The sequence below is a fragment of the Podarcis muralis genome, chromosome 5 (genome assembly GCF_964188315.1).
Source record: "Podarcis muralis chromosome 5, rPodMur119.hap1.1, whole genome shotgun sequence".
Lineage (NCBI taxonomy): Eukaryota > Metazoa > Chordata > Lepidosauria > Squamata > Lacertidae > Podarcis > Podarcis muralis.
The window spans coordinates 59288388-59360476 of NC_135659.1; the positions used below are offsets into that span (position 1 = coordinate 59288388).

The following is a 72089-nucleotide window of genomic DNA, read 5'->3' on the forward strand; positions in this document are numbered from 1 at the left end:
TTCCTGTTTACCCAGGCTTTGGTGGCTGAAGCATACGGATCCTGGCAACCCTCAGATCACTGGATGGAACAATGTTTTGAACTGCTTCTAGAACATTTTTAACTGCAGCTGCTTTCAGATGGTTTCAATTGCAATTGTTTATTGAACGTTGTAACTATTTTAGAAAGTTTTTGCTTTGGTTTTTTATTGTCAAATTGCACATTTTCTGTTTGCTGCCCTAGGCTCCTTCAGGAGAAAAGGTGGGATATAAATTCAGTAATAAATAAATGTGTGCCAACTGTTTTAAAAACTGGTTCCAACTAACAGGCTGCTTTTCCTTTTTTTTTTTTTTTTTAGCTTGTCTGGATTTCACTTTGCACTCTGCACATGGTGGGTGACATGTTGTCTGAACTGATTCCTATGAGCAGAAAGAGCAACATGATACCCCCCTCCACTCCAACTATATTAGACTTTATTTTTACAGTGGCATTTTGCACTTCCTGCAGCTTCCGTGGTTTAGCCCTGGTGCCTTTATCCTGGTCTTCTAGGAGTATTAAATTGCCACCCTTCTGAACTCCCAGGGCAGCCTTTGACCCTTACCCTAAGGCGGCTTTAACAGCCCAGCCAGCAATAACCTGACATAGTCAACGTTAACAATGGTAGCAACAAAGGAGGATTAGCATAGAAAAACAATTGCATTTAGAAAGAATGGGGGAATATGCACAGAACTGTCACTCGCTTTAAAACACAGGAATGCCATTTACTGCCCATTGAGGCTGGCTGTCATCTGAGTCCTGCTGCTTTGAAACGCAAACCTAGACACGCAGATTTACTATAAAGTTAGGAGAGGACAACATGCTTATAGAGAGAGAGTGAAAGCTCCGCGTTTTTTCTTTTCTTTTCTTTTCTTTAATGTGATTTGTTGAACAACACTCGCGGGGAGTTTTCTTGCCCCAGCAGAAGGAAATGTTATTACACATGAACCTTTCAGCAAGCCAGGCAGAAGGACATGCATGTGGATTAGATGCCAGGAGTTTGGCTGCCAGAGAAAGACGTTATTGTTGTGACTTTCTCCTCCGCCCCTCGCTCCCACCCACCCCTCTCCGAGAGAATCTCTGAGGAACGGAACCGGAGAAAACACACACGGCTTGCAGGAGGGTCATTTGCATCCGAACCGGACTGCAGTGAGGAGGGAGAGGAAGAGGGGGAGGAAGAGTCCTGGAAGTTAAAACACATTCAGGCAGGAGGAAGGTCAGGTGGAAACAGGTAAGCCCTGGGCAGGTGTCCTCTATCTGGGGATGGCCTACCCTAAACAAGAGAAAAGAGGGACTTCTTTCTTAACCTGTAGCCAGGTAGGACTTTCCCCTGTCTTGTGGATCAACAGGTATTTTATGTCTGGGTCTTCAAAGGCTGCTTTTTGTTTCGGTTGGTCATGCAAAAGTTCTGTCAAACAAACAAAGGAAAAGTGAAGTAAAGAGGTGGTTAAAAATGCTGAGACTGTTTCCATGGCAGCAAAACTTGGGGAACCCCCTTTTTTTCTCATATGCTGCACACATCCACATACATCTGGTATGTTTATAGCCTTTGCCAAAGCAAGTTGAGTGTTTCAGAAGTCTCACTATCTGTAAGCTTGATTCATAATCAGAATTTTGTAAGGTATGGGGGAGATAGGAGGTGAGTTTTATTTTCAGAGAGGAATATTAGGTTGTGGTTTCGTTTTTTCCTTCTAAGTGGCTCCCGTTAATTCTGCTTGCACCGCATGTGCAATTTGTAAACGGTTTTGGATAGAAAGGAGTTAAGAGCCCCTAATTAGTTTAATAAAGCAGATTCAATTCCTCTTCGCACTCTGGTAGCTGAGAAAATCGTACGATGTTTGTTTTTTCCTTGAGGGAATGACTACAAATTCTTTGCATTTCTGAGAATTTAGGGCTGCTTTCTGTTTTGTCACAAAGAGGTGAATTTTGGAAGACAGACTCATTCTCCCACACTCAGAGACTCCAGTGGCACAATGGGTCAGTGCATCTGGCTGTTAACCAGAAGGTTGGTGGTTTGAGCCCACTCAGGAACAACTGTGGGCAGAATTCCTGCATTTCAAGGGGGTTGGACTAGATGACCCTCAGGGTCCCTTCCAACTCTAAAATTCTTTGAGTCTATGACTTGGTCTCTAGTTCAATTCCATAAAAGTTTCGATACCTAAAGAGGAGAACACTTTAAAATGAGTGATGTGATTTAAGAGACACTAACTGCAATCCCATAGACACTGATTTAGGAGTAAGTCCCATTGAACTCAATGGGATTTATGCTGAGTAGGCATATATAGGATTGTGCCATAAGGCTTTAGTTCTATATATGCACTTATGAGAGAGTAAGCCCCTTTGGGCAGAATGGGTCTTCTTCTGAGGAAGCATGCGTAGGTTTGCTCTGGTACACACCAGTATTTACAAACCGCATTTACTTGGAACAATGTCCCATTGATTTCAATAGGTTTTTCTTCCAAGTGGGTGTATGTAATCTCTAATAAGGTTACTTGTAGCACCATCCTATATTTGACTACTCACAAGTAAGTCCCACTAAGTTAAATGGAGCTTTCTCCCAGGTAAATGGATATAGGATTGCAGCATGAGTGTTAAGATTATTCAGTTTCTCATATATATATATATATATATATATATATATATATACTGCATTAATGTTTTCCTAGGAAGCAACACACACCCCTGGCTCCCAAACACAGATACATGGTTGTTGATTTTTTAGATGATTAGTTCTTGTCTTTTAGTCAAAGAAATCTATCTGGCAGCCCATTTCAGTTGCTTATGCTTCCACAGATTTTGAGAGAAATTCCTAACTATCTGTTCTCGTGGAAATGTGGGAGTTAGGAGAGAGAGAATAACTACTCCTGGCTTATTGAATATGTAAGTTAGAACCATTCTTTGAGTAAACAGGTTTGAAGGTAACTGGGACATGGGCTGCATACACCCCACACATTTAAGGCACATACCCCCTACCTGTAAAGAATATTCAGAACTGTAGTTTACCCTTCAGAGCACTGCAATTCCCAGCACCCTCAACAAACTACAGTTTCCAGGATTCTTTGTGTGTATGAGGCAGGAGTGCTTTAAATGTGTGGTGTGTATGCAATCCATCTTGCTGAGCCTCAGAGATTTGCTTAGGAGCTTCAGCAGCCAGTCCACATTTATCTAGCATTTACCCATGGAAGAAAAGCTCACTAAAGCAGGCTTTGGGGGCACTCTTCGCAATGCCCCTTTCTTAGCCAGTAGCACCTCCATTCCTGGTGGGTTTAGGAAGTCATGTGCCTGCTGGGGGAAGGGCTATTTTCATGCAGGATGTGTACTGCGTACACACACACACACACACACACACACACACACAGTCTTTCCCTCTTGGAACAGAATCCAACTCATGTGATTTTTACCAGAGATTAGATGTTCAGAAGAGGAGGTTGGGAGCCTTCTCCTCCACTATGAAAGGGGGGGGGGAATAGATGAGGCTGATATAGGAGCAGAACTTAAGCAATCAGGAAAGGGGCTTGGAATTGAACGGGCACTTCGCCTCTGGGGGAGAAGGGAGCTTTCAAGCAGCCGGGCTGAATTACCATCAATGCAAGCAAATCAGAAGTGCAGGATTTGGACTGCACTTTTGTTAGCTCTTTGGAAAGCCTTCCCTGTTCCTTGTGACTGGCAAAGAGCAACTGGAAAGAACTGGAGGTTCCAGGGAGATCTGAGGTTGCAAACATCAACGGCAAGCACGAAGGCACAGTACAGGGAAGGCAAAAGTGTCGCCAGTAGCTGGTGTTACTAACCATACTGGTTAAGGGTGTGAACTGTGATCTGGGATGCCCATGTTCCAGATCTCATCCCAGCTACATCAGGCAGCTGTTATTTAGGGGGCTGGGCAACCAGTTCTAGCACTACCAGTGCCTGAAATGAATAAATGGAGTATCATTATAGAGTTGGAAGGGACCATGAGGATCATCTAGTCCAACTCCCTGAAACGCAGGCACATGTAGCTGTGTTAAGAGGATCTGCTTTGTATGCAGAAGGTCCCAGGTTCAGTTCCCAGCATCCCAGTAGGGCTGGGAGAGATCCCTGGAGAGCCACTGCCAGTCAGTGTGAATCAGGTCAACATAATGCCCTCTGGATGTTGTTGAACTCCAACTCCCATCAGCCCCAACCAGCATGGTCAGTGGTTAGGAATGATGGGAGATGTAGTCCAATAATGACTACCCTTGGTGTAGATACTGAGCTTGATGGACTAAAGATCAGACTTGCTATGAAGCAGTTTCTGATGTTCCTATCCAAGCTGCTTCAACCAAGAAGTTGGTGAAGACTAGGGCATGATCTGTGGAGTCTGTATTCAGCAATGAGTTACTGGGAATATTATCCGGGCCAAAGGGACCTGTGTTTTTTCAGGAGACTCCCTGCACTCCCAAGTTGTGTGTGCTGCAGTGCCAGCCCACGTGAGCACGAAATTCCCATCCCAAGACATGTCCTCTAGGCAGGCCTGTTGAAAAGACTGGGAGGCACAGCCTGTGCTGTTCGCTTGAATTTTTTCTCATTTTATGCTGTGCAGTTGAATGGGGGAAAGACAAAGGAGAGGCATTTCACCGTATTTTTGCACTCCGTCTGGGAATTGTATATACACCAAATAAATGCATGATGTTTGCATTTTATTGTGCTGCTTTTGAAATGTGGACTCGGGCAGATGGAAACATAAAATGAGCCCTAAGGGATGTAAAAGAGTGCAGGCATTTAGCAATGGGGTTTTTCTTTTTCTGTGTTGCAATATCACAGGAATTATCCAGCCAGTTGATTCCAGATGCTTTCTGTATGAGGCACACCCCATCTGCATGCAGGCGCAGAAAGCCTTCCCTGCAGACAAATGGCTGGGGTGGTCGAGGCTCCCTCCTTTAACCAGCCCACAAATAATTTGGAATGGTTAATGGTATGATGGCTCCAGCCCAATGCAAACACTCTCTTGCCTGGCTTTTCAGTCATTCCAGAGTCTGCGGAGAGAGATGGTCTGCAGCTTCACCTCTCTGGTCTTCAATGTCTTTTGGAGACAGCAGAAGAAAAGACTATTTTACTGAGGGTAAAGTTTCCTGCTTCTGTTTTAAGTTCAGGTACACCCAGCTTGGACTTCAATGCAGCTTCCAAGAGGCAGAGAGAACCAACATTTCATTCTGATAGGGAGAGGGGTAGGAAAGCTACCCAAAATATCCACAGTTGTCTCAAAGGAATGGAAATTGATTATACACATTCGACAAGCATATGTGAATCTTCATGCTTTACTTAGGCTTTACAGCATGCTTGGTTTGTGCTTGGGTTTAATTTTTTCATACAGAGTTTGAATGTTTCTGTCACGGACTGGAAAAGAAGGATAATGACTCATATAAACACTGGAAAGAGAAAGAGGAATGAACAGAGAGTCAAGGCCTGAATGTTATGGCAAAAGTTCAGAATCCATGCTGTCTGAGTGAAGAGCTCTGACTTCTAAGGACCAAAGTACATATGACAGCAACAGATCCATGTGCTTCTATCTGGATCTTTTCCAGTTACAGTGGTACCTCGGAAGTCGAAAGGAATCTGTTCCAGAAGTCTGTTCAACTTCCAAAACATTCAGAAACCAAGGCACAGCTTCCAATTGGCTGCAGGAAGCTCCTGCAGCCAATAGGAAGCTGCGATGGACGTTTGGGTTCCAAATAACTTTCACAAACTGGAACACTCAATTCCAGGTGTGCAGCATTTGGGAGCCAAAATGTTCGAATTGCAAGGCGTTCACCAACCAAGGTACAACTGTATATATAAAGTGGGGTTGGGGTTGCAATTTAGGGGGTGGGTAGATGCTGAGGCTCAAAGGGGCAGTAGCTCAGTGGTGCACCCCATACTGTGTATTCACAAAGTCCCATGTTCAATCCCTGATATCTCCAGATAGGAAGAACTGAGTGTGAAACTCTCAGAGTAGACAGTACTGAGGAATAATGGTCTGACTCGCTAGTCCCTTCTGCATTATACACTTAAAGCAGTATCAGACCACTTTAAACAGTCATGGCTTTCTCCAAAGAATTCAGGAAAGTGTAGCTTCTAATAGCTGCTGAGAGGTGTTAGGAAATCTCTATTCCCCTCACAGAGCTACAATTCCCAGAGTCCTCTGGGCGAAATGGATTGACTGATAAACCACTCAAAAAATGTAGCCATGCATGTGTGGTGGTGGGGAATAGGGGCCTCCTAATGACTCTAAGCATCATTAACAAACTGCAATCCCCAGGATTCTTTGGGGGAAGCCATGACTGTTTAAAGTGTCCCGTTCGAGGGAAGTCATAGTACTGCTCTATTCTGCCTTGGTCAGACCACACCTGGAGTACTGTGTCCAGTTCTGAGTACCGCAGTTTAAGAAGTATATGGACAAGTTGGAATGTGTGCAGAGGAGAATGACCAAGAGTCTGGAAACCAAGCCCTATGAGGAATGGTTGAGGGAGTTGGGTATGCTTAGCCTGGAAAAGAGGAGAGTTATAGGAGGTATGATAGCCAACTTCTAATATCTAAAGGGCTATCACATGGAGCAAGCTTGTTTTCTCCTGCTCTGGAGGGCAGTACCCAAACCAATGGCTTCAAGTTACAAGAGAGGACTAAACATCAGGAAGAACTTTCTTTCATTAAGAGTTGTTTGACAGTAGAACATACTCCTTTGGGAGGTTATGGACCCTCCTTGCTTGGAGGTTTTTAAGCAGAGGTTGGATGGTCATCTGCCATGGATGCTTCAGTTGAACTTCCTGCATTGCAGGGGGTTGGACGAGATAACCTTCCAACTCTACAGTTCTAACTGGTGGCTCTTACCTCTGGCAAGTAATTATAGCTGATGCTCTGGCACAAAAAGATTCCTTTTTTTTGGATGATGATAATGATAATGATAACGATAATGATGATGATGATGATGATGATGATGATTTATTTATAACCCGCCCATCTGGCTGAGTTTCCCGAGCCACTCTGGGCGGCTCCCAATCAAGTGTTAAAAACAGTACAGTGTTAAATATTAAAAACTTCCCTGAACTTAAGATGTCTTCTGAATGTGAGGTAGTTGTTTATCTCTTTGACATCTGATGGGAGGGCGTTCCACAGGGCGGGCGCCACTACCGAGAAGGCCCTCTGTCTGGTTCCCTGTAGCCTCACTTCTCGCAATGAGGGAACCGCCAGAAGGCCCTCGGCGCTGGATCTCAGTGTCTGGGCTGAACGATGGGGGTGGAGATGCTCCTTCAGGTATACAGGATAAGGAGAAGTCAAGCAGTTTTATGTGTTTGTGTTGACCTGCCCCATGTCTTTTACCATGGAGCCTGTTGCACAGCCACTTTTCTGCCAGCTAGGCTCATTTACATTATTGGATGCCGGCTTTGGCTGTCTCTCGCCTTCTTCTGATGTAGCACAGACACAACTGGGAAAGGCCCTTGACTGAGTCAGCGTGCACATCTCATATTCTAGCAGCTATTGTGTGTGCAGATCCATAGCTCTGTTTAGGTGACACATGCTGGCCCACCACTGCTACTTCACAGCAGTGTATATTTGAGTGGGCAGCAAGTGGCAACACAGTGTTGGAGGACAGAAGAGTGTGTGTCACACGGCTTGCTGCCCTCAGGTGTGGCGGAGGACGCTGTCCTGTCGCCAGTGCTGAAGTTAAGATTCAGCTGCCAGTCTGGTTGGCTTCTTTATGTGGGGTGCATGTGTGCCATCCTATCCTTTGCCTCAGACAGCAAAATGCCTTTGGAGTAGGTAGGCCTCAGGCTGCGTAAGCACTATACATTTAAAGGACATTCCAAGCACATTTTCCCTCTCAGGGAATTATGGGCACTGTATTTTGTTAAGCGTTGCTGGTATTTGTAACTCTGTGAGGGGTAAACTATGCAGAATTCTTTAAGGGGGGGGGGGTGTGCTTGGAATGTGCTTTAAGGATTTAGGTCCACAGTTCTGCTTGCCCTGTGCCTAGAAAGCAGGGGTTCAAGCAGTTTTCTAGCCCGAGTGGTTTGGCTTTTGCCCTGTGGCTTCCCCAGGAAAACCCACTCTTCTGCGCTAAATCAGAACAAAGCAAAGCAAAGTGTGGATTAGCCCTTTGTCTATTCACAGCCTACATTAAATCGAAGACAATGCAGCTGGAGGTTTTTGCTCGCTCCTCACAGGCAAAGGTGTACACATAAAGGGGGATCATATTCTATTATGACAGAAGAATGCCCCCTGGAAAGTCAAAAGCAGCAACCATACTTGAATTATAAGGAAGGCAGGACAGAGCCTGGTAGACAGCAACAGCCTCCTTGTCTTTTGTGAAAGCCCTTGTTTTTAAATATTGATCACTCCATATTGAATTGTTTATGGAGTAATCAAACGACAGCTTCCCTGGCATGTTGCAAGTGTCCTAAATTCACTTGCCTCAGCAAATCTGCTTGAGTGTCTAGTCTGGCAAGAAAGAAAGGAGTTTCTGCCAATTCACCTTCTCACTATCTGCTCTTCTGATGTTTGAGAATCTGTCAGTTGCTCAAACCCCAGTGTTAAAAGTTGACATGCAAAACATGTTAGTGTTCTTCATCCTACACCACACCTATGAGACAGTTTCTAGAGGCCAAGCCTTGGGAAATAGCTACACCCATTGGCTGGAGGGGAAAGCCCAGTCTCTGCCTCCTCAGTTGTGGTAAGTTCACTCATCTCCCTTAGCCCTTCTGCACTGTATACACACAGTTCAAAAGGAGAGTATCTCTGCCTACAAACTGTCAGTCTTTTGGACTTCCAAGGAGCTTTTCCTCACACTAGGCTTGCCATACATCAGGAAAATTTCTGACATGTCCTGGTTTTTGGGTGTAAAAATGGTGTCAGGAGGGAATTTTGCCGAACTGGCAAAATGTCAGGAAAAACTGGGTGCATGGTAACCCGATGGAAAAAGCAGCGGAAACAGCTCCGAAAGCTTGAAATTGCAGGTTTCAGGATTTTTACTTTTTGAAATATGGCAACCCTACCTCACATCTAACACTGCCAGATTGCTATATGTATGGCAAGAGAAATTATTCTTTTGCTTTCTCTTGTGTTGTGCATTTTTGCCTAAATCAGTGTTGCTCACTTCGATTCACATCTGGTATCTTAACTAAAATAAAACATTTTCAGTCAGATATTCTGGAGTCTGCTGAATGGATCAGCTCAGGAGTTTTGCCCCTTGCATGTCTCACCTGCTTGGTTCAAGAGAAAAAAAATTTGAACAACTGCCTCTTGCAAGCCCTGTCTTTCTAGCTGTTACTCATTAGCCAACATGGTTCCCTCATCCCTGACCATAGGCCATGCTGCCTTAGGTTGGTGTGAGTTGGCAACATGTTGGTGGCCCCTGCATTGCCCTATAGCACACCTATGTCCAGTCAACCATAGAAAAATATATTCCAGTTAATTGGAGAGAAAAGTTCTATCTCCACTAATGCAGAGGTTGGAATTGGGACTTGGGTCAAAGGCAGTGCAGATATGCTACAGCCCCTTAGGTGATTGCTTTTAGAAATCTATGTGGAAGCCAATAATTAATTAAATTTTGGGAAGTCAGGGAGGGAGTCTTGTGGATTTCATTAAGTGCCTCACTACATATTCCCCCCTATGATCTAAGAACTTGTTGAAAACTGCCACAAGAAGGAGAGAGTTTGTATCTTTAACTTTCACAGTGACCCGTATACATTGGTTGGAGGACACGCTGGGGTCACATCCTGACTCTCTCAACACACACACAAAATAGGTCAAAGTGTTGTTGACATTTTCCCTACACAGCTCGCTTCTCCTTGCATGTTTTTAAAAATAGGGACTTAGGGTGACGCTGAGTGCAGAATCTAACTAAAATGATTTAAGAACCTATTTGAATATTTAGGCCACTTTCAGAATTTGAACAAATCAGACATGTCCAGGTCATACACACCAGCATCTTCTGAGAAACTTTAGACGTTAGCTACTTTTCATAACAGACAAATACATCAAGCTAGCCATATAATTTTCAGTTAAAATTATATCCCATAGAGTTAGGCCACAGATTGCCCCCTTCTTTGTGAACTGAGGGTGACTGTTTTCCAGACATGGGGCTGGAAAGGTATGTTGCTGCACAAACAGACCTCAGGTTCAATCACATATGGTACATGTTACATACAAAACCAAAAAAAATACTAAAGGTAGACTATCTGTTTCTTACAGCATTCCTTTTTATGCTTTTATTAAAAGATTTTCTTGGGCAACAAAAGTACATACAACACCTCTGTTTTCAAATCATAGAGTCCTTCCTACAGGTTGGTTACATTCGGTGTGAGATATTCTCTTTTTTAAGGCTCAAAGTTGTGGCCAGAGTTCTTGTTACACCTCTATAACATGCACAGTACAATCAACAAGGCCAAATAAAGTTGCCTTGGGGGATGGATTCAGCCCAGGCTATCTCTGATTTAAACAGTGGGATTTAAGTATGATTTTCGCTGGATTTTGCTTAAAATTTGCTTTGTAGTGTACTTAGTTTGTTTATTTGCGGCCCGCTCGTTCTTAATTTCACCATCCGTCCTTTATAATTTGTGAGCTCAGCTCACAAATGTTATTTCAGGGTTGAGCTAGTAAATAAATGTGTATTATATTGTTGAAAGCCCAGCTACATAAATATAGAAATAAATGACACACTTACAGATTGCATCATCAGAAACTAAAAAGTTCTATGCTAATTCAAAGCAGATTGGCACTTCTTTTATGACTTTATAGGAAGCTCCTGAAATGCAGTGTTCACATTTTGCATGCATGGAGGTTTGTTCGCCTCCAGTGCCTCCAGATCTGAATTCATTTTTAGTTCTCCTTACAAGAAGCTGACATTAGTTCTTGTATCACAAAAAAGAACTTTGGGGATAAAATCCAGAGGAGCAAAAGGAGGGGCATTAGAGTGAAAAGGCTGTGTTCTTACTAGAGGGAACTAGACTTACAGAAAAGATCATTTTGCTGAAATATTTTTCTGAGACATTCATTTTCTTCCCATAATTCATATGCTATGTCCCTGCTGAGTCCACCATTTTGTGTTGGAGCTAATGATTCCAAGCCCCAACCCCATTAAGATGATGGGGGAAAGCAGGAACCAAAGAATTCTAGGTTTAAGATGAGACAGATGGCAGCAAATACAGGGCGAGGGGAGGAGGCACAGAATCTCTTTATGGAAAGCGTCTGTAACTTAGATGCCCAGGAATGTTTTGAGACAGCTCAGCCAAAATATGTCAAAGGCGGCCAAGCTTCTCAGTAATCCGGTATGCCAACAGCCCTGTAGTGCATGTTCCTTCCCTTTGCCCAAGTATCTTCCTCAGACTCAGACAGACCTTGTGGTGTTGTGTGGATTTGAGGAGGGGGTGTCAGGTGGCAGTATTATTTGATGATGCAAATAGGGTGGCCACTTATGCACCACCAAAAAAAAAAAAAAAAAAAGAAATGCAGCTCTGAGAAAGAAGGCAAAAGAGGACACAGAATTGCATAAACTTTCAATTTGCTGATTTACATTTTGTAGATGCAAATTTAGAAATAGATGTCTTTGTGCTCCTTTCCTACATCTGTTTATCATTGAACTGGACAGCAAAGAGAAGATCCTTCTAAACAGAGGATTGACAGCCTTTCAATAGAGGACATGTGTAAAGTAGGAGACATGTCCACTCTCTAAATGAAGACACTGCCAGGCCATCATATGTATGTAAGAGAGGTTCCTAGGAAAGCATCTGCAATCACTGGAAAAAGCGTATGCAGGCCTGCTTACTGGCAGATCTCGCCATTTCCCGAAATATTTTCAGACTGATCTTTTTGACTTCTGACTCTGTCTACTGTTGGTCCTCAGTGTTTTCTTGTTAGCGTAACACTGTTGACATTTCCTCACCGCAGACCAATTGGGAACTTGACAGCCATACAGCGCTGTTTGTTAATGGGGCAAGAGCTGTCTGATGGAGCCTGGCTGGTTGGCTGGCTGCATACATGATGTCAGTGGCAGCTGGACTCCTAGCTGTATGATGGACGGTTGATGAAATGAAACATGCTGAGGTTAGTAGACTGTAGAGAATCACAGCACAGGCGCAAAATATTCCATTTTTAAAAAACCGCAAACCATATTTGAATGTGGAAAGTCTAATTTTTAGAAGCTTCCAAATGCTTTTGACAATCTAAAACCATTGTCCACCAATTGCTAATGATGCTAACACTAAGTTGGTAAAATACCTTAAATAGGGGGGAGATTAGGATAACCCACTGCATAAGAGGATGGGGCTCCTGAACCTTTGATTGTTATGTTAAAATGGTAATTCCTACAGAGACAGTTTTTCTCACCCTTTTTGCTGTTCTGTGCAACCCTCAAAGCAGAGACGGGAAGCCTGTGCACACACACCTGATGTTGCTGGACAATAACTCCCATCATGCCTGACCATTGGGCCATCCTGGCTGGGGCTGATGGGAGTTGGAGTCCAACACCACCTGGAGGGTCACAGTTTCCCCTTAAATATATAGTAGCCCTATCTTACTTTGCATGGGCAGTCAAAGCATTTATAAAGCCGCATACATGGGAAGGGAAGAATTGTACCAATTGCCCAACATCCTTGTTGTATCTGACCATACGTGTTGGAACTCACATCTGCACAGGGGCCTTACACAGAAAGTCCTATACACCATGACTATGTTCCTGTGATTTTTACCCTTGAAAAATAAAGGGTAGGAATCCTGTGTTCAGAACCTACATTCACTGGATATAGGCAGAAGTCCTTGTGTGGCCAAACCTACGTGGAAGCTTGGCATGGTTAAGGATTGAGTTAAGAAGACACTTCACGACCATCCACATTAGGGTTCTATCTGCTTACAATATGGGAATATGTTTGCAGAGATTTTTGAATTTTCATTAGTGAAGTATCTTTAAAAATACCCAGGATGATCCCATTATTAAAGCCAGTGCTTTTTTTTCTTAAAAAATGTTTAGGGGTACTCTCAATTTCCTACTCATATTGAAATACTGCCCCTCAATGAGGCCAAACTTAGATTCAAAAAATGTTTAGGGGGTATGCGTACCCCTGAAGCCCCCCCCCCAAAAAAAGCACTGATTAAAGCATATTCAAGAGAAACGCATTCCATGGTGGGGCAGCAGTATTGGACATGCCTACTCTGCCCAGCCTCTGTGCATTTGAGGCAACAACTAGCTAGTTTATGATGGAATATAAGATATTTTAGCCATTTGCCAAGGCTTGGTGGCAGCTGATTCAGAATATACATGGATCTCAGATGCCCTGTCAGCTAATTATTTTTAATGTGGAACCACAGAGGGAATTTAACTTGATACACTGTTATTATTATGTCCCCAATTAATCATAGGTACAGTATTGTTTTCTTACTATGTCAGCATTGAATACCAGATTTGTCCATATATGGCCTCTAAATGTCTGCATGTAGTTTAAAGTCACTTTCTTTGCTTTAATTTAAGACCTGACAACTTTGCTAACATCAGTGAAGTTTTGAACATTATAGTGCTGGTATAATATTAGTAGAGCATACATAAAAATATATTTTATGTATTTTAAGATTATATTTAACCCCACTTTCCCAATTCTTCAGGCAGCTTACAAATCAGTAAAAGGCAAGAAAAATAAAACCCAATTAAAACTAAGCATACTATTAGCCACACTAAAGTGACAATAAATACTAATTCAGCTGCAGCAAAGCCATAAGCAGCCCCCAAAGGAAAGCAGTTTGGCTGTTGGGACAGTGCATTCCAAGACTGGGACATGGGGGTCAGAGAGGTGATCAGTTTCTTCGGTGAACATGCTGCAAAAAAATACTGTTGTGGGAATGGACCAGTAATGGACTCCATGTTTTATTGTTTCAGTTATTAATTGAAATATTTATATCCTGCCTTTCCAACTCACAATGCAAGCAGCGCCATAATTGAAGAACAATCACACTGTGACCTTAAAACACAACAAAAACAGTAGAGCAGCTGGTAACCAGCAGTATACTTTTCAGCAGTGAGATTTAGGAATGAGCCAAACTATAAGCATGCCAGAATAAAAAATGTGTTGGCCTGAAGCCCACAAAGAAAGGGAACAATGTGATCTTGTGGACTAGGGAGTTGTACAGCCTGGCTTTCACAATTCTCCTGTGTCTTCACCAAGATTTTTTATCTATTTATTTCTTTATGCTGGGTATGTAGTTTCCAAAGCCAATTCAAGCCGTTGGTATTAAGCTATGAGTCTGTCATGGCTTCGGAACCAGGTACCTTAAGGACTGCTTTATGAGTACCAAGCTATATGGAAATTAAGATCCTCCACCGAGTCCTTTCTCAGAGTGCCACCGCTGTTGGCAACAAAGGGGGTGAGTGCCCCGAGTGTGTAATTCCCTCACGGAGGAGTTCATCTGGCTGTCTTTAAGACACTGACAGACAAAGGTGGAGGCAGGGGGAGTGGTCTACCCCAGGCGCAATCTGGGGGGGGGGGTGTGACATTGTATTTGCTTCCGCCCCCTGGGACGCTCAGTGCTTGCCGCACACCACCGGGATGCTCGCCACTCGCTGCACACTTCCCAGAACGTGCGCTGCTTGCCGTGCACCCCCTCCGGTACACACCGCGCCCCCCAAGGGCAGCTGCCATGCCCCCTGGGACACGTGCCAGCCACGTCCCCGGATGTACGCCACTCCCGGTGCCGGAGCAGGTAGCTCCGCCACTGCTTGAAGATGCCAGGTTAAGATATTTTTAGTCCCTTGGGCAGGGGTAGGCCGGATGCGGCCCAATCGCCTTCTCAATCCGGCCTGTGGACGGTCCAGGAATCAGCATGTTTTTACATGAGTAGAATGTGTCCTATATTTAAAATGCATCTCTGGGTTATTTGTGGGGCATAGGAATTCGTTCGTCCGCCCCCCCAAAAAAATATAGTCCGGCCCACCACACGGCTGAAAAAGGTTGCTGACCCCTGCCCTTGGGCGTTTAAAATGAGATGAATTTATCAGCACTGAAGGGAAATGAAGCTATATTTTAGACTCTGTAACTATGTTTGGGTTCCATTTCACTTGGTTCTGGCACTGTGGTGATTTTAAAATGTGTTTTTGTTTTAATGGTGGTTTTTTTGGATGGAGACGCGGGTGGCGCTGTGGGTTAAAGCCTCAGCGCCTAGGACTTGCTGATCAAAAGGTCGGCGGTTTGAATCCTCACGGCGGGGTGCGCTCCCGTCGCTCGGTCCCAGTGCCTGCCAACCTAGCAGTTCAAAAGCACCCCCGGGTGCAAGTAGATAAATAGGGACCGCTTACTAGCGGGAAGGTAAACGGCGTTCCGTGTGCTGCGCTGGCTCGCCAGATGCAGCTTGTCACGCTGGCCACGTGACCCGGAAGTGTCTGCGGACAGCGCTGGCTCCCGGCCTCTAGAGTGAGATGAGCACACAACCCTAGAGTCTGTCAAGACTGGCCCATACGGGCAGGGGTACCTTTACCTTTACTATAAGACTGGCCCATACGGGCAGGGGTACCTTTACCTTTACTATATATGAATGAATAGCAGCAGCCCACCCATGAGGCAAGGTGTCATGACCGCCTCAGACAGCAGAATCCACAGGGGCAGCTGATATGGCCTCCAAGGAATGCATCACTTGCTGATACTGTGGTGGCAACAGAAGCAGCAGCAGCTGCAGCGTGCTCCTTGGAGGTTGAATCTGCCACCTCCTCACCTTCCTAATACCATGTCTCTTCCTAATGTCGCATCTACAGCAGCCACATGGTGGGTAGGAGACACTGCTAGTCTCCTTCTCCCACACCTGTTCGAGATGTAAATCTTTATTCCCCCTGATGTAGATCTTCACTCACTCCTTCCCTGGCATGGAGGCTGAACATTTTGTGGTCTGCCTCAGGTGCCAAAATGTCTTGAGCCAGTCCTGTATATGACTGTAAAATGAGCAGTTAAGGTGCACGACAACTGGCCCTTGTACATTAAGGTTACCAGTTTTTTTTCAATGAATCCAGGGACACTTTTCAACTACAATGGATTTTGTCAGGGGACTGATTTGTAAATCCGGAGACTGTTCCCAGTAAACGGGGACGTCTGGTAACCTTATTGTACATACTCCCGAGGTTTCATGGAGAGTGTGCACATAATCTGTCCATGAAGAAGGAAGTGTGCACATTTCCCCAACACACTTTAGAAAATGTGCATATATTGATGTTATTATGTACATTTTCTGGTCATTATGCATAATCCCCAATTAGCCATTATCTGGGCTGTTTCTGCCCCACAGACTTATATGGTCCTCAACATATCCTCAGTCCAGTCTACTTTTCACCATTCTCAGTAGTTCTCCAGTCAGCTGAGCAGCGAAACAGGGATGGAATTGCAGGAAGAGGAAAGCTTAATTTCTTCCCTGCCCCTTCCACCATATTGATAGAAATTGCTCCCCTACGCTGCTATTAAGCTCAGGAAAATGTTGAATAGCAGCATAGGGTCAGTAATCATTGGAATCACAGGGGAGGGAAAAGTTAACTAGTTGAGAAAGGCTTGCCATACAAAGAAAAAAGAGCTGGGAGAGAAAGAATGTGAAGTACCAGAATTCTCATGGGAAGGAAATTGGAGGCAACACTGAATTCTCCGAGGAATCAACAGAAGCTGCTGCCAAGTAATAGGAATTGTTAATATGGATTCTGCTAAGCAGGGATGCTTTCACAAGAGCACTTGAAAAAATAATCTTGCACTAAGTGTGATTGCCCCCTGAAAGAGAAAAGCAGCTCATCCATCATTGTGAACTCTTCTGTGGCATTAGCCTGTAACCTTTTTCATGTAATAGTTTCTCTATACTAGATATGGGGAAGCTGTGGTCCTCCAGATGCTGCTGGCCACCAGTTCCCATCAACCCCAGCCATACATGGCCAATAGTCAGAAATGATGGCAGTAGAAGTTCAACAATAGCTGGAGGACCACTGTTTCCCCACCCCTGATGCAGGAGGAGATGGTCCTTCAAGTAACCTAATCCCAGGCTATTTGGTTTATTGATTTAAAGTTACTAACAAGCACTTTGAATTGGGCTCAGAAATGAACTGGTAGCCGGTGCAGATGGAATAGCAATGGAGTCAAATGGAGGATGTGACTGTGTTCTGCACTGATTGCTTGTTTGCTTCAGAGACGAATCCACTGCAGGGACCTATAGCAAAGCTCCAGTGGCCTCATTTGTCTTGCAAAAATGCCATGAAAAGGTGGTATGGCTAACACACCACCAGGTGTGGAAATGCGGCTGTCTGAGAGGTTTTGCAGGGGTGAGGAGGAAGCAATTGTCAATGGAATATTTCTAACAGCTCCCTTCCCTTTTATTTCTTATCCTATTCTTTGAAAAGGAAAAGGCATTGTCCAAGCATGGCTATTCGTAGCTTTATCTGTAGTTTGTCCCACAGTATGCTAAATACATGATGGGTGTGTGTACACAAACACAAACTCCGGGAACCCTTTGTGTATTGCACTGAATATTTCCAGCACTATCCCCAACTTTTGATGTATCGCATGGAACATTTCTGCACCATCACATTACATTTGCAACAACAGCGGTAGGAAATAAAGTAACACACTTGGAACAATGATATGTGAGAGGCTTCCAGGCCTACAGTGCCAGGTTGCTCTGTAAATCATTTTGACCCATGTCACTCGAGCAAGTAAGAAAACACAGGGCGAGTCTGTGTACTACTTCTTTTTTTAAGCCAATGTAATCAAGACTACAAGCTCTGTGTCAATCTAATGGCTTGTCTAAGAGAGAAGCAAGATGCTTTGTACACATTTTCACACACCATCCTGTAATCTTATGGAAGTGTCTCTCTGCTGAATTGACTTTAGGTTAGCTTTGACTGGTAATCTTCCTTCTTGCAGAAGCCTATCTGCTTAGCAAGTCTGTTCAAAGGCGGGTCAACTGCTGTCAAAATTTCAAAAATCCATTGTCACAGTACCATGTCTGGGTATTAGCATAAATGTGGCTTGTGATTACAGGCCTATAACCCACTTTAGCTAAGTAGTTATATTGTTAATTTTCAGGGCTTACCTCTGCTTAAAAACCTCCAATGAAGGAGAGCTCACCATCTTCAAATGGAGTCAATTTCACTGTTGAATACTTCTTACTGCCAAAAGTTCTTCCTGATGATGAGTCGTGATCTCCTTTTGCAACTTGAATCTATTGGGTCCTAGCCTTCAGAGCAGGAGAAAACAAGCTTCTTTCATCTTCCATGTGACAGCCCTTTAGATATTTGAAGATGGTTATCATATCTCTTCTCAGTCTCCTTTTTTCCAGGCTAAATATACCCAACTCCTTCAACCATTCCTCATAAGGCTTGGTTTTCAGACCCTTGATAATCTTGGTTGCGCTACTCTGCACATGTTCCAGTTTGTTCATATTCTTGTTAAATTTGGGGGCCCAGAACTGGACCCAGCACTCCAGATGTGGTCTGACCAAGGCAGAATAGAGTGGGACTATGATTTCATTTTTAAGCCGTATAGCTCTGAAATAAGCATGGCCTATGATATCCAAGTTCACTAGCAGCATCTTAAGCAATAAGGAACTTGGTTATACAGCATGAGGCTAGAGAACTGAAAAGACTCAGCCTGTAAGCATTTCTTTAGTACACCCAATAAAACACGACTGCCGGGCCTCGGCAAAAACGGACTCTTGTGAGCACTATTATAAGATAGAGTTAAGCCACACAGGCTTCATGTATCCGATTCTTCAGAAATCCCCTACAGCTCAGAACATTTCTCTTATCTTGCTTCACTTACAAAGGCCATGTTCCCAGATGTGGGGAAATTGAACATATTGGTAGGCTGCACAGCACAGCAAGCGGAGCAACCAATATGTGCATTGCTCTGCCACAGTGAAATTAATAGGACAGAATAAGTCTGTCTGCCTGTGTGGCACAGAGATGCACAACTCTGTTTATTTCTGTGGTTGCTCATTGTGTGCGGGTGTTAGTACAAATAGGAGGGGGAGTGTGGCATATGGGTCAGAGCAGGACAATTTGGGCCCATTGCCACGACTGGAATAGGCTCTGAATAGGGCCTTTTAATGGGTTGAAAGGTGTATACTTTAAAAACTAGAAAACTCTCTCTCTGTGTGCTCAGTTGGGTTTGGGCAGCGCCACATTTAGGTGCTGAGCTGAGGGGGCACAACATTATCACCTGTATTTGATATCACCTGTATTTGTACAGGTGCATACTGAGAAGGTCCATAAAAAGCAGCTGTACCAAAAATAATTATTGTGAAAATAAGAAATATTGGGGGGCACCCAATTTTTTTCTTGCTCAGGGCACCATATTACCAGAGTCTGGCCCTGGTTTGGGATTTGTCAGTTGATCCAAAAGAGCTGCATGAGGGGAGAGAGAGAGAGAGAGAGAGAGAGAGAGAGAGAGAGAGAGAGAGAGAGAGAGAGAGTGCTACCTGTGCATTTTAATGGAGATATTTCAGTTCCTAGAGTTACACCAGCTTGACTCAGTGTTTCCAGCGTGACCAATTGTAGAATACATTCTAACAGACCACGATTAGGAGCTGCTCTGTTAGGTGAAATAAGCAGAAGGAGCTGCAAAATGCAACATGGTCCCTTGACTTTAAATCTTGTGATTGGATTTGTTTTCAAAAGTCAACAACTGGAGGGCCACGGGTCCCCTGGACCAAGTTTCAATACGATTCTGCAAAGGGACTCTGGAAAAGTTTCCAAAACAAGCACAATGACTTATCTATGGTTGCAAAGGAAGTTTGTGACAGAGTATGGGCCTGAAACCATTTCTTTTCTGCCCAAGGGAGAAGCTTGCTCCTGTTTTGCTGGTTGCTGTAGTTGAGAGCCTGACAGCACCCTTAAGACTATTTGGTACTGATTCATTGTCTTGTGAGTCAGCTTCCATATTAAGCATAGATCACTAAGGCGATATTTCCATTGAACGTGTTCCAAAGCTGCAATAAACCATTTTGGCAGAACTTCTAATGGCTCCAGTGCCCCTTGGCACCATTTGAGGCTCCTAAGTTAATTAGGCTCTGCTTGTGCATTTTTACAACTGAGAGAAAAAGTGTGGTGCAGATTTCAGTGCAGGCGCTTGGTGGCAGTGCTGTTAAAATATCCATTTGTGCTGAAGTGGAACACTGTGGTTCAAAGCTGTCAGGATTTTTCCACGCTCAGTAGGAGGATGCCAGGAAACGAAGAAAGTAACCTCGCCCACCTCATCACACCCCAGCTAAGCAACTTTCCCTTTCCTCTCCATATGTTCTGACAATTTGCATTCACATTTGCCAGATACATTGTGTTGGTGTATTCGCAACCTTGGAACCTCGGCAGCGTTGCTCCTGCCTTGCTAGGGATTTAATAAGTTGACGGTTGCAAAATCACTTGGACCCAGCCATTTCCCTTGCATGGCTTTAATGATGACAACCACTGTGCCTGTTTGGATCCAACTGCCTTGTGCTTCGGGGTTTTAAAGACCAGATGTCCAAAGCACTTCTCCCTTCTCTGTGTGTGTCACATTCTTTTAAAAATCTGGCCATAATTGAAGCTGTGTTTGGTATGCTGAAAAATCTGCCACTTACTTTGATGCCTAATGAGAACCAAGTCCTTAGGAAGCCTGATGGATGGAGTGACGGAAAGCATGGGAAAACTTAATTCCATAATTTGAGTATTATTTTCTTTTTATTGATGACATCCTATGTTCTCTGGGTGGCACAGCTAAATATGGCTAGGATACAATATGGAAAATAAAATAAATCACAATTACCATTTGAGACACAGCCCAGCAGAGATTAAGCAACACAATTAAGCATGAATAAGCCCTTAAAAATTTAAAGGATACACTAATAAAAGTAGGATGGTGGTGGGTGTGCAATTGAAATCCAATCTTCAGTGCTACCACACAAAATAATTTGGACCCAGAATTAGATAGATCCCCAAATACTTATATCACAAGCAGAGAACAGGAGCGAGTAAATGAAGTCATAATGAGAATAAAAAAAAGAATCATTGTGTATGTTGGCACCCTTTTTTCTCTAGTTCAGCTTTCCCATGCAAACAATTAGCTTTGTGCAAGATGAACATTTGGGTGGATCAAAAGCTGTTGTGTTATTTTGCACAGGATTCAGACAGGGCAGGATGGGAAGATAAAATGCCTCCCATCAAATGCTGCAAGCAATTAAAAAAAATAAAAATTGAAGGAGCCACAGTCCAAATACATAGGTATAGGTGCATGATTCTTGTTTCCCTTCCTCACATGAAAAATGAAGAGATGGTAGACATTAGCTTTTCAGTAAGAAGACAGCAGTTCTCTGCACCGTTCTCAGCTGCTATTACACCTACAGGTTCTTTACAGCTTTCAAGGACATTGTTGTACAGGCTACAATTTGCTCACATTTCCTTCACGGCTGTGACCATGAGAAGCCCTCTTATTCCTCTGACACTCTTGAGAAGAAGGGCATTTCCAGATGGTTGTTTAAGAAGAGGATGCTATTCTTCAGTGAGATATTTATGCTAGACCTACTCGAGCAGTGACTGTTAGGTGTCCCAGCTTCCATGCAATGAAGCGAAGGGCAGCCTTGCTGCAGAGGTTAGCGATGCTTATGCTTGCAAACAAGGTAGATGTGCTCTTTGTTTTCAATATGAAGGATACACACACAGTTGAAAGGATGGTGCTGAAAAAAGAAATGAGGTATTCTGAAAATGGAACTGGCTAGCAGGTGCTCCTCAGTTTTTCTAAAACATATACTTAAAAAGCTGTCCGAGTGTAATCATTACCATCATCAATAAAACAGCCATTTTTAAAAGGTAAAGAGTGCTGTGGGATTGGGAGGAAAAGATACAATGGAGAACTTTGTATGTTTTGCAGCATTGGCTGTCCATCTATAGAATTCATTAAAAGAGATATATAAATAAGACAACAGGCCTAAACAATTTTCAACTGCAGGGTTTGTTGTGCAAATTACTTCCTTTTGGTATCGTAAAAAGGAGATGAGATGGCAAGCTGTAAGCACATGATTTATGAAGAACCAAAAACCAAGTATATGCACTGCAATACGTATTCATGAGCTTAGCCGATGCCCTTGGAAAAGGCAGGTGCTCTCCCTTTTCCAGGGAACCCTCCTGTACTGAAGGCTGGAAGCCAGCTGTGCTGATGGCACGAGGGGCACTGATCCAAGGCTAGGTTGCCAGGCTGCAAGATGGGGATCACATTTATCTCTTTCACAAATCCACAGTTGTGAAAAAGAAAGCTATGAAAATTGAAGATACTGAGTGTAGTATTCAACTAAGTTGACCGATTTAACTTAATGGACATGACTGTGTTTAGGACTACAGGTTTCACTAGGTCTGCTCTGAGTGCAACTTAGTTGACTACCACCATAAAGCAGTACATCTAATTCCTTAAAGTATGAGTCAAGGAACCAGAAAATGGAGCAAAAGAACCCCACACCTTAGCATTCTCTTCTTCTAATTTTGGTGGCAAATATCCCTTGTTTGTTTATTGGCTGTATGCATGTTCTCCAAACATTTACTGAATATCTTAGGCATCGGCATTTGATGTACAAGTATTTGCAAAGTTTGACAGTTCTCTGTTGGCTGATGTGATCAGCATTTGATAGGATCTTTTTTATTAATAATTTGTATTAGTTTTCATTTATAACAGTCCAATAAAAGCCACATTAACACAACACCAAATTATAATATGATTTAAAAAGCCAATTATCCAAGACCAAATTAAACAATTTTGAATGACTTCCCATGTTCTGGATTTCAGGGAATTATGTTCTTATTTTGTCCTGCTCCAATACTTTTAGTTAGTCCAAATACGACAGTTCCGATCTTGAGCCTTTATTTTAACAGCCACTGATCTGATCTGATGGCTTTCATTCGCATTTGATAGCATCTTACATGCAGTAGCAGAAAGCATCTGACATGTAGCTGTCAGCAGCTGTCAATAGCTGTCAACAGACATGCAGTAGCAATTAGCATTTGGAAGTAATTTTGATAGTTAATTTGCAACAACACATTTTAGTTGCAACAACACATTTTAGTTGCAACAACACATTTTAGTTAATTAGTTTATTAATTAAAATTAAATTAATCAAAACAAATTAATGCAACAAATAACAAATTTCAACATCAAAATATCATTGTTGAAATTTGAAAATTAAGCAGATTTTGAAATTTTGCTAAATTTAGTATAAGCTCTAGCAAAAAGTACCTGAGCTCAAAGCCTGGGGTTGTATCCAATCCTAGTTTTATTCAGAGTTAAACTATCATAGGATCATAGAATTGCAGAGTTGGGAGGTACAATAAGGGTCATTTAGCCCAACCCCCTACAATGCAGGAATCCTGCACACAGCCATCCCTGGAGTGGGCATGAACCACCAATCCTCTGTTTTAAAATCTTTAAGACCTAAAAAAAAAAAGTTTTTAAGGCTGTTCTTGAATTTTTTTATATTGGCTGAGTCGGTTTATAACTGATGTGCATTTATTGTACTGCTGTACTGTAATACTAATTTTTGAAAGCCAGTTTGCCAGAACCTTGTCCTAAAAGGTGGAATATAGATAGGTCCACTAATTCACTAGGTCTACTCTGAGCAGAACTCATTTAGTGATGAATCATAGAATCATAGAGTTGGAAGAGACCACAAGGGCCATCGAGTCCAACCCCCTGCCAAGCAGGAAACACCATCAGAGCACTCCTGACATATGGTTGTCAAGCCTCTGCTTAAAGACCTCCAAAGAAGGAGACTCCACCACACTCCTTGGCAGCAAATTCCACTGTCAAACAGCTCTTACTGACCCTTGGCCTTTTTCTTTACCACTAACAGCCAACTCCTTACCAGTCACACCCTTCTTAAGTCTTTGTCCCTGGCTGGAATGTGCACTTGAACCCTGTTAATGCCTCTTCATTGCCTGGCTGGAGGACAGAGCAGGGTGCATGAGTGTGTGTGGAAACCAGCCTCCAACACAAATATAAGAGTTACATGCATTGCTTTGCCCACTTTTGCCTCTGGCCATGGATGCCACTGGCACATGGCCCCCAGAAGGTGGGCCAGAAGAGAATGTGGCTTTTGAGCTGAAGAAGGTTCTCTACCCCCTGGTATACAGGATTGCAGAGGCGTAGTTGGGGGGGGGGCATTGTGCACTGGGTGTCACATCGTGGGAGGCGGCGCTTACATGGGGCCTCCAGTGTGCTGAAGTCATGAATCCCTCCTGGGTGTGATGTGGTGGTTCAGGTGCCTGCAGGCTCCACACTGACTGAAACAGCAGTATGGGGCTTGCGCCTGCCCACCGCCTCCCCCTCAGCCACCCTACAGCTGAAGGGGAGGCAGCAGGCGGACTCCTTGGAGGCTCCGTGGTGCGTCCTGCCCCATCGCACCCCGCCCCTAGGGTGCGCACCCCTGCTCCGGGCACCTTAGCAGCTAGCTATGCCACTGCAGGATTGCTCTGCCTGACCATAAAAAGTTGCGCACCAAATAAGCTATGTACTACTGGCCATACACACACACACACACACACACACACACACACACTTCACTTTTGCACCTAAAGGTACTCTGGTCTGGGAAATCCAGTGCTGGAGAAAAGGATAGCAACACTAAGTTAATGTCCAATATGTATGTGTCATGGTCCTGTTTTCGATGGTTTCTTCTTGTCTTCTAACAGGTGACTGTCTAGACCATGAAGGGGCTTGCCAGACTGATTTTCCCACTCATTCTTGTGCTGATTTGTGAGGTGAATGGACAGAGGCGCAAGCCTGGAAGAAAGCGTGCTACTCCTCCACCCTTTGAACCAGTTGAACCTACAGAATTGCCTCCGCCTCTGCCACCTGGACCTCCCTCAGTTTTCCCAGACTGCCCTAGAGAATGTTTCTGCCCTCCAGATTTCCCTTCAGCCATTTACTGTGATAGCCGCAACCTGAGAAAAGTGCCCATTTTCCCACCCAGGGCCCATTATATCTACCTGCAGAATAACTTCATTGATGAGCTTCCTGAGGAGTCCTTCAAGAATGCCACAGAGCTGAGGTGGATTAATCTGGATAACAACCGCATTGCGAAGGTGAACAAGAAGGTGCTGGATAGGTTAGAAAGCCTTATGTTCCTGTACATGGAGAAGAATCATCTTAGGGAAGTACCCAACAATTTGCCTCCCAATCTGGAACAACTTCGGCTGAGCAGGAACCGGATCTCTAAGATCCCTGGTGGTGTATTCAACAACCTGAATCACCTCATCCTCTTAGACCTTCATCACAATGAGCTGAATGATGGAAACTTCAACAAAAATACTTTCAAGGGGCTCAAGAACCTCATGCAGCTCAACTTAGCTCACAACAGGCTACACAAGATGCCACCTTCGGTTCCCAATGCAATCCACCAGCTCTTCCTAGACGAGAATCAAATCGAAGACATCCCCAACAACTACTTCAAAGATTTCCCTAACTTGGCTTTCATTAGGCTTAACTACAATAAGCTCTCTGACAAAGGACTGCCCAAGAATTCCTTCAACCTCACTAACTTGCTGGTGTTGCACTTGGCATACAACAACCTCACCAACATCCCCTACATCAACTCCAGGCTGGAGCACCTCTACTTGAATAACAATTCCATTGAAAGTGAGTCAGCAGAGACCTGCAGTTCGCTAGGTCTACAGGAGAACATGTGGCAGAACCAAGCCACCTAAGAATGGCCATCAAGGCCAGTCCAAGACATTTTGCTTCCTGAGGTGAAGCAGCAAATGGTGCCCAAGTCAAGATATATAGTGCCCATACCTTTCATCTGAGGCAGAAAATCTAGCCAATGCTTTTGGGCCATACACTTTTGGGCAAAGCCCATGTCAGTTCATAGGACAGGTGTCATCCCACAGAGTGCACAAGCACAGTCATGGGAATAACAAAGCCCTCACTGCCCCCAGATGTTTGTGCTGCTGGAGCTCCCACCACCTGCTGCCTTGATTGAAAACATCTGCAGGAGAGCAGGAATGCAGAATCCTTTCCAGAAATTCTTAGCAAGCAAAGGAAACAATAAGCCATGAAACAACCAGCCCAAGTGCTATCCCCCCCCCCTCACTTTGCTTTAAACTTTTGGCACTCTGGAAGAGCAGTGGGTTAGGCCAATGAAGCCAACTTATACAATGGGCTCCAAAGAGAGAAAATGTAGTTAAATTCTGAGTAACTTTATTCACATCTGGCAGCTCAAGGCAAAAGCATTTCATTTGAACCAGGCTAGCTCATTGATGCAACATTTATGACTCCCGTGCTCAACAGAACACAGGCAGGATCTAAGACTAATGATTCTTGTGTTAAAATTACAAGTTTTTGTTTTAAATTCATAACTTAGGTTCACACGCCTTGGAGTCTCTAGTCTAAGGTTATCCTAAGGTCACACTTTACATCTTTTATTAGCAAGTACAAAGGCTAGAGACCCACTTTCAGAAGCAGGGAAATGTGGAGCTCAGATTTATTTGGGGCTTCTTCTTCTTAACCCCACAGCATTCAAGTTGACACTTAGCTTGGATATAACCCAGAAAATGCAACGGGACCCATTTCAGGAGGCACTCCCAAACTTCTTAACCCCTTGGGGAGTTTTCTCAGGATTAAGACCTAAAGGGTTTTAAAATTTCTTTTGAACAGATAAGCATGTGTTTCACAGCATCAGTTGTTCCATCTGTGCAGTAAGGATAAAAGCACTTTTGCACAGCAGGGATGTGATACTTGTGGGTGCAGATATTTTACTAAATGGTAATGGGGTCTCATTAGTGCTTCAGTTTGAGGGTACTAATTACTTCATTAGTTACTTTCAGTTAGAGATGCACTCCAGCAAAAGACATCACACCCTTGCCCTTTGCTCTGCCTAGGTTGCTACATGAGGGGAAATATAATATAAGGAGCATCAACCTTTGGGGGACTGTGTAGGTGGTGTTCAACTAAGTTTACTCAGAGTAGAACCACAGAAATGGGTTTAAACGGGTCTACTGTGACTAAAATGTTATTGACTACCACTCAGTGGGTACATTTTGAACTTTAAGGAAGGGCCATGGATGCCAGTCACAAAATGGCTGCCGTCAGGATGTGGCATAACAAAAAATGGCTGCCACTCCTCAAAGAGCAGAAAAAAGAAGCACTTTGCACCTCTCCTCTGCTCAAATTGGATAGGAAGGTGGGTGTCCAAGCATGACAGATAATGAAATGTTGGCATGTTTAATTGGCAATGTAAGAGAGGCTAAGCCAGTGCAGACAGGAATTGATTAGGAAGAGCCAACATCTCTCTTATGTTGTGAGTTTTTTTAATGGGTTAGGTACAAAGGCCTTTTGCAGACACCATAGGAGGTACTGGTGGGCACACTGGTGACCATGGGCACCAAGTTGGTGACCCCATCCTACCCTGCCCCCTGATATTCTCAAGATAACTGAAACAATAAAAGAAGAAATGGCATGGATATAATCCTTAGCTGGTGCCATGGCATAAAATATAAACTGTTTGCACTGAGATTCAAGTGCACATATGGTTCATGATTTAGCAACAGGAAGCAAATTCTGATTCATGAACTCTTATAATTAAGATTGCTGTTAATCATAATTGCAGTGCTTATAATGTGCAATGCCTTGGAGCCAAGCATGGCTTTTTACCAACCTCTTTGCCTTACATCCTCAGCTGGTTCCCTTAAAAAGGTTTTTTTCCTCTCTCTCTCTCTTAATAATAGCTGCCACCCCTACCCTGGCTTCTCTAGGAAGGTGGAAATATATCAGCTTGCTTCTGTTATATATTTTTAAAGCCCAGGTATCTGGCTTTCAGAAGCATAAGCACAGGAAAGCAATTGATCAAATGAAGGCTTTGTTGTGCTATGAACAAGTTCCAAATCTGATGCAAGGTTTGCCATATTGTTCACGTTGCATAGCTTACGAAAAGAAAAGAAAAAGCTGGCTCAGGGTGGGAGTTGGATGGGGACCGTGGCTTCATTGGTCTCTGCCATAGTCCTAATGAGAATTGGACCCCTTTCTCTCTCTCTCTCTCTCTCTCTCTCTCTCTCTCTCTCTCACACACACACACACACACACACACACACACACCATGAGTCTGATACTTGCAATGCTAACAACCCTTTGTCTAACAGGCTTGTTGAAATCCCCAAGTAGAGTCAAAGGTGGTTTGTTGATATCTAAATCCCATGCCATTGACACAGAGGAGGAAAGAAGCCTATGTAAACATAATTTTACCAACCACCACTACTACTACTCCAGGTTGGCTTTGCCTAAACATGGTACAAAAGAGTATTAGACTTTACTCTTACTCAGTACTTTCAATAGTGATGTGTGCCTTTGGATAACTGATCAGACTTCAGGGAAGTGATATAAGGAGGGTGGGGGCAGAGCCAATCAGGGCTAGGGATGAATGATATTGTAACCTAAATATGAGTAAATGTCTGCTAAGCAACAGATAAATTAACACCTAAAAACTGAGCCTTTTTAGAAACGGTGTAGTAGTTGGCTACTTGATAACCAGCCTTCCGTATAGCCCTCTGAGCACTAGCATTTACAGCAGATATGGCAACACTTTGGGCCTCCAGATATTGCTAAAATTACCATTTCCAGTAGTCTTGATTGCCACACTGGCTGAGGCTGATGGAGTCTGGGAACATTTGGAGAAGCATAGGTTAGTGATCCCTGAATACAGAATACTTAAGGTTCTTTGAAGAATAGATCAAAGGAAGAGGTTGGATGTTTTCCTGCTTAAATAATGGCCTACTTTGTTGGTTAGGGTTTTTTTTAGAAAACAACAACTGTTTTCCCCCTTTAAATAATGTTAGCCAGTATTTATAAATCACAATCAGCAAAGGCCCAGTAACTTGTTTATTTTATCTTCATAACATCCCCAGCGAGGGAGCCATTTGAATAGTTTCATTTTACAATAATAATACGGATGTGAGTCTTCATTAGCCTGAAGCCATCTAGTGTTATGTTTGAGCAGGTCTTTGGAACCTAGAAGTGGAACAACACTGTTCTGTTGATATAATGCTGCTGCTGCTTATCATCACCATCTCAGTGGCACTGAATGTCTCTTACCAAAACTAACCTGAAGGGTATGCAAATACATGTCTGTGTTGTTGGTATGGTAGGACTCAAATGGCAGAGGTGCAAAGGAGGGCAGTGGGGGCCTCAGAGCAGAGTTCCGGGTCTTCCTAAGCCTCTTCCTTCTCTCTCTCCAACCCCCCCTTTTTGCGCAGAATCAGAGCTGCTCAATGACAAATGCAGACTGATTCCAAGGCTTAACCTGCAGAGAGACCCAGTGGCCAATTTGTCTTCCATATGGGAAACTGAGTGCAAGTTTCTCAGTTTTCTCCGTGTGGTTCACAACGAGCAAAACTTGTATTGCTTACCTAAATGCATCCCATCACTTTAGCAATCAATAGTTATACATGAATGAAGTCACATATCCGTACCAAGCATTTAGTTACATCTTTACATCGGATCTGTTTTAAGATTGGAATGTACAGATTGCAATATTGTCTGAATAGTACAGGGATGACATGGATATCCAATATGCTAAACACCAAGCTGTGTTACATTAATCCCTTTTCTAAGCAGCCTTGGAATGTGACATTCACCCTTTTCTAACATGTTATAAAGGTAAAGGTACCCCTGCCCGTACGGGCCAGTGGTGTCCGACTCTAGGGTTGTGCGCCCATCTCACTTAAGAGGCCAGGGGCCAGCGCTGTCCGGAGACACTTCCGGGTCACGTGGCCAACATGACAAAGCTGCTCTGGCGAGCCAGCACCAGCACAGCACACGGAAACGCCATTTACCTTCCCGCTAGAAAGCGGTACCTATTTATCTACTTGCACTTTAGGGGTGCTTTCGAACTGCTAGGTGGGCAGGAGCTGGGACCGAATGATGGGAGCTCACTCCGCCGCAGGGATTCGAACCACCGACCATGCGATCGGCAAGCCCTAGGCGCTGAGGATTTACCCACAGCGCCACCCGCGTCCCTCTATGTGCATTTAAAGCTATGTTCGCTTTTGTGGTGTGGGTACACACAGCAGCATTGTTGCCAACCTCTTTTGAAAGATGTCTGTATCATTTATAAACTAGATTATACAGGCCTATGAAATGGGGGGAGGGTGATATGGGACTTGAGGAATGAACTGGGAAAGCCCTTGTTCAAAGCAGACAAGGAGGATTTATCCAGATATTTCACAATGATGAATGGAAACATAGGTCTTAAAGCCAAAAGGGACCACTGCATAACCTTGGATTTTGAATTGACGATTGGTGGAAGACCAGAGGGTGAAAAGAGAAGTGCAGAATCAATTATCTTGGCTCTCCTAACTTACTGCTGTGCTTTCTTTTCTCTGTTTAGAAATCAACGGGACCCAGATTTGCCCCAATTCTATGGTCGCTTTCCATGATCCGTCCTCAGATTTTGAAAACGTGCCCCGTCTTCGCTATCTGCGCCTGGATGGCAACCATCTGAAGCCACCGATCCCCTTGGACCTGATGATGTGCTTCCGACTCTTGCAATCTGTCGTGTTCTAAGCCACGCAGCAATCGCCACTCCTCTGGGACTTTGGCTTTGCACAGTGACTTGATTTCAGTCTATGTTAGACATGGGGAATATATGTTATCATCCCTACCCTGACCTTGCTGCCCCAGTGCCTTCTCTTTACTGCTCCATTCTGCTGCCTCCTCCTCCTTCTGTTGCAGGAAACTCTGCAGGTCTTGTTTTACACAGCATCTTACGGAGTCTCCTAGGAGAGTTCCACAGATTCCTCTTTGATATGTGTATTATCCACAGAAGTGCTAGAAGTCACAGTAATACTGTCTTCTTAAATACCAACTCCTTAATTTGTCTCAAAATTAGAGAAGAGAACATACCCAGATGCAGCATTTGTGTTGTACTCTTGCTGTCTAACACTTCAGATTGAGTTATTTGCACCCACCCACCCCTAGCCAACAACATCAAGCTTATAAAAGAAGTTGGATTTGTTATTATTATCGAGACCAAAAAGAAGAAGAAGAGGAAGCAATTTCATTTAAATAGGTAAAATTTCAAAGTGCCATTTGTCTAATAAGGATGCTGGATCAAAAGGAAAGGGATATTTAAATTTATTCATAAATACCATGGTAATAGGAACACCATACTGTGGCATGTGCTAATCAATAGATAAAAGTGCATAGCTTTGTATTCTGTGGAGCCATGTGAAGTGCATTGTGGGTACAATGAAAAGTAACAAAGAACAGATATTCCCCCCTTTATGCTCTTATGGGATGATACGGGTGATGGTAGCAACATACTGTCAGTATGTTACCTGAGTTGCCGAACATAATGTGATCACCGAGATTCGGATGATGGTACTTTAACAGCACCATTTTAAAATGAGAATAATTGCTTGATTAATTACTCATTCTCTTCCCCACAGTATAATTCCACTTCAGTTCGCTACTGTGACACAAGTGCAGTACTAGAGAGAAATTGCCAAAGGATAGAACGGTGTACCTAGAAAGGACAATCCCATTGCCATGATGATTTGAAGGATATGGCCATACCTTCTGGGCCATGTGTATGTGTTTGTATGTGGGAGTCTTTTTGCATAAGAGGCTGCTTATCAGAATGCTCTGTTGCCTCACTAACTTTCACACAATTTCCCTTTGCAATGTCTATACAGGACAGATGTCACAAAGGAAATTGTGCCTCCCCATCCTTCAGGCAATGTCCCCTTGAAGCTCTCAAGCATAATGTTGCTTTCCCTTTCAGTAAAATTACTCAAAGACGAGGAGCAACGGCATGCCAAAAAACAATTGAGAGAAGCTGTGGGAATGTGGAACTGAGCTGGCATGGACTATTCTCTTGGACTAGGAACAATAAACATATGTTGTTATGTTAGAAACAACTAACAGATATTAATAGAGTCCCATATAGATGAGTAGATACCCCTCCATTTTGTGTGTGTGTGTGGGGGGTGCAGCAGTGTACCAGTGGTGAACCTTAGGCTCTCAAATTCCAGCGGCACCCTGTGAGATGCTAAAATTTGGTGCTCACACCTCTTTCACTTTGTTATACAGCATTATTGTGGTGCCCCCTACAGTGTGGTGCCCAGTGGGGCCAAACCAGTCATACTAGCCTGAAATAGCTAATACCTTGCTTGTGTGTAGGGACAGACAGACCCATTAAAGCCCAGTCTGTCCTAGTTCCAGAGGGGATAAAGTCCATCCCATTCCATTTCTGGGTAGATTTTTAATTGGAAACCTGTAAGAAAAAAATTGACCTGAAAACACACAGTTGAAAAAAGAGAAGTACTCGTGAGATGATTTGAGGGTTGTGTGCTGCCTCCATTACTCTCCCCAGGTCTCCTTAAAAACTTCCAAAAATAGGGTATCAAGTTGTCAAAGCCTGAGTGGCTTGCATTCTGGGCATCTTGCCACTATGTGTCATGAATGCACATAGATCAAGCCCCCCCGGGAGTGACAGGACAATACCATCTCATTGTTGTTGGGAGGAATTCTGTGGAAAAAGTATGGCGTCCCCAGTCCTTTTTTTCTGCTGTGCTGCAGTCTCTTTATCTTTGCTTGTCATCTGAACTGGGACTCATGGCTAAGCGCTCTCCTCACTAACCACAAGCTGTAGCCAAAGCCTGTTACCCACCCTACTTTCTGGAGTAATAACAGACTGAGAAATAGGGGCAACACAAGGATTTAAATTTAAGCTGCCCCTATGCAATATTCCATTCACCAGACCCTACCAATAAGGTGAAAAGTTAGGTGTTGTCCTCTTTATACTCCTGCAGCCTAGGGCAGCTTCTCGCTTAATAGCCTCCTGAGTTCAAAGATCGGCTTTTAAATGTGATTTTGCAAGCACTTCCCATATGACAGTGGTTTTCAACCAGTGTGCACCCTGGGGTGCCTTGAATGATGGTCAAGGGTGCAACGAGCAACACTAGCCTCTGTCCCTCTTTCTTCCCCTCCCTCCTCTGATGCCCTCTCTCATCTCTGCCTACCAAAGGCTTGCACAGCTGTTTATTGCAGTAGCCCAGTCTATAAGCTCCCCAGGCAAATGGTGCCTCTAGGAGGCACCTCTCTTTGGGGCTGGGGTGGGGGTGGGGGTAGAAGTGGCTGCCCAGAGGACTCCCAAGGAGAGGGAAGAGGAGGCTGAGGGAACAAGGGAGGGTGTTCAAAAAAGGGTGAAAGGTTGCCAGCCCTGCAGGCAAGGGTGACATAACTGGGCTCCTGAGCTCCATAGGGGTGCCACATAAAGAATGCATTTGGTCAAGGGAGCCATGGACTCAATAACATTGAAAACCTCTGCCACGTGGAAACATTCAGGGGCATCAACTATAGGTGGTGGAAGGGGTTTTGGCCCCCTCAATATTTGTCTTCAAGGGGGTCAAGTCCCCCAATATTGAGGGGCCCACCTCCCTCGCTGATGATGGGAGAGCGCTGGCATGCTGGGCAGGGGCAGCACAGGCAGAGAGGGAAGATCACCCTCTGTGCTTCCCATATGCCCCTGCTGCTGGGGGAGCACTGGCATGCTAGGTGGGGGTGGGATGCATCATGTGACTCCAGGCCCCCTCAATGTCAGCACCCCTGGAAACATTACATGAGGATTAGACACCTATGTGACTTTGTCCAGGGCTGTGTCCAGAAACACAACTTTACTTGAAAACCCTAGGATTCTGTTCAGAGATCCATTCAAAAAATGTCACAGTCCCCAGGTAACATTCCCATGCAGAGGTGCTTGCGTAATCATTTTAAAATGTCAATTGGTGAACATAAACATTACATCAGAAGGGGACCCCAGTGGATAAACAGGGCGCAAGACTTTCCTATTCTGCTGACCTATGTGAGTCACTTCCAAAACATGGAGCAGTTCTCTTCTCCTAATCACTTGACACCGACTGAGCTATGTTTGCTCAACTCACTTCCATGACTCAGGCCCCTTTTGATCCTCATGATTTGCTCTGCCCCAAGAGCCAGGTTCCACTCTGCACGCTCTCTAAATCCTTCTTTATAGCCAATCAAGTCTTTTTACAGCTTAGTGAAATGAAACTCAGTGGGGGGTTCTTGAAAGAAAATTAGGCTTTGGACCCGTGCATAACTTCTCCAGTTGAGATTCTTTAGTACATTTTCATATTTCAACCTCAGTTCCAAGAGCGCTAATGACTCTCCGGTGACTCAGAAAAGCTGATGATTTAGTTCACTGGCCATTCTCATGTTCTCTTCTCCTTTCACATTGGATTTGAAGATTTTGTTATGTGCTTCCCACTTACCTAAGCTGAAAGGCAATGACACGGGGTCTAGCTTTCTTTGGATGAGAGAGCACTGGAGACATAGAGTGTCTTTATAATAATTGAAGTATAAATATGCAAGCAGAGCACAATAGAAATAGAGACTTCTAGAGAAGGCCCTGCACCCTAAGGTGTTTCACCTTCAACCATCAAACAACTCCAGATTCTTTCACTGCCTTCCTGATCCTCTCTTACAATTCAGACTGAAAGACTTGAACATTGAGAAATATCTCCTGTCGTGATTTTTCCTGTAGCCCCTTTATCACTTCTGTTACTTCACAAACCAGTATGAAGTCAACCATGCTAAATGTAAATGAAGCTCTGCAATCAGCAATATACACAACCTACCCTTTTCTTTCTTTCTATCATCTATCTATCTATATCTATATCTATCTATCTATCATCTATCTATCTATCTATCTATCTATCTATCATCTATCTATCATCTATCTATCTATCTATCTATCTATCTATCTATCTATCTATCTATCATCTATCATCTATCTATCTATCTATCTATCTATCTATCTATCTATCTATCTACTATCTACTATCTCTATCTATCTATCTATATCTATCTATCTATCTATCATCTATCTATCTATCTATCTATCTATCTATCATCTATATCTATCATCTATCTATCTATCTATCATCTATCTATCTATCTATCTATCATCTATCTATCTATCTATCATCTATCTATCTCTATCATCTATCTATCTATCATCTATCTATCTATCTATCTATCTATCTATCTATCTATCTAATCTATCTATCTATCTATCTATCTATCTATCTATCTATCTATCTATCTATCTACCATCTATCATCTATCTAGCTATCTATCTATCATCTATCTATCTATCTATCATCTATCTATCTATCTATCTATCTATCTATCTATCTATCTATCTATCTATAGCATTTTGTTGCCTATCATCTTATCTAATCAGTCTCTGCTCTTTCCAAACCACTGCTTGGGTGGAGCCTTAATCCAAATCCCTTGAAAACAGAGGACTCTGGATTTTGTCCCTAATGACCAAACAACCTCAGTCCACTGGACATCCCTCCGGATAAAACTCAGCATATCCCACTGGTACCCATGTTGGGGTTGGGCATGCTTGGGATCATTTATTTTAATGGAAATGCAGGCATGAAACTTGCTTTTAATTTAATCTATCTATCTATCTATGGGGCCATACTTGGCCTTTTGTTACACCAGTGTAAACTAGCGTAACCCCATTGATATTTGTTGAGTTACTCTGGATTTATGCTTGTAACATTTGGAACATGATCTGCTGGTTTCTTTTTATATCATATTAAATATGTTGTGTAAGTTTCAACTCTATGCTGTGGTAAACTTCATCTGCTAATTTCTGTTAAAGGTACAAAAGAAGATCAGGCCATTTCTCCCTGATCAATTGGTGATCCTATTTCATATGATATCAGCTACAATGGGTACACACTGATTTGTTTTCAGGGGTTAGATGGTGTTGGGTATCTAATGAGTATCCATAGCTGTCAACGTTTCCCCTTTTTTAAGGGAAATTCCCTTATTCCGAATAGGATTCCTCGCAAGAAAAGGGAAAAGTTGACAGCTATATGAGTATCCATTCTGATTTGTTTGTGAGGAGGCTAGATGATGTTTCATCAAAGCAAGGGTTAGCCACACTTATCAGCATATTTCCCAAGATTTTCCTTCTAATAAAAAGTCTCATGTTTTGGGGAAGTCGGCCTGTTTGCAAGATCTCCCAATCAACTTACACCTGAAGCTGGTATCTGACTGAATCACACCTGAAAATGGCCACAATCTGGAAGTGCCCCCAATGGATGGGTTCAGCAATAAACTGGTAACGGAAGCTCCCCCACCCTCCCCCAGTCTCCATATAAGCAGAGAAGCTTCATTTCCTTGATTTTTACATCTTGGCATGCTATTAAAGATGCAGGGTTGTTTTTTTAAAGCTACTACAACAATGTCATATAATTCCCTTTTAATTGCTTGGAAAGCCTGTACATCCATGGGCAGGCTATATGCCTTGAAACTAATCAATCGATCTATTAATTAAATTCAGATTCTTCTTTGCTTTCTTTGACAGCTATTTCCAATTGTTTGGTCCAGACAGAGCACAGAATATTTGTCACAAAACAAACAAATTAAATTTAATTAAAACTAAAAGAAAATTCCTAATAATGCTGTCAAACTGATTTCATTTCTTATTATGTCATGTTTCTGCCCTCCCCCCACATAAGAAAAATGACCACAGCTGCCATAGAAGGCCAAAACAGTTTCTGAGAGGTTTTTATGCCTAGTTTCTGAGGATATATCAGTTCCAGGCTCATGTGTGAAATGACACAAGTTATATACCCTTCTCTCAAAGATGGATCTGATTGGCTTCAAATTACTCCCAGGAACCCTGTGCAAGTAAGAATATATCTATCATCTATACCTACACCTACACCTACACCTACACCTACACCTACATCTACATCTACATCTACATCTACATCTATATCTATATCTATATCTATCATCTATCATCTATCATCTATCATCTATCATCTATCATCTATCATCTATCATCTATCAATCTATCTATCATCTATCTATTTATCTATCTAATCTATATATCATCTGCCTTGCTTGGGTGGCAGAGCAATTTAATCCACTTTAACTGTGCAAGCCAAAATTATGTGCTTGAATCCCTCCCACCACCACACAGACATACAATACTAGCATTTTGGAGGTCACCATGACCCTAAAAATAACCCTAAGAAGCCATTATTGCAAGTAAGAGATATAGTATTATTATTGGTGGTGGTGGTGGTGGTAGTAGTAGTAGTAGTAGTAGTATGCTTTAGTCAGGCACTAATATCATTTGAAATACAGTGGTACCTCGGTCTATGAACAGCCCTGTTAATGAACTATTCGGTGAACGAACTCCACAAAACCGGAAGTAGGTTTTCCAGTTATCAAACTTTGTCCTGGAAAATAAATGGAAACCGAACGGTGGAAGGGCAGTGGGAAGCCTCAGTAGGAAAAGCGCATCTCGGTTTAAGAATGCTTTGGTTTAAGAATGGACTTCTGGAAGGAATTAAGTTCGTAAACCGAGGTACCACTGTATTTAGGAAGGTTCCCAGAAGCAGTGTATGCCCCCAGGGTGTTCTGTGTGAGTTGAAATCATCCCCACACTACAGCCCAGCTGCCAACTTTCCAAACCAACACACAATTGCAACAGAGTCTGAAATGTCACTCCCAGGCCTGCAGCATTTCACCCCAACAACAAGACCAGCTTCTTGGAGAAAAGGTTTAACTGAGCATGTTTGTTTTCTGGTGGACTTTGTTAAGGTAGCCATGGGGGGTAAAATGGGAGGGGGGTAGCCTGGTGACAGATGGGCTGAATAATCATGACCCTGATTGGCTGCCCTTTCTGCCTGCCCCTGCCCACCCCTCACATCTGCACAGTTGTGTTCCCTCCTCGCCGCCGCCACTCTCATTAAAAGCTTTTCAGTCCCATCACACTTGGTGCTACAGGAACACCGAGCCTCTTCACTCAAGGCAGGCAAGCAGCAAAAGTGGTATGTATGTCAATAATTTGCTCCTCTTCCCCCCCACCCTTCCCTCTTCGTTGCTAACAAGCAGAGCTCAAGATCTTTCAGGCTTGGTTACAGGCATGAAAACTACCCAGGGATTGGGACTCAGTGGCGTAGCGTGGGGGGTGCAGGGGGGGCCGGCCGCACCGGGCGTAACATCTGGGGTTAGGGCAAATCCACAGGTTAGGGGGCGCAAATCCACGGGTTAGGGGGCGCAAATCCACGGGTTAGGGGGCGCAAATTACTTGCCTTGCCCTGGGTGCTGACAACCCACGCTACGCCACTGTTGGGACTATTACACAAAGCATGAGTTCTTCCTGCAGTGTGAGGCTCAAAAGCTGGCCATGATAGTCCCAATGCTGGATATGATCAATGGAAGATCTGTGGGGATCTTAAAGGCACCTTTCTTAGAATGTTCTCTTTTATGGTTAAATTTACATGTGTCCATATGTACGCATAGGAGGGGGGGGCAGAAATGGATGTTATAAACAGATTTCTACTCAGATATGTACATCCACCCATCAATGAAAGACTGTGTGTGTGTGTGTGTGTGTGTGTGTGTGTGTGTGAGAGAGAGAGAGAGAGAGAGAGAGAGAGAGAGAGAGAGAGAGAGAGAGAGAGCGCACCTCTGATAATGCTTTTATATGCTTGCAAGTGTTCTTCTGTATGGATTGTGTGTATTGCCATGTGTGCACACAGATGTGTGAGTACACCCATGCTAGGACGCGGGTGGCACTCTGGTCTAAACCACTGGGCCTCTTGGGCTTGCCGATTAGAAGTTTGGCGGTTCGAATCCCCACAACGGGGTGAGCTCCCGTTGCTCTGTCCCAGCTCCTGCCAACCTAGCAGTTCAAAAGCATGCCAGTGCAAGTAGATAAATAGGTACCGCTGCAGCAGGCAGGTAAACAGCATTTCCATGTGCTCTGGTTTCCATCACGGTGTTCTGTTGCACCAGAAGCAGTTTACTCATGCTGGCCGCATGACCTGGAAAGCTGTCTGTGGACAAACGCCAACTCCCTCGGCCTGAAAATGAGATGAGCACCTCAACCCCATAGTCGCCTTTGACTGGACTTAACCGTCCAGTGGTGCTTTATCCTTTTTTTACCTACACATATGCATTCCTGTAGAATAGTCATGTGTGTGCCTATTTTATTATTTAAATACATTTAAATATCTATATACCACTTTCCTGCCTGATGGTCTACAAGGTGGTTCACTGAAGTAAACACTGCATTGCAAAAGTCTAAAGAACCACTATCCACGCAACCGCAAAGGCGATACAATGTAAGAAAGACAGCAGAAATTAACCAATAAAGTAGAAACTGTATAACAAATGTATAACCACAGCATATAAAAAACCATACCTTAAACAAAACCATCAGAAGCTGTGGCATTTGAATGGCATAAATGTCATTCATATCTGACAAATCGAGGGGGGGGGCATTCCATAAGGTTGGGAGCATCATCACGAAGAATGACCTTTCCCCTGTTGCTATCAGCCAAATCTCCAAAGTCAAGGGTGCCTAAAAAACAAGTTAGCTCTTCCAGATCCTAAAGGTTAGATTCAAATATCTGGGTCCCAAACCATTTAGGGATCTGAAGGTTAAAACTAGCATTTATAACTGTGCCTGAAACAAGCTTAAGTAAATGTAATAATGTAGGCTTCTTGTATGCTTCTGTGGGCGAGCTTCTGTGTCTGTTTGCAAGTATTGGACATATGTGATGCATTGCTGTGGGAACATATTTGAATTTGTGTGTATGTGTGCATGCACCTAGGCTTGTGTAAACACCATGTACATTGATGGTTCTATATATATAATCATTATTATTATTAATCATAAATACACAAACAGATGGAATAAATGCGTTGGCAAACACATTACGATCCAAAAATGGCTGCTGTCCAAGCACTGGCATCTTCCGAACAAAACAGATTCTTATTCCAAGAGAAGTTAATCGGTTTTAAATTCTGTCACTCAGTCTCTGTCTCTTCATCACATTGTTCAGAGGGGAAACTTTGTACCAGACTCAGAATGCCTCAACCACTGGACCTCTTCCTTGTAGGTGGCCAAGGCTATGGGTTCTAGTCCTGTTCCCTTAAAGGTTTTGGATCCTTTTTGTTTTGTTTTGCCAATTGGGAAGGAAGTTGGTGGCCTGGTATCCTGGTCCTGAATGGGGTAACTGTGCCCCTGAAGGACCAGGTGCGCAGCCTGGGAGTCATTTTGGACTCGCAGCTGTCCATGGAGGCACAGGTCAATTCTGTGTCCAGGGCAGCTGTTTACCCGCTCCATCTGGTACACAGGCTGAGACCCTATCTGCCCACGGACTGTCTTGCCAGAGTGGTGCATGATCTAGTTATCTCTCGCTTGGACTACTGCAATGCGCTCTATGTGGGGCTACCTTTGAAGGTGACCTGGAAACTACAACTAATCCAGAATGCGGCAGCAAGACTGGTGACTGGGAGTGGCCACCGAGACCACATAACACCAGTCTTGAAAGATCTACATTGGCTCCCAGTACGTTTCTGAGCACAATTCAAAGTGTTGGTGCTAACCTTTAGAGCCCTAAACGGCCTCGGCCCAGTATACCTGAAGAACCGTCTCTACCCCCATTGTTCTGCCCGGACACTGAGGTCCAGCGTGGAGGGCCTTCTGGCGGTTCCCTCGCTGCGAGAAGCCAAGTTACAGAGTACCAGGCAGAGAACCTTCTTGGTAGTGGCACCCGCCCTGTGGAACACCCTCCCACCAGATGTCAAAGAGAAAAACAACTACCAGACTTTTAGAAGACATCTGAAGGCAGCCCTGTTTAGGGAAGCTTTTAATGTTTGATGGACTATTGTATTTTAATATTCTGTTGGAAGCCGCCCAGAGTGGCTGAGTGGCTGAGAATAAATAATAATAATAATAATAATAATAATAATAATAATAATAATAATAATGATGATGATGATGATGATGAAGCTATTGCATCTCCTAGTCATGCTTTCATTCCCTCGGCTGTGAACTGAACCAAAAATAGCTTTTGACAGGGTTCATGCACTTGGCAAACTGGGAGCAAAAATGCAGGTTAAGACCTAAGGAAGAAGCATCCTCTTTATTGTCTGCAACTCACCAAGTTGCTAATGATGCCTCAGCATTCCCACTGGTGGCAGCGGAAGCTTTAACTCCCTCTTTCTGAAGCTTTGCCACCCTGGGTCTGAACGTCCTTTTCTGCTGCAGTCAAATCTGGCTTGTGAGTAAGAGGTGAAGTTGCTCTGGGCCTCCCCGGCACGGCAAAGCAGTCAGGCATGAAAATGACTGAAAGGGGAAGGAGATTAATAATCCCCTCAGGGCTGGAAGCTTCAGCCATTTGTTCCCTGGTGCTGTGAACCTCCACTGCTTGTCCCCCTCCCCACTCCCCGCCGCCTGCAAGCTCTTTATGAAGCTTGTAGTGGAGCTCCTTTTGAAAGTGCCGCAGGGCAAGGTCAGGCGGTCTCTGAAAGCACTGGAAGGTATAGTAATAAGGAGCTAAAGTGGAGGCTTTGATGAGGAGTTGGAGCAGGAAAAAGCAGCAGACAGATTACTGAGAAGGCAGAGTTGGAAGTGTGGTGCTAGGAAGAAAGGCCTAGTGAGCAGAAAACAATATTGAGGCTCCTTAGGATCTGGCTCTGCCGCAGAGAGTGGAGTCTGCTCCAGAAGGGCAAACCAACCTCAGTCTGCCCTCAGCCAACCCCTGCCTCAGAACATAAGAAGAGCCTACTAGATCAGGTCAACAACACATGGTTTTATTTATTTATCTTATTTTATTACACACATATCCTATATTTTTCTCCATGGAGCTCAGTGTGGTGTATGTGGCTCCCTCACTCTCCATTTTATCTCCACAACAGCCCTGTGAGGTAGGTTAAGCTGAGAGGCAGCGACTAGCCCAAGGGCACCCAGTCAGCTTTGCCCTGCATTCTCAAAAAGGGAGTCTGTAAGGGGAACCCAGTGTGAGGGTTTCACTGCAAACCTGAATTCTAGATTCATGGGGAACCAGGGTCTTGGTGGTGTTTTCTCAGTGGTGGAAGGAAAGCATTCAGTTTATGTTCAAAAGCTAGCTCCTTTCTTTCCTCTACTTGGTACTGAAAGCAGGTTCTAGACCATGCTCTGATGTCAGGTTTTGAAAGGTTCTGCCCATCACCATCTTACTGGAGTCTCTTACAACATACTCATACTTACAACATACCCATACTTTTATGGATGCAAAATTAAGGCCCAGGTAGACCAACATGCCAAAGGGCATGGCAAAGAGTCTGTGTCAGAACAAAGAATGGTACTCGCCTCGTGCTAGCTTTCTTATGGTGCTCCTGCTCTTCTTGCTCCCCACTCAGGCACAGGATGCAGACTGCAGCCTTGGTGGGCATAATATCTGCCCTGGCTCTGGCTCTGGCTGTTCCACTGAAGGAAGATGGAAAGAAGAAGGAGAAGCACACATCTGCCACTTATGACAGCCTGGATTTAGGCAACTATGACCTCAACCTGGACAACTATGGAGAGGTCATTGATCTCAGTAACTATGAAGAGAACTACGATTATGGGGACCTGGCATCAAAGGTACTATAGAATTGCCACTGAAATGTGAGGCCTGTTATTCAGCAGATTGTTTGTCCTGCTCAGAATTGCAGCTTTAAGTGCCTCCCAATAATTTAGCTGTCCCCAATATTCATACTCTGCCTTTCTAACAACCCACTAACTCTTGCCAGATGGTTGTGTATATAGTGTACACATGCAAACTGGTATATTCTGCTTGCAGAATTTGGATTACCCTTGGGCCAAATCACAATTCTGGGTTTACAGTGTGTCCACACTTATATGTAGACGTAGTCACCCTGTGCAGAGGCATCAGCTTCTCAGGTTTTACCACCTTACCCCAGGAGCTCAACTGTCGGCGGCAATTTCAATTAGCTGTGCACATCTCTTCCACTGTCTACCCAGTCAGAAATTGTTTCCTTCTCCCACACTTACATTGTTAGCTGCAATAGATTGTACTCTCTATAAATCCTTCACCAACGCTATTGTCGGGGCAGTTCATAGGCAGCCATAAATATGCTTAAGGAGACCGAAGTCTTAAAGAGCAACTGCATGCCACTGCAATAGGAGTGGGGAGATCCAGATCAGGACCATAGTATGCTGGGAGGGGGGCCTTCTCCTCCCCTGCCACGGTGCCAACAAAAACGACACCAAAGGGATATTCCCTCCAGTTGCAGCCAAGAGGGGGATTCGGAGACTGCAGGAGAGGAGGGTTAAGATTTCAAATTCTCCACATGCCACTGTTCTGTTCCGATTCTGTCACCCTATCCCCCTCTCATAACCACCTACATTTACTAGTTAAAGCAACATTTTAATGGAACTTATGATTTAGCCCTCAGAACCAATCTAAATGAGATGCCGTTTCTGCAATTAATTGAATGATTCGATTTTTTCATATAAAAAGGTACCCGATCCAGATTGAGGCCCCCGTATATGCAGGTAGGAAGTTTTATCCCTTTGTCCACCAGTGCAACCTTAGTCTGGATTCCGCCCCGCCCCCCACAACTGCTATTTGTATTGGAAGAAAAATGTCCAGTCGTGCAAATGAGAGCTTTTCTTCCCAATGCAAGTAGCAGACACAAATCTTGGTCAGAACGGCAGCAGGTGACAAAACGTTAAAGCCTCCCTCTCTGCATACCCACTGCTACCAGGGTCCTGATCCAGATCAAGACCCCTGCATCCATACATAAAGAAATGTATTGCGATAATCAACTGGCCTCTAATATGGTGAACTGCAATTTCCACAAGAAGGATGACATTTCCTTTCAGCTGCTGGGAACATTAGACTATGTAACATTACCCCAGCAAGGGACACCTGAAATGTTTGTGTGCAGAAGAAAAACATCATTATATATGAATCACCCTTAGAAGACCAATCTGGAAACTTCTGCCCTACATATGACTCGGTTTCCCCCTCTGTAAAATAGACTCTGAGAATCATAACTAATGCAATCACAAGACCCTTGCTTTACTTACAGATTGAGGTTGGCACCCTGCCTCCTCCTACCAAGAGCTTGCTGGGGCCTCTGAGCACAACAACTGGGGCAACTGAAATTCCACAAAAGAGCCCACCCACATCCACGGCTGCCAGGCCTCAGGGACCAGGCCTGTTTGGGTCCATAACAGATCAGGGTGAGTAAAACACCGCCACTCAAAACCATTAGTCTTTCTGCATGAAACAAAAACTAAGGATAAGGGTGGCATATGCTGCGCAGGAAATTCCAGCGTGAAGCAGCTGGTGAAATATTGCCCCAGTTGTACTGCTGGGGTCTCTTGAGGAATGTGAAGCATCTGTGTGTTTCTTCATATCCGTACAGGATGGGTTCCTCAATAGCTACAATTCATGACTGTTTGGAGTGCCATGTTAGGCTTAAGGCATCATACAATACCTGAAGGCCCAAGGAAGGGATGTTTTGTCACATCTGGGATTGAATGGCTCCTTTATTCTTTTGGGTCCTCGCTGTGATGATAGCTTCCTTGTCTTTAGCTCAAAGGGGAGAAGTGATGGTTAAATAAGAAACAGTCTAAAAGCAACAGATGACTAAATATTAAAAGCTTATTGAAGTTGAACATCTAGAAATAAATAAATCACTAAACACCTGATCAGCTTTGCCTGCAAAGCCCTAAACAATCTGCATATATTCGGCAGCATCTTCTTCAGACTTGCTGTTTAACATCTACACGAAAACATCGAGTTGGGTTATCGGGAGTTCTGGAGTACAGCTCTACTTCTCCTTCACTTCTGCAGGTGTGGCAGTAGATGGGCTGGACCATTGCCTTGCCTCAGTGATTAACTAGATGAGAACCGACAAGCTGAAACTCAATCCAGATAAGTCTGAGGCACTGTTATTGGGTGGTTCCCCAGACTGGATAGTTTCCTTCCTCTTAATGGGGGTACATTCCCTCTGAAGGAGCAGGAACTCAGCTTGAGGGTCCTTCTGGATCCTTTGCTGTCACTTGAGGCTCAGGTGGCCTTATTGGCATGGAACATATTCTATCAGCTTGGGCTGGTGGCTCAGCTGTGCCCCTATCTAGACAGTGATAGCCTAACTTCTGTTATCCATGCTCTGGTAACCTTTAGGTTAGACTACTGCAACACATTATACATAGGGTTGCCTCTGAAGACAGTTCAGAAACTTCAGCTGGTGCAGAATTCAGCAGCCAGGTTGCTCACCGGGGCAAGACGGTTTGAGCATATTACACCAATTCTGGCCCAACTGCACTGGCGGCCAATTAGTTTCTGGGCCCAATTCAAAGTGTTAGTTTTGACCTAAGCCTTAAATAGCTCAGGACCGCAATACTTCAAGGACCGCCTCTTCCCACAGGAATCTACCTGGACCTTGAGGTCATCCTCTGAGGTCCTTCTTCATGTGCCTCCTCCACAAATGGACACAAGAATGGACCTTTTCTGTGGTGGCTCCCCATTTGTGAAATGCTCTCCCCAGGGAGGCTCACCTGACTCCTTCATAACTGTGGGTGCTAGGCGAAAACTTTTCATTATAACCAAGTCTTTGGCTGATTAATATTCTGTGGCCTTTTAAATGTGCTTGTGGGACTATTGATTAGTTTTTGTTTTATTGTGTATTTTATTATGTATTTTGTGTTCTCATTTTGTATTTTTCTGTTGTGAACCTCCCTGTGATCTTCAGATGAAGGGTGCTATACCAATTTAATGAATAATATATTATGGTAATAAGCATCCTTCTTCCACCATGAAACAAAAAATTCTGTTCAAGTAAATCCTGCTTTTTTCTTTTTTTCTTTTTAAGGGAATGGTGCTGCTAGTGTTGTATTTATCTCTGCTGCCAGCTTTTATATCTTGCCTGGTTTATTTTTGTATTCCTTTGTTGTCCTTATGTTGTTTTTTCAAACTGCATGCCAGTTTTGAGTATTTTAATTGATGGGAAAAGCAGCTCCCATTTCTTTTGATAAACAAACACACACTGTTGAACATTTAAAAGAGGCGCCTGATTCTTTTCACCTCATCCCCTCTCTGCCCTATGCCCATCCATCTAACAGATGGAAAGAAAGCAAAATTTGCTCTGCTTGTACATTCAAAAAGCAAGCAGGCTTGGGCTCCTTGTTTGAGACAGGAGAGAAGCTTGATAAAGGAGCTGCTCAGAAACAAACAGAAACGCCAGCAAAGCACCAAGACTTTAATGAGCAGCGACGCAGCGAAAATCGGACAGAGTAGCAATTAGATTAGTGACAATTAAAATCCTGTAGCGAGGGATAAATATCTTTATTCATTTTCTGCCACTCTGAACTGGGACAAATTAAGTAGTAGGCTGAGCGAAATTGTTGGCTTTCTGCTTTGAACTCCTCCACTAATAGATTTGGAGTCTGTTTAGTCCTCTGAATAGGAGGTTTTTTTATTTTAAATACTCAAGCAGTTTTAATTGGTGCCTGGAATCTTGTCACTTTGACTCTGCAATGGGCTGTTGGCTCCAGACGTAACAGCAGCAATGATTTCTCAGTGCAAAAATAACTCCCATTTCCTTTCGGTTGGGTTTCTCTGAATATGAAAGGCCAAACAAAATTCCTGGGGTAACACCATAAGGTTAATAAGGCAATGTTGCACCCTTTGTATTGGACTTGGCCCAGGCTGATTCATTGCTAAGCAGCAATTTGGACTAGTGGTTTGTGATTCGTCTCTTTAATTGGAATTGACTCATTTGTTCCTCTTTTTTGCCTTTTAAAAGAACTTAGCACTCACTTGTGAACAGAACCAATCTGACACCCCACATTTTCCATATCAGAACTTCACAAAAACTCGGCCTGCTGTTTGGTCGTCCTCTCACCTGATAGCAAAATGAGAGTGGCAATTCCTTCTATCCCATGCCCACAGTTTTCAGAAAATATTTGAGCCTAGGAGAAATAGCAGATCTATCATTTATCTCTTACATTTCAATCTTACCCTTTCCTCAGGGAGCTCAACGCAGAATACAAGGTTCTGCCCCCTGTATTATCCCCACAACAAACCTGTGAGGCAGCCTAGGTTGAGTAAGTGTGACTGAGCAAGTGACTGGCTCAAGGTTACCTGGTGAGGTGCATAGCAGAACCATGTATGCCAGCCTGAGCTCCTTTGGGAAAAGGTGGAGTATAAATATGTACCAGTATACCTGAAGGAGCATCTCCACTCCCATTGTTCAGCCCAGACAGGTCCAGCTCCGAGAGCCTTCTGGCAGTTCCCTTACTGTGAGAAGTGAGGTTACAGGGAACCAGGAAGAGGACCTTCTCAGTGGTGGTGCCCACCCTGTGAAATGCCCTCCCATCAGATGTTAAGGAAATGAACAGCTATCTGACTTTATTGAAGACATCTGAAGGCAGCCCTGTATCAGGAAGTTTTCAATGTGTGATGTTTTGCCGTGTTTTTATTATGTTGGAAGCCACGCAGAGTGGCTGGGGCAACCTAGTCAAATGGGGTGTGTGTGTAAGTAATAAGTTGTTGTTGTTGCTGCTGCTGCTGCTGCTGTTTGTTGTAATAATACAAATATACATTTTGTTTGTTTTATTGCTATGGCTGGTGGATGATGCAAATAAAGATTCATTCATTCATTCATTCATTCAATATACACAAATAATAAAATGAATGTCCAGCTGACAGTTCACTATGTTATTTGTCAAAAGAGACAAATGTTTAACAAGATTTTTCAGGTCATGGGTAGTCATGGACATACTGGAGAATTCTCAGGATTGGTTTAGCAAACAAAGGAACACAGTAAAATGCAACATCATTTCAATTAAAAAAGTAATACCAGAAACAATGCATGATGGGAAAGTAAGATGTGTAAATAGAAAAATGGAAAATGTATTTTTTTTAAAAAAAGTAATACAAAAATGTGAGCACTTAAAGAATGGATGTGTCCAGTAGCTCTAATCCTCTAAGAATTAAATGTTTGTCTTATTCCTTAAAGCAGGGATAGGGAAGTTGTGGCCTTCCAGATGTTGTTGAACTCCATCTCCCTCTGAGCCATTGCCATTATGGCCAATGCTTAGGAATGGTGGAAACTGTAGCTCAACCACTAGCAGCCCAAATGGCGAGGAAGAGCTACAGAGCCAGCCTCTTGACAATGGTGTTGCTTAGCTTACCTGGGCAGTGCTGGGGTGAGGCAGGGTGGCCAGGATGTGGATACCCCAGCTAGAGCACCCAATTTCCTCTGCTGGTGTGTTTGTGCAGCCACAATCACACCACCACCCTGGCCCATCCCAGTGTAATCCAGGTTAAGATGTAGCAGTGCTGGCCTCAGGAGAGCAGCTCTGTGGCTTTGTCCCACCACATATATCATTACTGGGTTCAGCAACGATTTCTCCCTCTCTGTGGAGGGCCATTCCTAAACTCTTTCACTGATCAGGCCCATATTGACTAACACTCTCTACCTTGTCTCTAGGTCTTCCCACCTGTTTGGTCTGTGTGTGCATCAGCACCTCTGTGTACTGTGATGACTCTGATCTAGAACACATCCCACCTCTGCCCTTGGAGACCACATATTTCTATGCCCGCTTCAACCACATCAGCAAGATTCAGGCCAGTGACTTCACCGGACTTGGTATGCTATGCTCCTTAGGGCTTCTGGTTACAGTTCTCACACTTGCAAGCTGCTTCACCCCATCTAGGCAGCCTTGTCTGTTACAAGCAAAGTCACCTGTGCAACTCTCTGCTCTTCCTCTCTACTCTCCTGATGGTGAAATGGGAAATGTGTTTGCCACATGCTTGTCTCGGAAGTGGGTATCTGAATACCAGAGTCTGTTTTCACACTGGCTCTTATTTCATAATGCACTCTGAAAGAAGATTGGGTCCTTGCCAGATTGCAAGCCAAGAATCTGGCCCAATCAGGCCCTGTTTTCATGGCCACAAGGTGCATGGAAGCAGCAGTGGGAAAGGAATTTGGTTTTGGGCATGTCACCACAAATTCTGCGACGTGGTGAAAGACACATAGAGCTGGCACAGCATAGGCTAGATTCCTACAGGCTTTCCCTGTGGCTATCAAATGCTAAATGGATGTGTGAACAGGCTGAAAGTGTGCTGGAAAATGTGAATGGGATGAATCTGGGCAAAATCTGGGTTGCAGTGAGTATGACATAATTGCTGCACTACATGGAACGATATCCACCTTTATTATGTGCTATCACAATGGATTCTGCAGTGATAACCGTGAGTTGAGTTACTAGTCTGGGCGTGTGATGAAGCAATCACACAAAGCCAGTTTCACTGTTCATCTGGACATAACCTGGTTACATTCATCCCATCCTGGTGGGATTTGGGTGAACTCACCCTTTGATCCCCAAGTCCATTAAAAACTGGGCAACTATTTTGAGTTCCAACCATACGTAAAACAAATAAAGATCTGGAATAGGATTCATATGAGCACCAAACTATTCTCTCTTGCACAGCCTGATGTTAATTTGACTCCTGTCGTATATGATCTTTAGTGCACAAATTATGTGCATATGCAAAAGAAAACCTCAGGACTTTTGCTTGTTCTGCAGCCAGGTGCCAGCATATGTAAGGCACAAAGGCTCCCTCGTGTTCGTGGTTGCAGAGCATTAACCCCAAATAACTGTGGCCTAAAAGATTCTTTTTCTTAACAAATAAATATGCCAGGATCTGGAGATGGAAAAGACTGACCAATTTCTGCCAGGCACATACATTTGAGACCTTGTAATGCACTATTCTCAGCCAGTGGAAAGCCTCAAGAGGAATGTGGTTTTCACCTTTGAAGGTTTTGAGCCAATACCAAAAGAAAAGGCTGGCATTTTGCTAGCATCTCACACTGTTTAATACCAGGGGAAACTGGTGGAAGAGAACATGTTCACTTCACAAAGCCTGTCAGCTGTGCAGTTCCTGGGCTGTGCATTGAAAGCAAGTTTTTTGTGAGAAATCAGTGTCAGAACAGCTAATTTCATTTTGATTCTTTAAAAAAAGAAGAAGAAGAGGTCATATTCAATTCTGGCACAATAGAACTTCCTCTTCTTCTTGTGCCTTTTCCAGCCCCTTGTCTGCCCCCCCCCCAAATCAGCTTAGGAGAAATAGGGGTACTCTTGAGAGCAGATTTGTTGGGAGGAGAGGAAAAGAAGGCCTCATTGCACCAGTGGAAACTTGTTGGCATAGCACTGGATACAATCCTGTTACAATACCAGAGGGCTCAATATTTCAGTCCACCCCCATCAAAGCCCTAGAGAAAATACAAATACAACCAAACATGTCAAAAAGAGGAAGTGATCCTATTTGGGGCTGAATCTGTGTTACACTCTTGCGCCAAAGAGATCCCAGATTCTAGTTGCAGCTCCCAAATGTTGAGAGAGGAGTGTATCCTGCACATTTGCTTTTCTCTTACATTTTGTGCATGCATTGAAGCAGCCTTTCAGTGGCATGTTTCTTTAGCTGTTTTTATTTTCTTTAAATAGCATATATGTACTCCAGTGCTGGTGTTCATAGTAATATTGTAATTAAAACAACAGCACCAAACCGCTGGTGGCATCTGTGAAATTGACAATTTCCCCCTAACCTTGTCAGTTCACCAGAGATCACTGCAAAAGTGTGTGTGTGTGAGGGGAGGGAGGTGGGTTGAACAGGCAAGTGGTGCAGAAATGGGCTTGCACAGGGGCTATCATCAACTACCAATGTGAAAGTGCATTCCAGTCTACTCTCACTCTCTTGGAAGGGATGTGTGGTCTCATTTAAAATAGGAAACACTATGGTAGTGATACGCATTAACTGATTTCCAAGTGATCGCCTGTGATTTGGCTCCCAAAACTATTTTTTTCACAGCAAAATTGAAACGAATTGACCTCACGAGCAACTTTATTTCCTGGGTGGATGAAGACGCTTTCAGGATGCTGCCTTCCTTGCAAGAGCTTGTCCTCCCTGAAAACCAATTGACTTCCCTGCCTGAGTTGCCCAGTTCCATTGTGCAGCTGGACGCCCGTTTTAATGCAATCCAGAGTGCAGGCATTCAACCGGAAGCCTTCAAGGTGAGCATCTCTCAAATATCTCTCAAATGCTGCAAGGCCTAGATTAAGACCCCTACCACTATTTGCTGCTCCTTTTTGGATTGTTCTCATTCCGTATTGGTAAGAGAAGGTTGTTCCACATGGATGTTCTGCATCATTTCACAAGTGTTTTGGGGTGGGGAGTGGGGACAGACAACGTGAGTGAAGCATTCACATGATCTAGGGTACAAAGTGATTGCCCCTGGTGTTGTGGACCTCTTAATGGATCTGAGCTATAGAGGCTGATCAATCTCATTGATTGCAGCTGCTTGCCATGTCACTGAGTCACTACAGCCCTACCTGGGATTTGGGTGAATTATCACCAGGTTTGAGCCCTCTCCTTGTGGTTTCTTGATTTGCTTTAGAACAGGAGTAGGCAACGTGGGGTCCTCCAGATGTTGTCCCAACTCCCATCAGCCCCAGACAGCATAGCAGATTATTGGGGGCGATGTCTATCAATATTTGGAGGGCATCACTTTGGCTGCTCCTGCTTTAGACATTAACCATTGGTGATGAACCCAGCAGTGGAATTCAGGAAGGTCCGGGGATGGGGGCTCCCTTATTATTACCTTGAGGTCTCTGCATTTAACCTTTTGCCTATGTTTTATGCAAACAAACAAAAAAACACAATATAAGGCTGTAGAAAATCAATATTCATTTGTACTACATCCTATGTAACAGACATTTAGCAGGCTCCAGAGCATCCAAGACTTTTTGCCATCTGTTTGTTGAGCTTGTCTCTTGGCCTGGGTGCTTAAAGGTAAGAAGGCAGCCATTTCTATTCCAACCTGTATGGATTCATAAAAAATTATTCATAATTTTATTCATAAAAATCAGCATCTTTTCTTTTCTGCTGCAGTTCATTCCCAGCATCTTGCTGTCTGCCTGCTATATTTTTTTCATAAGTTCTGTCATAATTATTGTCACTATTATTGATTTCACACCTGCACTTGCTGATTGAGGCAGAGATGGGGCAGTGGTTAAATCCTATTAGGTTGGCTGGGTGCTTAGAGGTTTGCCAGAGAAAGCAGGATTTGAACACACCCACTCACCATCAGTTGAACACAGCTCCTGAACAGGTAGATATGCAAACTATAGCAATATCTGCTCCAATGGCTGCTTAGGATGGAATTCTCTGACATCCTTATGAGGAACCACAATTTGATATAATATTTTGGGTTCCTCCTATCATCTGTGGAGGCCCAGTTTCCTGTTGGGTTAGATTTTTACCCCTGCATGAACCCTTAGCTGCTTTGTCCTGGATTTCAACCTGCTAGGGTCTAGCCAAGCTGACTTCTTTTGAAATCTCACATTTCCATTGAAAATCCTGGGATGCCTCACTTGAACACTCAAGGAGGCAAGGGCTGATGGTCCTTCTTCCTTCTGCTTTCAGGATCTGAAGAAGCTGGAGTTCCTTCATCTGTCTGACAACAAACTGGACTACATCCCCATGCTGCTGCCTGAGAGACTGAGGTCTTTGCATCTACAGGTAAGAGAGTGACGATGAACTCTTTAAATGAGAGAGGGAGAGGACACCAACAGCCAAAGCACAAGCCTCTGAGAGACTCAGTCATTTGCCATTCATTTCCTTTTGGATTACTGTTAAAAAGAAAGGAGCAGTTATAATATGGGCTCATGCATTATCTTTGCCATTATTTCTCTAATTGCATGTGATCTGTACCTACTGATATTCTTTCCCTGTCTTGCAATTGCGATTGAACCCTAAATGGGGTCTCTTGCCAACCTCCATGACCAACGCCATGCCCCGCAAGAGACCTGAATGCATTCAATCAGGCCTAAGTGTTTTGAAGTCCAGGTTGTAGTCCACCCTGGTCTATAGTGGTGAAGGCCCTTTCCAGCTAGCTATCATGCCCCCAAGGCTTACTGATTGGTCTGTTTTTCCCATGGAGTCTCAGAATTCAGAACAAGGGAAAACACGAATAACTTCGAGCCTCTTCTTGATCTATGAGTGTTGGTGATTCCTCCCCCCCCCCCCACTCTCCTCCACCAGCCCCACCTGGTATCATCTTCGCTTCTCAATTTCCTTCCCTAGAACAACAACATCCAGACCATGCACGTAGACACGTTCTGCGACAGCAGGGACCACAGCCACATCCGCCGGGCTCTGGAGGACATCCGCTTGGACGGCAACCCCATCAACCTGAGCCTCTTCCCCAGTGCTTATTTCTGCCTGCCTCGCCTGCCCACAGGCCGCTTCTACTGAATGGAGCAGCAACCATTCACCTCCAGCTGGCACCATAAGCCTAAGGGGAACAGATTTCAAGAGAAAGTGACCCTGGTATTAATTTCACTGCCAGGAAGATAGTGATGCTGCTGGACTGCTCCCTTGGACTGCCTCCTCTTTCTCCCTTTTTCAACTTACCGTAGTCCTTCTCATTTACTTGAGTATATCTAGTGCTGGGCTGCATAAGCACCATTAATCCTTGATCTGCCAGTGCTGGGAAGAAGAATCAATGACTCTAGTGCTATTTTTAAAAAATTAAGCATTCACTCAGTACATCTTCTCCTTCTCCTTTAATCCTAATGTGCAACTGTCAAGATACTTGCTAGAAAAGATTGACAGATCAATTGAGGTTCCTTTTCTGAGACTCCACCTTGCAATTTCCTTCCATGAAGCAACGGCTCTGTGCAGCTTTTTGACTTGGTATCCTATTCTAAAGCATCTTCTTCAAGATTCACAACTAGTCCACTTCTGGATCCCTGGGTTGCTCTGTAGCTGACCTTCCATTCTTGATTCCCCACCACCACCAAACTCCCCCAGCCTGACACCACCACCTGCTGCTATTGTAGTTTGGGGACTTTTTGCACTTTTGCAGATGCCCCCTCTGGGTCCTGACCTTTCGACCCTCTTTATTCTGGCAGAGTATCTGCTGCATATTAATTGTGCTGCACAATAACACAGCCTTCTGTGCAAATCAGGGCCTCTTGTGGAGGATGCAGCTGGTGTGCTTCCAAGCCCACATGTAGGCTTGGACCAACACACAGGAGAATTTGTCTAAGGCTCAGATATTACAGAATCAGGACAATGTGGGATGTCTTTGCTGGTCCCAGGCACTCCATCCTTCGCTTCTGGATTTGGGCCTGAAGGGCATGAAGGGTAAGTTGTAAGAAAGCACAGTTTGTAACATTGCACAACATTGTGGTTGATGGAGGGGCTCAGTTGTTAAGGTGTCAACCTTGACTTCTAATTTCCTGGTTTTGTTGAGTTTGAGTCAACTCAGGAATTAAACCAGCATATATATTTTTATCCCTTAATTTTCCTGGTTTTTGAAAAGCAAATGTATTGAAATATTAGGGTCTCTTAAACATGAAAGTAGCTTTTTTGCAGGAATGGTTTTTTTGAATGTAATTGTTAGTTCTCGTTGTATGGCTGAAAAGGGTGTGTGTGGCTGTGGGAGCAGGAGGAGTTCTGTGGTTACATGAGGTGTGTGGTAGTAAAGCATGTATTGTACGGTTGTGTTGTGTGGTTGAGGGCTGTGTGAGTGATTGCTGTGGAGGATGATTGCAAGGAATGTGATTGTGTGGAATTTTGTCTTATCAGAAGGTTGCATTGTTGCAGTGGTGGGTGGGGCTACATGATATGTCATTGATTGGTCAGTTGCAAAGTGTGTGTGGTTGTGTGATGTGTGTGAGTGTGTGTGGTGCTCACAAAAGTTTCTCAAGTTTCCAAAAGTGCCCTGGGCCCCCAAAACATTGGTGCCTCCGTGTCACTATTATATTCCAAAACTAAAGAAATACTTATTGCACATGGAATCCATTAGGTGGCTCCCTCTTCAAACACTGTAATCCTGGCAAAATTCATGCTTCAAAATTCAATTTGTACAAACACCACCTTATTTCTCCAGTAGTTGCTGCCATAGATTTTAATGCAGGAGGAAAATATTAGTAGCTTTTGAACCCCTGTTGCATGCACGAACACACACTCAAACTGGATCAGGACCACAATTGCCTAAAAGGTTAAAGCTGTCTCTAAGCCATCTCCAGCTTTAAAAAACAACAGCTGCTTTTAAAGGCACATATATGTTGTTCACATAACATGCAATTTGGCCCTAAATGTGTGATAATGGAGCAGGTCATAATTGCTTAGTGCTGTGAAGAAAACACTTGGCATGTGCTCAGATGCACTATGTGGTTGTGGCAGGCTACAGTGGAGGGAGAGTTAAGATCTGGTCCCATTGTGGTCAGGCAAAGTGATTAGGTCTATTGGCTCCTCTTCTCCCTGAACTGCTTCTATTCCAGCTGGATTATTGCAAGACTTCAAGAATGGATGCCTGAGTCTGCTTCTTTTCTGCCTCCTTTTACCCATTTTTATTGTATCTTGTAGACTGAAAGTTTCTTAGCTTGTTTTTAATTATGTTATCAACGTTGCTATGGGAGGTTTTAATATGTTCTGGAGCCTTCTAATTAATGGTATACGTGTGCAATCGTTTGATTAAAATAAAATACAAACTAAAGTGAAAATTAATTTTCTAAATACTTCTGATTGATTTCTGTTAACCTAATGAAAGCTAAAGGTTAAATCCTGGGGGGGTTGTAGCCAGGCCCATGCAAGGCAGGGAAGGGGGAGGGGGCATTGTGTACACTTGCCCTGGACCTTGGAGTGCTAAACTGGGGGTGGGGGCCACCAGAGACTGCCTGCTTTTTTGTTTGAGTTTATAATTTTATTCTAACAGGACTCCCGCCCCAGGCCTCAGACAAGGTCTGCATGGGGTTGGTTTTAGCACTAAGTAAATGGTCCCATCAGTGCAAGGATTTCTGCCTGGCCAATGGAACTCCCCCCTTCCCCCTGTAAATTTGTTTTCAGGGTTCCTGGGAACAAATTTGGGGTGATAGGGCACACACAGGTGGAGGCAATCCTTGTGCTGATGGGGCAGTTGAGGTGAGATCCCAAGATAATAAGTAGGTAGGCTGGGTCTACTCTTTAAAATAAAAAGGTGGTCAAATCCCTCAATTTCAAACCTGCATTGCAAAGTTTGCATTGCTATGAAACAGAATAAAAGTGGAAGCTCCAACACAATTTGAATAGTTTAGGTCAGAGGATCTGTGATATAGCATCCTGCCCCAGAAGCTACATTAAAATCCAGCCTGATAGATCTGTGGAGAAGTCATCTATTTCTTTAAAATTATGTATTAGAATAAATACATAGAATACATAGAATAAATACATAGAATAAATTCAAAGATCACATTTGCCCATATGTTTGTGTGTTTTTTTGTAACTTCTTTCTTAAGATCTTGTTCTTAAAGTTGAATAAATACATGGAAAGACTGTTTCAGATAGACAGAAGCCTGAAGAAACATCAAGAAGCATTTGATTCAGCACCAACCTTCTGCTAAATTCAATTAGATGGAAATGATGTGGAGGAGAATATAATCCCTTTGCTTAAGTGCACAGTCTCTAGGAAGCAAAAGAAGAAAGGGAAGGGGGAAACATTTCACTTTGTTTTTTCTTCTTCTCCTGCAGTGATTCTGCTCAACCAAAATCACACACTTCTCTGCCCCGAAAGCCCACAAGATCTGTTGGGTTTCTATGCAATTCTCATGCACAAAACACTGTTTAGTGTCTACAGTAGAGTGATAAGGAGTGCACATGGCTGTGTCATAATGCACACAGAAGGTGGGTCACCAGTGATTGTCTAAATCCATTTTATGTGAAGCAGCCAAACCTCATTAGTGAAATCTCCATTTAGCAGTCCCATTGTTTGGGCTGGAGAGGAGAGAGAGGTTAAGGATGCTGGAGGAGGGGGGGGGGGGAAGAGAGAGAGAGAGAGAGAGAGAGAGAGAGAGAGAGAGAGAGAGAGAGAGAGAGAACATTAAGGGGGTATTTAGAAGAACTGGCATGTATTCTGTTACTGGCATGGATTTACAGGGTGAGGGGTATCAGATCTTGCCTTAAATCCTCAACTCCACACTTTAAATTTAAATTTCTACTCTCTCCTAGGAAAGAAAGCAATAGAAAGCAACAAATTCCCCAAGATTTTTTGTTTAATCTCCAGTGAAATAATTTTAAACACCTATTTCAGCACCATTCTTTGGACAGCAACACCCATCACTATTGTTATTGTTAAAAAGTTTTATGGGGTATCCCCCCACCCCAACTGCAATATTTGGGCCTACAAAGAAATGGAAAGTATTGCTTGCACAATGCAAGACAGAACTGAGTGCCTTTAAGAGAATCAATATGCACTTTTCTTCCTTGAGCCACTAGGTGGGGCAACAGAATGTTGTCAAAATACCCACCTCTGTAAACTGCTTTCTTAATCTCTGCTGTTAAGGGTTTTTATCTCCCTTCTGCTGCTGTTTTAATATTTAAACTGATTATCTAAATCAATGGGAATCGTGAGCTCCTGCCCTTCAGTTAACAGCATCGTCTATATCCTACTGGCTGGTTGCTGGGAAACACACACTTTGAATGGAACTTGTGCTAAAGGAAAAATAAAGAGGACGGATGGCCCCCGCCCCCAAGAAACCTAAAGCAAAATTGCTAGGAAGAAGCATTTCTGAAACAGTGGAGTTTCTCTCTTATTGGGAAAACCGTTTCTGTTGGGTGTTGGTATTATGACTGAGGAGGCCTCCAGACTGTCACTCTCTTGTGGGAGGGATTCACCAATTAAAGTGAATTGATGGTCTCTGTCATCCTAGTGTAATATATCACTTCTTAAAAATGGACTTTTTAGGGTTGGGAAAGTGACAGGGAAACGCATTGAACAGTGCAGGATGAACAAATGTTGAACCAGATGATACACCCCACAATTTGTTCCCTATTCCTAATAACAATCCACTGGCCTTCAAAGTTTGCCCTTTCTGGAGGGGGAGTGGCAAGGCAGCAGGAGGTTGGCATGGTGCAGATATACTGGACACCTGTGCAGAGCCTGTACATACAAGGAAGTACTTATGTGCTGAATTTTCTCTGCAGACGACTACACACTCCATTCCTGCAGTTGTTGCAGGAATGGAGAAACTTTGGCTGCTGGACTACAACTCCCATCATTCACTGGCCATGGTGCCTGGGGCTGGTGGAAGTTGGAGTCCTACGCTATTCAGAGCGTTACAGCTTCCCCCGTCCCTGACGTTACAGTCTGGTGCCTAAAGGGCTGTGTTCATGGAGCAGCATTAGGAGAACTGAAACTCTAGAGCTTGGCCTAGTTTCTGGTGAGGGTGTGGCCCGGCTGAGCTGGGGCAGATATGTGCTTGGATAGGGGAAAGAATCCAGGAGCAAAAAAGCAGCAGGTGATGAGAAGGAAAGAAATTGGCCTTGAGCAAATGCAAGGGAACGGTAGCCATTTGCTGACTTGCCATGAGAGCAATTAGTCTACCAAATGGCCTCTCCCATGGGAAGGGAGAGAGGCTGACTCATGTGAGAAATTGCAAATTGAACTGGACAGAGCTCTGAGAAGGAGACTCAGGGGAGCAATGCAACATCAGCAAGGGATAGATGGGCACACTGTGTATTTGCATGGGGAAAAGAAGTACTTGCAAGGAAGAACACACATGGACACCCATGTATCTCTGCGTGTGTTCCCGCACTCAAAAGCAACGGACACTAAATGTAGACGAAGCAAACGATGCCCAAGCCCAGATCTATCTATCATCTATCTATCTATCTATCTATCTATCTATCTATCTATCTATCTATCTATCATCTATCTATCTATCTATCATCTATCTATCTATCTATCTATCTATCTATCTATCATCATCTATCTATCTATCTATCTATCTATCTATATCTATCTATCATCTATCTATCTATACAAAGGGGAATTTCTACATGGGTCTGGCTCTTTCTCCTGGTTTAATGCATAGCTGTCAATGCTTCTCTTTTTTGAAGGGAAATTCCCTTATTCCGAATAGGATCCCTCGCAAGAAAAGGGAAAAGTTGACAGCTATGGTTTAATGGCTGGCTTCCAAAGCAGAGATTCAGAAATATTTTCTGGGTGGCGGGGAAGGGACAGGTATGAAATAGCAAGGGAGAAACCCATTCTAGTGCATCACTTATTATGGCCTTGTGGGTATTGCGGGAGGTGGGGGTGTGGATTTAAGGAGGTGAGAGGCATCTTTGCTGTGTTTCAGCCATGTCTAATCATTCCAGGATTTACCTTTGATTATCACAGGGCATAAAGAGAAACCAATGTTCTTAATATACCCTTTCTTGCTGTTTAATATTGAATGTATCAAGGCCTGAGATGAATCTCTGCCCACCTACAGTGAACACACCTTGCCCAGCATTTCAAATGGCACCCCTGACCAGGTGCCAGAAGGTGGTGCTGGTGATGCTGAAAGTATCCATTCCAAGAAAACCTGCACCCCAATATATCACAGCAGCTTTCCCTGACAAATGTCTGCAGAAACACAGCCCCTCTGCGAATGCCAAACAGAAAACAACCTCTGACTCTTGGATAGATCCACAGAGTCTTCTTTCCTCTGTCCAGTGACGTTGCTCTTCTTTCTGCTTGAACAGCCCTGTGCTGCCTTTCTCCTGCCTGTGAGCTTCCTCCCCACCCCCCTCCTACTGCTGCGTATGCAGCAAGCACAGAGGCAGATGCATAGAGGACACGGGTTTTGCCTCGCTCACTCTTTCCATCCCAGGTGCTCTCTGTGTGCCCATAAACCATCCCTCCTCTCACATTCCATGCAACTCTCCTCTCCCTTGCTTTCTCTCAAGGTCACCTTCTGTGCCTGGGCTGGATTTTCATGTATTGATTGCTTGGCTCGCACAGCCACCATCGCAGTGAGCTTCCAGGGTCACGCCAGCTTGGCAGCCTGCTGCTCTCACAGAGAGATAATGATGTTCTCCATTCATGTGCCCCACACTGCCTGCCCCACTGCCTTCTCCCCCGCCCCCTGCTTCAAATATCAGAAAGCTCACAACACTGGGGGAACCAGGGAGGAGACCATTAATTCATTTTAGCTCCCCAATCAGTCGACTTTTCTCTCCTGCACCCCACCACAAATTTATTTTGCTTACTGTATAGCCTGAAGAAGAATTCTGGAAAGCTTGAACACCACTTTGTAACATTTTGGTTTGCCCAGTGGGTGTTTTGGAATTATGTTAGAGTTGATGAGTAATGGGGGTTAGGAAAGTCCTTTTAGGTTGGACTATTTGGCAGTAAGCCATTTTCAGTCTTCAACAGACAGGAGATTGGATTGTTTTAATACAACCTTCCCCAAGGGCTGTGGCTCAGTAGTAAAACCTCTGATTTGCAGGCAGAAGGTCCCACTTTTGATCCCTGGCATCTCCAGGCAAAGCTGGGAAAAGATCTGCCTCTGAAATTCTGGAAAGCTGCTGCCAGTCAGGATCCTGAGCGAGGTGGACCAATGATCTGACTCGGTAGAAGGCAGCTTCCTGTGACAGTGGATGGGTGTCCCATACTGCGTGCAGATGGCTGGCAGCTTTCCAAAGCTTTGGCAGACCTCAAGATTTCTATTTCTAACTCAGTGCCCTCCAGGGTGTTTTAGATCCCAACAACTCCCATCAGGCCCAGACATCAAGGCCAATTGCCAAGGCTTGATAGGTACCAGGCTGGAGAAGGCTGCTTTAATGGGTAGCAGAGCACGAGTCAACAATGGGAAGCTGTAGCCAAAAGGGTTGCTGCCATTTTTTGCTTCTGTTGCATAAAGACAATTCACTCATCCAACCAGCTTGCATCTTTTAAAAACCCTACACCTGGAGAAAACGGAGCATGGAGATGAGGGTGGGGGGCAGGGAGACATCTACCTGCTCTCTGCCAAAAGGAGACATCTGAAAGCACAGCACCCAATAATCAGCCCCGTCCACTCCTTTCTCTCCCAGTCTGAGCCTGGGTGAAACCAGCTAGAAATAATGACAAAATGAAAATCGGGAGAAAAGCTCTGCAGACTATAAGGTGCTTTTAAATCAAACACTGTGGCTGAGAAAGTCCAGGGCTGCCTATCTCCCTACTTGGTGTTGAGTTGAATAAAGCACTATTGACAACATTATTTACAGCCTTGTGGCTGGTGGCTTATGGCAGCTATTTATATTTATGTGACAATGTGTGGAGTGTTATTATTACTGATGTCGATTGTGCAGCAAATGAGCAAAGAGTGTCTCATGTGCAAAGCAATGTAAGTACCTGTGTATATAAACTGAACAGGGTTTTGGTTTACCTCTGAAGAAAGTGATGCTTTAATCTAATTATGTGTTCATATTCAGGGCATTTAATGCACCAGGCTTAAACTGATTCTTGCTTCAGTCACTTTCTAGTGCAAATGTAAAGAACAGAATTGGCCAGAAGGTTCATTTGCATTAGAAATGCCTCTCATCACTTCACCTTCTACAATGATTTTAAAATGAGTAATGCAAAAAGGGGCTCAGAAGTGATTTAAGTCTCATTTATGAAAAATGCTCAGTTTACATTTAAAGTTGAATTTATCAAATTTGTGTTTTCTGAAACAATACAAGAAACAAAATGCAGCCATCCTTCAACATTTGCACTTTTCCAGATTTTGCAATTATCCAGCCAATGCATGTTAGATAAAAGCATGCATAAAAAGGAATATATCCATGAAAATAACACACAAAAATGCATTATATTTGGAAAACTTGCATGCAGAAATGTGTGCATTATTAGAAGAAATTAATGCTAAAATTCTGAGGAATTTTCATGAGGATTTTAAAAAAGAAAATCCCAAAATGCTGCAGAAATGTGGAGAAACGAACTTAAGAGTGGGAAAATGAGAGAGATGAAATTGACAGAACCTTCCATCCCAACTCAAAATTCTTCAGAATTAGAGCAACCATCTTGAATTGATCCTCCTTTATCTGTGATGGTTTGAACCTTGAGGGTGTCCAGCTATTGTAAAACTCTGTTCAGAAGAGACTTGTTTTACCAGTGCATGTGTCTAACACAGGTGAATGGACAAATCATGCACAGCTCATGCAACCCTTGACATGATGGGTCCCCAAGGATGCAGTCAAGAGGGATGCAGCATGCAATCTAATACATCCATAATTTCCCATAGTGAAGGAAGCAGCTGCAAACACACACACACACACACACACACACACACAGAGAGAGAGAGAGAGAGAGAGAGAGAGAGAGAGAGAGAGAGAGAGAGATCGGCAAGGATCTTCTAGGTGACTTTGCATATCGTCTGCAAAACTCATAGTGGCAGAAGGAGCACCACACGGATGTAGTTTTGGTCCTGTGGACATTGCATTCTAAAGGCCTACTTACATGTTATACTTGAGCTTCCAAAACAATTTTCTTTAGTAAACATAATGTGTGTGTGTCCAGGGGTGGAGGCTGATTTGGTTTAGGAATGTAGGGGTGGGTCTAACATTTACCTCCTGTGCTTTGGCCCCCAATTCATTGCACAGGCTGGAGATGATATAGAGAAAAATTTGCAGAATCAGTTTTGGCCCACAAACTTCTTAAATTATCTGCATGCATTACCTTAATTTACAGAAACAGTGTGGCATAGCAGTGAGAGTGTCAGATCAGGCCTGGTGAGACAGAGTTCAGGACGTTGTTCAGCCATGAAACTCACAGGGCCCATCTCAATCTCTATTTCTACTGCTATTTTCCCCTTGTTAATTGGTTCATAGCTACTACAGCACCTCCTGGTACAGAAAACCACTGTACAGTGGTACCTCAGGTTACAGATGCTTCAGGTTACAGACTCTGCTAACCCAGAAGTAGTACCTCGGGTTAAGAACTTTGCTTCAGGATGAGAACAGAAATTGTGCAGCGGCGGTGCAGCGGCAGTGGAAGGCCCCATTAGCTAAAATGATACCTCAGGTTAAGAACAGTTTCGGGTTAAGAACGGACCTCCAGAACGAATTGAGTTCTTAACCTGAGGTACTACTGTATATGTGCTCTCCAAAGATGCTCCACTCTTATCTGTGGCACAGTTTTGCTGCATGTGGGTTGGCAGTCCTCCTCCAAACCACAAGGAAGGAGTGCCTTGAGTTAACTTCCTTCACAGGGTACTAAAGGTAGCACCATATTGCACTGAGTGATGTTGGAATGAAAACCATGGAGAGGGAGACCCCTTGTGTCAGAGAGCAGGGACTTTACAGTTTGCCAGGAAATGAGCTGACGTGACCTCCGCAGTGTATAGAGGAAGGTTCTGCTTTTATTTTATGTAACGGAATTTGTATATCACTTTGCTGTAAATAAAACCTCTAAGTTCTTTACAAAAAATATAAAATATATGTTAGATTTGTCCAAGATAAAAACAATTTTTAAAAAAATCAAAATATAGATAAAAACCAACAGATTGAAAAAATACACATTACAAACCAGAAGTGTGGATTAAAACATGTGTCAACTTCACATATCTGAATGGGCTTGCTTAAACAGAAAAGCTTTTAGCAGGTGCCAAAAAGAGTACAGCAAAGGCCTGGGAGTTCAAGAGTGTAGGAGCTACCACACCGAAAGACCAATCCCTTACAAGCGAGGAGCAAACTTTATGTGTCCCCTGTAAAAGCGCCAGGACCACAGATCAAAGTGGTCAAGTTAAAGTGTAAGCTGATCCTCCAAGTAAACCGGACAAATATATGAAAGACGGACCCCTCGTGTTTGGTTACTTCTAATATAAGTGTCAGGCTTCAGAGGATCCAACCCCCTACGGTAGGTTGCCAGGAATGGATAAGACAAGGAAAGTACTTACCAATGTCGTTTATTCAATATTCACAGAGAGAGGCTTAGAAATGCAGCCTCTTGGAGTAATGGTGTTGCTCTGAGTAAATCTCCACCACCCCCATCTCTCCTACTTCCTCATTCATCAACAGCACCACCCACCTTACGGGTGCCACTTAGGGCCATCTGTCTCCGAACCCTTTGCTCTCCTACTTTCAATGCTCGTCATGTTCTGGGAGAAGGGGGGGTGGGGTCTGGAATGCTTTCTAGTGATAACGTGTCAGCCAGCTGTTCCGGCACTGCCTCCTCCTCCTCCTCCCCCATTATTTCCAGCTTTCCCCCTCATCTGCCTCTGAGCTGTGACCTCCCGCAAGGTAAAGGTAACCCTGACAGGGACGCGGACTTATAAAAAATATTGGGGGGGCCCGGGAAAGCTCATGAATAATAAATAAGCTCATGAATATGCAAATAAAGTGGCGCCGCCTCCTCGTGAGCGAATAGGGGAGAGCGTGCTGCGCCTATTAATCAGCTCCAAAGGAAATTGGGTGGAGCTTTTGCTCGGGAGGGAGGGCAGGAGGCATGCAGCCCGCCCCTCCCTGTGCATTTTGGGCTGGGGGAGGGGCGGCGATGGCGCTCTGCTGGAGGGGCGCCGGAGATTATTGGGGGGGCAGAGCCCCCCCAAACGAATTTTTGAGGGGGCTCGGGCCCCCTCAAGCCCCATGGAGTCGGCGCCTATGAACCCTGACCGTTAGGTCCAGTAGCAGACGACTCTGGGGTTGCGTGCTCATATCGCTATATAGGCCAAGGGAGCTGGCATTTGTCCACAGACAGCTTCCGGGTCATGTGGCCAGCATGACTAAGCTGCTTCTGGCGAACCAGAGCAGCACACGGAAATGCCATTTACCTTCCCCTCTGGAGCAGTAGCTATTTATATACTTGCACTTTGACATGCTTTCAAACTGCTAGGTGGGCAGGAGCTGGGACCGAACAATGGGAGCTCACCCCATTGCAGGGATTTGAACCGCCAACCTTCTGATCGGCAAGCCCTAGGCTCTGTGGTTTAGACCACAGCGCCACCCGCGTCCCTTGACCTCCCGCAAACCACTGTTATAAATCTATACTGTCTTCCTCTTCTCTGGAAGGTTCAGGCTGGGGAGGCAGTCTCCACCATTCCTCCTCTGCCCAGTCCCTGACATCAAGTGGGTAAAGGAATGTGTCACTTCAGGGCTGCTAATGCAGCAAAAACAACATGGGAGGCAACAGTTACAAGTTATAAACTCAGCCTGGTGGTGTAAAAAGGGTAAAGGTAAAGGACCCCTGGATGGTTAAGTCCAGTCAAACTTGACTATGGGGTGTAGCGCTCATCTTGCTTTCAGGCCGTTTGTCCACAGTTTTCTAGGTCATGTGGCCAGCATGACTAAACTGCTTCTGGCACAATGGAACACCATGACAGAGACCAGAGTGCACAGAAACGCCGTTTACCTTCCCACAGCAGCGGTACTTATTTATTTACTCACACTGGCATACTTTCAAACTGCTAGGTTGGCAGAAGCTGGGACAGAGCAATGGGAGCTGACCCCGTTGCACGAATTCGAACCGCCGACCTTCTGATTGGCAAGCCCAAGAGGCTTAGTGGTTTAGACCACAGCGCCACCTGCTCCCTTTACCTCATTGGTGTAAGGTGTGAGTGTTACAGGTTGCCTTCATCGGTGGGAGAGAAAATATGTCTTTCCTGTACCGGTTTCTATAGCCACAGCAGGTGTTGTAACTCCCCAGTGGTTTGACTTTACCCCTGATGGTGCACTCTTCCATTGTATTTGGAGACAGACAGATGCCAACAGGTTATGAATATTTTTGCCATTTGGAAAAACCTTTGTACATGAAAATAGGCGGAGATCAACACTGTGCTCATACAATGGTTCCCTCAGTGCAAGCATTTATGCTTGCTGGATAGAATGATCTCTCCTCCCCAAAAATGCTCTGACCCTCCAGAGTAGAATTAGGGAGGTGCTGAGGGTGTGCAAGGGAAGGATGGGGCACAGCCCTACTGCATTAGCAGCAGCCCTTCTGCTGGTTTCCACTGGTGCACCATGTTAATTAAATCTGACCCATTATATTGATTTTAGCCCCTTTTAAATTGGCAGGCGCTTTAAGGGTTGAAAGACAGGGATCAATAAATAAGTAAAATGTGGAACACGTACCCCTGCAAAATGAATAACAAATGAATTTTGTCTCCTGCTAAAGGTATATTGCTTTTTGGCAGAGTAACACCTGGGAAAGTGACTTCAGCTTAAGTCCCCTAAATATCTAAGATGAAAAGATCCAAACTCAACCTCCAAGGCTTTATCTTAAAAACAACAACACCCCAAACTTTTTGTCCCAATCTCTTGGTGTTCTGTTGCCTTCTGGGTTTTTCTTCTCATGCACAGCCCTTGAAATGCAAAGGAAATAAATACCCAGTTGTCTCATTACATTGTCCTCTCAAACCAGAAAAACTGGCCTGGCAGAGACCCCCTGGGATTCTTGCAGCAAAAGCGTGACTTGCAGCTGAGCCTGTAAATGGGAGAGGAGCACAGAGCATGTGTCAACAACATAGCTTGCTCTGGCTTCATCACTTTGTGTTTTTCCATGTTGCTTTGCAACCCACAGTGCCCAGTAATCAATGCAATGGAGGTAGCAGCTGTAAGGGGCATTTTTTCTGACTTGGACCCCAGAGGGCTCTCCTGGAGATCAGGCAGGGTTTCAATTTATAGCACCTGCAACCTTCAAATAATCCATAAAGCCTCTGCTGAGAAGCAGAGAAATAAGCCAGAGAGGCAAACACCAGCAGCTATTGCGTGTGGCAATAGACAGGAGTCTGGCAGGTCGGTTTCCATCACAAATCCCTGGGTACCACAAGATCTCATGGTTGTCACATCACTGGCTTCTCAAAATGTGCACCATCTTTCCTTAAAAATCCCCTGCTTGAGCTAAAATAGAACCTTAAGTTTCGATGTGCTTAAGCACCACACAAACAAGGAAGGTGGCATTGGATGCAGATTTCAACATCTGGAAATTTCATTTAAGATTTTTACTCTTAGATTAAAAAGAAAGCCAACCATTATACTAGTCTTTAATAATGCACAAGCATGCTTTAATCTTTATATGAAACGCACTACATAGAACACAGCCTGTCCTTCTTGATGATTGCTCAAACAAAAATAAACTATATAAAAAGATGTATTTGCTTGCATTGTGTATACAGATCACATAATTCTGTTTTTCTCAATGTTGAATTGTTATTTTTAGTGTGGGGGAATACACAAGCGACCAAAATATCACAATTACAAAACTGTTGTATGTGCTTGTCAAGTCCACATGGGGAGAGTGTGGCTGAATAGCAAATTTGATGGTTAGCCAGTTTTTGTTTTTTTAAAAAAATGCTATTTCTTGGCTATTTCTGCCTCATGAAACACAGCAGTTTCTGTGTCACTCCCGAGAAAGGAACAGAAAGGATGATATGTTACAGTTTCTTCTGAATGTGGCCTCAGAGAGTGTTGGTCTTAGAAATGAGAAACTGAGGAATGATGAGTGATCCTCAGTTGCCTCCTTCACCTCAATGGGAGTTTGTATCAGCAACAAGCAGCAGCACCACGTCTCTTACGCATGCAAGACCTTGAGCTCATCCTTGCCCATATCTGCAGGGGCAACTGTATTTTGTGTTTTTATATTGTAATTTTATGTTGTGAGCCACCCCAAGATCTACAGATGAAGAATGGCATACAAATTTAATAAATAATAATAATAGCTGTAAGCATTTCTTTTTTAAAACACTATATTAATTACAGCAGCCATGCATAAGTGACATGAGCCAACAGTGTGACGTGGCAGCTAAAAAAGCCAATGCAATTCTGGGCTGCATCAATAGGAGTATAGCATCTAGATCAAGGGAATTAATAGTGCCACTGTATTCTGCTCTGGTCAGGCCTCACCTGGAGTACTGTGTCCAGTTCTGGGCACCACAGTTCAAGAAGGACACTGACAAACTGGAATGTGTCCAGAGGAGGGCAACCAAAATGGTCAAAGGCCTGGAAACGATGCCTTATGAGGAACGACTAAGGGGGCTGGGCATGTTTAGCCTGGAGAAGAGGAGGTTAAGGGGTGGTATGATAGCCATGTTCAAATATATAAAAGGATGTCACATAGAGGAGGGAGAAAGGTTGTTTTCTGCTGCTCCAGAGAAGCGGACACGGAGCAATGGATCCAAACTACAAGAAAGAAGATTCCACCTAAACATTAGGAAGAACTTCCTGACAGTAAGAGCTGTTCGACAGTGGAATTTGCTGCCAAGGAGTGTGGTGCAGTCTCCTTCTTTGGAGGTCTTTAAGCAGAGGCTTGACAACCATATGTCAGGAGTGCTCTGATGGTGTTTCCTGCTTGGCAGGGGGTTGGACTCGATGGCCCTTGTGGTCTCTTCCAACTCTATGATTCTATGATTCTATGAGGTGGAATTCTGGTTTATGTGCTGCTTTCTTCAAAATTACATGGCCAATCGGAGCCTGAGTACGATAGCATACAGTAGTACCTCGAGTTACCAACGATTCAGGTTACAAACTCTGCTAACCTGGAAGAGTTACCTCAAGTTGAGAACTTTGCCCCAGGAATAGAATGGAAATTGTGTGCTGGTGGTGCAGCAGCAGCAGCAGCAAGAGGCCCCATTAGCAAAAGCACTCCTCTAGTTAAGAACAGTTTCAGGTAAAGAACAGACCTCTGGAATGAATTAAGTTCATAACTAGAGGTGCCACTGTATAGGAAATGCAGCAAGAGGGCCTGGTAAAATGTGCAAGCTGGCCCTCGATGTTCTTTCTAGTCTGCCCCCAACAGATTAACCTCTGGGACAGAAGTGCTGATTGGCTAAAACATGTGGTTATTGCTACCTCTTGAAGATCTATTTGTTAAGGCAGAGATTTGATTTTCTAAGCTAGTTGCCTAGAGGCTCTGAACTACTGCATTGTTTTCTGATGGCTTGGTGCTTTCTTTTATTCTTGAGTTTTAAATGGATTGTGGAGCATCATTGGCACTCAAAACAAAATAACAGATGTAGAAACTGCACCCAGACTTCCCCACACAGTAACCTCTCCCAAATAAATTCGCAGCAATCATCCACATACAAACCTGACTCTCCTGACTTCCCACCAACCGCACAGATAACACAGCTAATCCCCTGCCAACCATTTATTATTACAAAGCAAGTGTCTTCTTAGAGGTGAGGCTGAGGCAGCTCTCTGTATTCAGTCTGTGGGTTGGGGGCAAGTCAATTCACCACAGCTCTTTTTAGTCTGGTGGGGTGGGATCCATCCTTTTGAAAACATTGCAGCGTGAGCACTTTTAGTAGATCCTGTGGCTTTATTCTTTTGATGTAGGTTTGAAACTTTTGTATCTGTAAGTTTCTTTGAGACTTTTTTGTAGGAAGGGATGAAAATGCGAGAACCGAAACATAGCCATCTTTTTTAATTCACACGTCTACAGATTTTACAAAACAGTTCTCCAGCCCAGTAATGCTGCATACCCTCCAACATTTCTTTGATGAAAATAGGGAATAATAATAATAATAATAATAATAATAATAATAATAATGGCCTGCCCATCTGACTGGATGGCCCCAGCAACTCTGGGCTGCTTCCAATATATATGAAAACATAATAAAACATTCAACATAAAAACCTTCCCTATACAGGGATGTCCTCTAAAGGTTGCATAGTTACTTATCTCCTTGGCTCGAGGGTCGCATAACTCCATACCCTCCAACATTTCTCCAATGAAAATAGGGATGTCCAAAGGAAAAGCAGGACATTCTATAGCCAAATAAGAAACTGGGGTGGCTTTTGTAAATCCTGGACTGTCTCTACAAAATAGAGACACTGGGTCTGGTAATGTGTACAGTAATGCATATACAGCACCAGGGGTCTGTGTTGGTGCATAAAAATGCAGATATTTGTGAAAATAACATATAAAAACGTGCCAGGGGAAAAATGTGTATATCATGAGAGATTTGCACTCAAATACTTCTGAATGTTCATAAAGACTTTTTTAAAATGCGGAGACTGGAAAATCTTCTGATTTTGTTGACAATTTAAGAGAAAAGATAAGGGGACTCTTTTGTCATTTCTTATATTTTTGCGTTTTTGGAATTGTAGTATTTGATTGTGTTTGTATTTTATCTGAATTATGGTGCTGGAGAAGACTCTTGAGAGTCCCATGGACTGCAAGAAGATCAAACGCATCCATTCTTAAGGAAATCAGCCCTGAGTGCTCACTGGAAGGACAGATTGTGAAGCTGAGGCTCCAGTACTTTGGCCACCTCATGAGAAGAGAAGACTCCCTGGAGAAGACACTGATGCTGGGAAAGATGGAGGGCACAAGGAGAAGGGGGCGACAGAGGATGAGATGGTTGGATAGTGTTTTCGAGGTTACCAGCATGAGTTTGACCAAACTGCGGGAGGTAGTGGAGGACAGAGGTGCCTGGCATGCTCTGGTCCATGGGGTCATGAAGAGTCGGACACGACTAAACGACTAAACAACAACAACAATAAAACCAGTTAAAATTTAAAAATTAGAAAGACTGGGAAAATGAGAAACCGAAAGAAACAGAAATTGATAGAGTCACCCATTCCTACCCCACAGTCAGCTAATTTGGGTGAAAATAACACGGAGAATTCTATGCGTTTTTACTTGAAAACAAATACAAACCTTTCAGTGGGACGACTCACTTCCAAGAACGCATGCTGCCCATGACATTGCCCGTGACATTTGGTGCCTGCTTAGGTGTCTACTTAAATCTCTCCTATCAAGATCAGTGGGACTTAAAAAGTGCTCGGCTTTGATTGGATTGTGCCTTTCCTTCTTTTTCTTAATAGGATTAATTCTGCCTCTCTTGCAAGCTGTAGAAAAAAGATCAAACGTGGCTGCACTTTCATTAGTTAATGAATGAGAATTGCAGCCAGAACATGGCAGGCAACTGTTGAGCTCTGCCCCTGCCTTTTCCCACTCGCTGATGTGTATTAGGACATACCAGCCTGCAAAGTGACAAGGTTTAGAGGCTTTCAGTCACTGCTGCTTATCACCATGACATCTTTTTGCTGCATAGGCATCAGGGCTGCAGCAATCCATCTCACGGAGGCACATTGATGGTAATGCTGCCACCAAACTATGACATGGTCACAAAGGAGCCACATCCCCCTGCAGTTTCACAGTGCTGCTGGACAGGTTTAGTGACACGGTCATACATCAGGCCTTACACTTGAGGATCCCTGCAGGGTGAAATAGAGGGACAGGGAAGCAAACGATGGCTCCACCATTTCTCAGTCAGATGCAGTTCCATTCTTCGGTGCCAACCAGGCTAAATTGCATTCTGCTTGTGGCCAAGCACAGTCGTACCTTGGAAGTTGAACGGAATCCATTCCGGAAGTCTGTTTGACTTCCAAAGCATTTGAAAATCAAAGCACGGCTTCTGATTGGCTGATTGGAAGAAAGATGCCATGTGGCTCCAGACTTGGGCTCACTAAGCTCTGGAAAGCTTCTAAACCAGAGTATGGACTCAGCTATAGAGCTGCAAATAAAACATCTTAAATGTGTTGTAAAGTACAATATACAAATGTGACACCAGATGGAGATGGTGAGCTATGGAAATTCAATATATTTTTCGAAACGTTTTTTAGAAAGCATTTTCACAGCATTTTTTGTATGTGTGTAGATTCCACCTATGGCATAAGGAAAGGCTTTTGTTGCTATGTCTGCTCACTATCCCGCTAGTCCAGACTTCCCCAGTCTGGTGAAGTCACTCAACCACACTTTCAGTCCTCCCATAGTTGACTTAGAGGGTTGTTGTGAAGAATCTAGTTAGATAATGCATATAAAAACTCTTGGAACCCTTGAAAGTATTGCATGAATGTTCAGTAGCAGTACAGCAAAATCAGACTTAAGTTAAAAGCAACCTTCTGTTTATGTACAGAATCAAGTTTTCCACTCCAAGCCATTGAAGAACTTGGAGGGGAATAATGCTTAATTGGTATTTCTTCTGAGCAAATCAGACCAACAAAATTGCATTTGCAGCTAGGGAATTTTATGTGTTTCAGTGGCATCACTTGTCTGCAGCAGCCACAGATTTCAACTCATTTTTTACTGTATGCATGCGACTCTCACTATCATGCTACAGCTTTAAGGATTTCTTATACTACTTAAAGGTTTGAGACTAAGCAAGTCTTTATGATCCCCCCCCGCCCCATCCTAGATGTCTGCTTTGACTAATGTAGAATTACGGGGACAGGCCCAGTGTTCTCTGTGGGTAGATCTAGTTGATATGAATTTTATGAAAAGGGTTCCCCAAAGGAGGGACAGTACGTAGGCTTTGAATAATTATCCCAAGTTCCAATTTGTGTAATTACCTTCCACCCACCTAACGTTCCTCAGGTGCTGTCAGCTGAAGCTAGCATGCTTGGCATCATTTATTCAAATCAGCATTGAATAATGGCTATATGCCACCCCAGAGATGTTTGCACTTCTGTAGGGACTGGGTAATTTATAAGAA

The 72089-nt window shown here is 43.8% G+C and overlaps 2 protein-coding genes across 4 annotated transcripts; both read left to right on the forward strand.

The window, feature by feature from the left end:
- Positions 1–884: 884 nt before the first annotated feature.
- Positions 885–31879, forward strand: PRELP (proline and arginine rich end leucine rich repeat protein). 2 transcript variants are annotated; one of them, XM_028734180.2, is made up of 3 exons: positions 885–1245; positions 24652–25597; positions 30339–31879. In XM_028734180.2, the coding sequence occupies exons 2-3, from the start codon at positions 24667–24669 to the stop codon at positions 30512–30514; spliced, it is 1107 nt and encodes a 368-aa protein (XP_028590013.1). In that variant the 5' UTR covers positions 885–1245; positions 24652–24666; the 3' UTR covers positions 30515–31879. The 2 variants fall into 2 exon arrangements, with proteins under 2 accessions (XP_028590013.1, XP_077785084.1); XM_077928958.1 differs by lacking the exon at positions 885–1245 and adding an exon at positions 21451–21568.
- Positions 31880–37723: 5844 nt separating this feature from the next.
- On the forward strand, positions 37724–55383 carry OPTC (opticin). Of its 2 annotated transcripts, none has more exons than XM_028734183.2 (7): positions 37724–37839; positions 42206–42428; positions 43883–44036; positions 48296–48454; positions 50677–50879; positions 52291–52386; positions 52951–55383. In XM_028734183.2, the coding sequence occupies exons 2-7, from the start codon at positions 42213–42215 to the stop codon at positions 53119–53121; spliced, it is 999 nt and encodes a 332-aa protein (XP_028590016.2). In that variant the 5' UTR covers positions 37724–37839; positions 42206–42212; the 3' UTR covers positions 53122–55383. The 2 variants fall into 2 exon arrangements, with proteins under 2 accessions (XP_028590016.2, XP_028590015.2); XM_028734182.2 differs by lacking the exon at positions 37724–37839 and adding an exon at positions 41310–41600.
- The last annotated feature ends 16706 nt before the right edge of the window (positions 55384–72089 follow it).

Bases quoted from the DNA above. Each gene is read 5' to 3' on its own strand.
- PRELP (XM_028734180.2), top strand. From the start codon at position 24,667: ATGAAGGGGCTTGCCAGACTGATTTTCCCACTCATTCTTGTGCTGATT. The intron at 25,598-30,338 runs GTGAGTCAGCAG...TTCTCTGTTTAG, and splicing joins GAATAACAATTCCATTGAAA to AAATCAACGGGACCCAGATT.
- OPTC (XM_028734183.2), top strand. From the start codon at position 42,213: ATGCAGACTGCAGCCTTGGTGGGCATAATATCTGCCCTGGCTCTGGCT. The intron at 42,429-43,882 runs GTACTATAGAAT...CTTTACTTACAG, and splicing joins ATGGGGACCTGGCATCAAAG to ATTGAGGTTGGCACCCTGCC. The intron at 48,455-50,676 runs GTATGCTATGCT...TTTTTTTCACAG, and splicing joins CAGTGACTTCACCGGACTTG to CAAAATTGAAACGAATTGAC.